At 31.5% G+C, this 72,089-nt stretch overlaps 3 protein-coding genes and 1 pseudogene across 3 annotated transcripts; 3 read left to right on the forward strand and 1 right to left on the reverse strand.

The window, feature by feature from the left end:
• Positions 1-6,692: 6,692 nt before the first annotated feature.
• Positions 6,693-9,590, reverse strand: LOC117926216 (annotated as a pseudogene).
• A 12,088-nt stretch (positions 9,591-21,678) lies between these two features.
• LOC117926387 (protein JASON-like) lies at positions 21,679-27,602 on the forward strand. Its single transcript, XM_034845476.1, is given in 9 exon segments — positions 21,679-21,861; positions 22,472-22,520; positions 22,713-22,801; positions 25,521-25,768; positions 26,168-26,683; positions 26,686-26,909; positions 26,912-26,961; positions 27,052-27,134; positions 27,268-27,602. Coding segments are annotated over 9 exon segments (1,455 nt in total). The 5' UTR covers positions 21,679-21,774; the 3' UTR covers positions 27,377-27,602.
• A 7,228-nt stretch (positions 27,603-34,830) lies between these two features.
• LOC117925809 (glutathione S-transferase F9-like) lies at positions 34,831-36,413 on the forward strand. Its single transcript, XM_034844898.1, has 3 exons — positions 34,831-35,014; positions 35,325-35,373; positions 35,542-36,413. The coding sequence occupies exons 1-3, from the start codon at positions 34,871-34,873 to the stop codon at positions 35,997-35,999; spliced, it is 651 nt and encodes a 216-aa protein (XP_034700789.1). The 5' UTR covers positions 34,831-34,870; the 3' UTR covers positions 36,000-36,413.
• Positions 36,414-44,109: 7,696 nt separating this feature from the next.
• LOC117926246 (glutathione S-transferase F9-like) lies at positions 44,110-45,839 on the forward strand. The gene is made up of 4 exons (XM_034845328.1): positions 44,110-44,125; positions 44,218-44,507; positions 44,824-44,872; positions 45,145-45,839. Exons 2-4 carry the CDS (start codon positions 44,364-44,366, stop codon positions 45,597-45,599), a joined length of 648 nt encoding a protein of 215 aa, XP_034701219.1. The 5' UTR covers positions 44,110-44,125; positions 44,218-44,363; the 3' UTR covers positions 45,600-45,839.
• Positions 45,840-72,089: the final 26,250 nt, after the last annotated feature.

A 72,089-nucleotide genomic window follows, 5' to 3' on the forward strand; every position in this document is an offset into this window, starting at 1 on the left:
CTCCATGCATGGAGAGAATGAGTAGTACCCTTTACAAAGAGTATCCTCTTATTTGAAAGAGGATACCCTTTCAAATATATAGACGCACTTCCTCAGTATCCATCATAAACAAGTATTCACAATATAGACATCTATTAAGAGAGTACTAGACACTCATGCCAAGCTTGACTTCCAACCTAATACGGTGCACATCAATATTATAGAGCGTGCATGTGGAAAAGCAAGATTAGTCAATGTTATAGGTGGTCTAACATAACCTTGAAGTCTATATGATCAAGCACACAAAATAGGACATCAAATAGTGAAATAATGTAAAATTATACTAAAATAATGAACAAGTAGAAACAAATTACCTATTAGAATTAAATTTGAGTTGATGTGATTAACTTCATAATATTATGCTCAAATTTCTTTTACCTTTTTGAAAAATATATGAAATATTGTCATTCGCATACAATATTATTGATCTATCATGCATAGTTGGTAATTTTGGCCCAAAAGTCACTTGTTAGTGATCTTTTCTACAACGGAAACTTCATCAACATGGAAATTGGAAAACTGCATATAATAACTATGTCTCTAAATAACATAGAAGGATTTTATTGCAAACTTATTAACCAGACTTTAACATCATCAAACAAATGAGAATTGGCTAATTGTATTTAAGTATCCTAAAGGATGATTAATTGATCTACAAGTTCGGTGATTTGTTGCCTTTGAGGACTAAGAAGACCTAATTAATAAGTCAATCAATCATCCCAAACTGATTTTTAGTTGATATATTGTAGTTTATAGTGCATCCAAGGAATCTATAAAATTGTCAAGTTCTTGATTATTCAATTGATCAATAACCATAGGCTTCATAAATTCATTTGTTATGCCCCAAGACCCACTCCAAAGGCATGATAGTTGTTTCATACCTTAAATCTAAAAGTTTAAAGTGTTAATAAACCCAAACATTTAGTTACAAGATAAATATTTAGGTCAATTTACACTTTTAGCTTTCAGGCTTAAGGTTGAAAATGACGGTCATGCCTTTAGAGTGGGTTTTGGGGGATGATACCCTTTCTAGTTACAAGATGAATGTTTGAGTTAATTTACACTTTTAGCTTTTAAATTTGAGGTATGAAATGATTATCATACCCTTGAAATTGGTCTTGGACGTGACACCCTTTCTATTCTTTTTAAAAATCTTTAAAGTCCCCATTTGTTTAGGTAAACAACAAATCAAATTGGGGAAGGTTTTGAGATTGATTTATTTCATTTTTTTGAAAAAATGAGTTTTATATATTTAAGTTAAGAATATTTTGTTTTGCACGTCTTTTTCACCTATTTTTTTAATGATAAAACATTCACGCTTTCTAATTTGATCATTTTTTCAATCGAAATCCAAGAATTCGTTGAAAAGACTTCAAGAAAAGTTTGAGACTTGACTTTGGAGCAGCTCCTAAGAAATTTCTTCGGCAAGAGAGACCACAAAACCCAAATTGATTAAGATTTAGAAGAGTATATGGCAAGGAGTTGTGATGGAGGATTATAGGCCCATAGTTTTTTATCTTCTATGATATTTTCTATATTACATTTGTGTCTGTTCCATTTTTATTTTCCATTTCTTTAATTTTTCAGTATTTATATTTCTGCAAATTGTGAGAATAGATATTGACTATTAGTGGTATAATAAATAAGCATCATATACATTGGATCCTTCAAAAAGAAGGGTGGAACATGTACCTATATCTATATATATATATATATTGGATCCTTGTAGATGAAGGGGAAGCCAAAATTGATGGAGAACACTGTTGAAATTTTGCTAGTTGAGTGATGAGGAATTTTGTTGCTTGTGAATAGAACATGGCATTAAACTCAATTTGGATCAAAGTATTAGGCAGTAGTTCTCTCCAAATATAAGTAGAAGCTGAAGAATATATTGGAAAACTCATGGGAATTGAATCAAATGATTGGTAGAGGGAATAGAAATTATTTTTCACAATCTCATTTTTTAAAATACAAAGAATAAATATGTCATACATAAATATTTCCCTATAAATTTTATTTCATTTTGTTCTATATTCTAAAAGATTTTGTCTAGCTACCAACCTTGTCATCATTTTCCTAATGGAATAAATGCCGCAGAGGCCAAAAACAGCTCACCCTCATTTCCAATACTGCCTAACTTTGTAAAGGTGAGTGTTCCTATTGTCGTGTAAGACACAACACCACACCATCACTCCTAATACAATTCTATATACTGAAAAAGCTTCCCCTTTTTTAATGCCTCGTGAGAATGTTTTCTTAGAAAGAATTAAAGCAAAGATTGTGGCTCACAACGTGACAAAAGTATTTTGTAATCACTAATCTTTTTCCTCTGATATTACAGATTTCTACCATTCAATGGCTTTGAGCACATTTGTCAAATCCTCGTGAGCTTTTGCCCGAGTCTAAAGCCTCATCCCCACTACCTTATTTGTAGGCGGAAAAGCATGGGCAAAGAAAAAGGGGGCCGCACATTATTGTTTTGGACTTCTACTAAGTACATGTTTTGCATGAATGTATATGAGATGAACCTTTTTTCAAACGAGTATTTATGGGTTTGGATGAGAAAAACTTCATGTTGAATTTTCTATCCCTTTAAAGTCTTGAATTCTAAGGGCTTGTATTTCAAAACTTTGGATCATGTTTTAATTGTCTTATATGAAAAGTAATTGATATTCATTAAAAGAAAATATCAAACTTCAATTTTATCACATCCGTTGTCAATATATATATTTTCAAGATCATCATTCTTTATGGGCCGACATTATCGCGTACGTCTTGCCTCTTTCATAATTTAATAATGTAAATAATGAACTAACTTCTCAAAGTTCTTGTAAGAGGAGCCTTTTTTTACTTCTTTTCTAGCTTTACGTGTATGATTATGGAAATTAAAGTAGATAAGTACACGTGAAGAATCAAACCCATATTTCTAAATACTTTTGTAATCCTAATCAATCAAGAATTTCTAATTCTTTGGTCATTGGTCATATGTATCACGGAACTCAAATTGATATGAAAAGGTGTTTATAAAACTCAATTAGCCTTTAGGGTCAAGTCATCAATGAGCCAACCCCATTAATCAATCAGCATGTCATGCTTGCGCACCTCAATAGAAAAAACTTCTCACACCATAACCCAAAAGACAAATTAAAAAATTGAAAAATCTGGCCACTTATAGTAACATATACCAATAGCTAGATGGTTGGAAGTTGTAACACATTTCTAAATACCCTTTATAATATTGAATAATTATCATTCATTGTAATGCTTATCAAAGAGTCACTTTGACTAATTCATAACATCTCTTAGCTATCGAAAATGGAAGGCTATACTTTGAATTGTTTTTAAAAAAGGAAACTAGTAGATAGATTGTCTATATTAAAAGATAATTAACAATTATCTTCAAGTCCATATTTTGTAACATTTTGAGAAAATTTTGATTTTCAAATCATAGACTTAGGAGATGTTTGCTTTTTGACTGAATAAAAAAAGCTTAAATATTTTATTTTTCTATTCAGCTAAAAATAGCATAGTTATGATATCAACTAATATAACTAAATTGTAAGCCTATTAATAACAAATTTACTTTAATTATATTGGTTAATATTAAGATGGTCCTTTTAGGTGAAAAGAAAAAGTCTAATATTTTGACTTTTTTTATTCAATCAAATAACAAATATCACCTTAATTTATATTCTAAATATTTTTCTCAATAATTTATTGTTTTATTTCCTTTTTTTATAAATATGATAACATTTATAAATATTTAACTTATGAGTACAGATGATTAATCACTAATCTTGAAGTTTTGTTATTACCTATTTTGATATACCAAAATTTAGTTTAAATTTTTCATTCATTTGAGAAATCCATCAAATTAATTTTTCAGTAACTTGTTGGGCATTATGCTCTCCATTTTAAACAAAAGAATCAGTCAAACATTTTAAATATTTTGAAATTGGAAAATCGTAGTGTAACTTTTCAACAAATGAGAAAGAAATTTGGATAGTTTTTCCAAAACACTACCTCATTTCTATGAATTTATACATTTCACATGATAATGATAATATTTTTCATAAAAAAAATTAAAAATTTTCTAATTTTTATACAACATTTCAACCCAAGATAAAAATCCACCTTCAATAAGGGGATCAATCAAGTTTGATTTTCTATATATATCATTTCAAGCCAAGAAAATGTTACCCTCTTATGAGAGGAATTTGGGATGAGATTAAGTCAAATTGGGCACTTGGTCTAGGGAGTGATGAAACAAGGGTTTGATTATTGAATTGTGGAGGGCGGGCTGGCTGATGTTGATGGCAAAATGGAAAAAGAGGGAGTGGGTTTATTTTCCATGAAAAAGTAGGGAGTCGTTGTCATGGAGAGTCCTTGGATGTATAAAAAGGTATGGGTCATCCACCAAATCCTGATATATGAGAATTTTTTAGGCTTGTCGTTTGCATGTGATAATGCATGGAGTCTTGAATTTCTTTTTCTCCATTCTACTTGCTACCACTTTGGATTCATCCATGAAGTGATGGGGTTTGGTAAGTTTTTTTCAAGGGATTTGAAATCCTAAGTGCAAGAAAATTCTTCAGCCTCTATTTGCGAGGGAAGTAGTGCACAACTTGGTGTTCTTTCCACAGTCGCCTTGACACCACATCGGATAAATCAAATTTTAAAAACATATACAAGTATCCATTACGATAAGACAGGTTTTATCTTGAATTGCTTTTGTCAATAGCTTTTACATTATAGAGAGAATTAGTTGGTATTTAGATACAATCTTTCTTCCTTTTTTTTTTGACAATATTTTTAATAATATGTTACATGAAAAAAAAATTATTAATTTTTTTTTGTATAAGCATCTATCGTTACGATTCTTTAAATTTGTTAAAACAACTTTTAAAATTGGATCCCGGTATCAAACTAATACCCATTGAAAATTGAACCAATTACAATGCGCAAGCATGATATACAATTTGGTCAAATTGTCTTGTATTCAGCTTGCTTTCTCTTATTTTCTACAATTTGGTCCCTGTATCTATCATTCTTTTTAATTTTGATCTCATTTATTTACGTTGTAATATCATATATTTTCACCCTCATCTAATGGCTTAAATACTTCGTTACATTTTGAATAACTAGCTAGGATTGCAAATTGGCTAGACACGATGCCTAAGAATATTTTTTACCTGTATTTATCGAAGTAAGTCCAAAATACCTCTAAATATTTCATGATAATGAAAGTCTTGGGTCTTTGATGAGGTTGTTGGTGGTGAAAAACAATTGGGTCAGAATCATGCTTTAAGGAAAGGAAAGTGATATTTGGCTCAAATGGGCCGCATGAACCATCTTTATGACAGATAAAATGTCTTGTCTCATGAGATTGAATGGGAGAAGGCAACTTCCATTTATATGATTGATGCTAATAGCTAGGCATGTAATACATTCTTAGCCAGCTAGACTCAAAACACCTCCTCACTCATGCTAAGACAATTGAGAATGACATATTATGCCATGAAGCACCCAAAAAAATTCATTATTTAGAACGCTATCCATTTTATATTCCTATTTTTTCATATCGTGAGCAGGGTGTTAGTGAAGCAAGACCTTAAAAGGTGTTTTATTAGTTTTAATTTTTATTATTAATTCATTATCTAATAACTTAAGCTTTAATTATAATGGCGGGTATTAAGCCACGAAGCACTCATCCAAAAGTACATATACAACCCAATACCTCCATTTTAACTTGGGCAAGCAACACAGCCAATAAGACAAAGTGAAGAGGAAGATGACAATGAGACAAAGTAGGATTCCAAATCCCACTAGTGCATGGATCTTCACTTAGTTTCGTGTTTAATCCAACAACACAACTTCAGAAAAAGAAGCTAATACTTGCAGCATTTGCCATGGAAGCAAAATGTCAAACAAAGTTATCCAGCTACTACCGTCAAAGGCTCATTTATTGAGGACCTTTCATGGCTGAGCCCTTCCAACGCTCCATGGGCCAACCAGCGCCAGGTAATCCCATGACATTCAACCAATGGCAGGAATGATCAAAACCGTGCGTCTCTATCACACACCCTGGCATTTGTACTAAACAACTAGACACCAGACGTGCTACATGCTTCTTCGGCTAATACCACCAAGGAAATTTCTCCACCCACTAGGATAGCCCATGGGCCAGTATTTAAACCAGATCTGCGCCCAGCTCCTCATATGGCAAGCCGGGGGTCAGTCTTGCCCGTTTGTTAAGGCTTAGCCTTGGGCCTAAACCCCAGCAATCATATCTTTTGTGATTGGCTTCAGCAAATTTATACCCTCAAAAAAATTCTCTACACTCTCATACTCGTATCTTTTGTGAATGCCTCTAAAACCTCCCCCAGTACCCCTAGCCTACCACTTCCTCAGGATTGGACTCCATTTGTTTCAAGGGAAGTCATTTCCTAACAGAAGTTCATGTTTCAGTTGGGACTTCCTCAAACAAGTTAATCTCAAGTATCAAAGCACAGAATCTGAATTGAAGAAATTTTCATTTTTCAATAAAATTGACTGAACGAATACAGATTCCAACCTGATAATTTAACCCTATCAATTCCTATTTTCTTTGATGTAAAATGTCTGGGAAATTTACAGATTTTGGACTTGTCAAGGCAGTTCAAAGGCCAGAAACATAAGAACATATGAAAATCATCTTCTCACCAACTGGGTCAGCTTGGAAGGGCCCATAAGTGCGCTGCCGTAGGCTATAGGCAGTGATACCAATTTCTTCAATTTTCCCACATATGCTCTCCTTGGTGAAATTGTTGTAGTCATTGGCTTCAATAGCATCTAAAATTTGTCGATATAGCATCAAGGATGCCCATACTGGCCATCTACTTAGCTGAATTTAGCTCCCGAACACCCTTCTCAGCCTCATCGAAGAACATCCTAGCTCGCTTTATTGTCCTTTCATGAAGCTCCTCCACTTGTCAGTCACTTTCCCACGGAGTATGTCATCATCTGACAGGCCTGCTCGTTCAAGGCTCATCCTGTGGGAGATATATTCTTCCCCTCCTAGCACTGATATAATTAAACAAAAGACATGAGTCCAAACCGAAGAATTCAGGCTTTTAGAACACAAAGGACAGAAAATCATCATCCATGTTGGTTTTCTTATCAGGTTTTGCAGTCAAATCTACCATTGTAATGGTTCCCAATTATTACTCATCCTCAAAAACTCATGAGACAAAGAAAATGCTTGTAGTAGAGATTCCAAACTAAAGAGTGTGATTCAATCTACGTTCAATTCATTTCTAGAGGTCTTACTACTTTTCCCCAATTATGAATGATTATCTTGGAGCGAGAAAACATGACAAAGAATGAATTTTTCTTCCTAGTTCAGTGGAGATTTCTGCATCATAAGAAACTTACTCCTCCCCAACATCTCTGAGTATGTTAGTGAGCTGATTGGCTATCCCAAGGGCTAATGCAGCATTGTAAACACTCTCTGTGAGGCTTTGAATCTGGTGAAATCCCCATTACTGGAACACTCATTAGCCAACTGTTCCAGCAACATAATAGCAGTACAGATAGAGCTCATCAAAGCTGTGTATCTTGATTTTCTCAGGTCCAACCTCATTCCTTCTATCATGTCTTTGAAGGGCTGCATAAAAAGAAATTATTAACATGTGGAAGTGTTTATATGGTCATGATACAGAAAGGCCCATAATAGTGCTCTTTCACAATGTACTACCTACTCATCAAATGTTCATATGTGTGTGTGTTCATAGGTTGATTAGCAGCTAAATGCAAGATGGGTGAATCAGTTTTGGAACCATATAAATGTACCTGTACATCAACAGGGTACTTTGCAAACAGTATCCGATAGAGCAGCATCATACATATCATAAGGGTGTCCTTCGAATAGGTCAATTAACCTTTGTTCCCATCTGTCAAGGGCCTTGGGTGACATGTGTGAAGCATTAGGTCCATCCACAAGCTCGTCGGTCCTTCTGCACCACACTGCAGAAGAAAATGCATGATTCAACTGCCAAGAAAATTTGTCTGGCAATCTCAAGGCTCTGTAATATGTGGAAGACAGAAGATGAGAAACATAGCTAAACCTCAACTACCTGGAATATTCTATATCAATAGCCAAATCACAAGGGGCTTTTGATTTGGAGACTACCCAGTAAAGGCTGCAACTTTATTTCCTAGAGTATCTTGCTATATAATTAAAGGAGAATTGAAATCAAATCAAATTTATAGTGATGATGGAAACATCTTCATATACTAGAAACCTCTCTTTCCCTCTTCATATGCTATATGAAAATTGAATCAGTTCATTGTGTTTTCAAATGACTTTGTGACACACTCAAATTGGTTCAATATCAGGACATAAACTTAATCAAACAGAAGTAGAAATTATCGATCTTCCGAAATGGAAATAATTGAATCCCCTCATCTTAACACAAAATTGTTTGGAAAAAAAGAAAGAAAAAGGGAAACAGTAAACTCGCCCAAATGCAAATGAAATTATGAAACACACAATGTATACATATCTCCAAGGGATGTCCAAATGAATACAATAGTTCCTATTTCAAATTATGTGAAAGCCACAAACATGGCTAACTCTAATTGAGTCTAGAACATTGGACTCATAACTTTGCTTACCATAAATTGCCCATACAGCTCTCCGCCGCTCTGGAGTCATAAGTAGGGTTCCTGAGGAGAGCAACCAATAAAAAGTTCCATTAAAAAAAAAGACACAGAATCTTCAATGAACATGGCCAATATTCAATATAAAAAGAATATGCAGATCTGGAGACCAAAAATATCAATCCTAAATGCAGACTCTCAATCTGAAAAAAGAAATTATTCAGTGTGAAAACATGTACACAAGAACAGTGACTGATATGGGTATTTGGCTGGAAAGAGCAGAGGCAAAAATGAGAAAGTACCCAAGTAGAAGGTCTTGGCGTACTCAGCACAGACCTCACCGCATCTATCATAAGCCCCATTCAACAGATCCCAGTTCACCATACCATCAGTTTCAACAGGCTTTTTCAAATCCAGAGCTCTATCTCTCTTCTGCTCCCTCACCAGAGCGGCTTGCCTAAGCACCACTTCATAGACCCTCTCCTCTGAAGATATTGATGGGTTTGCAACTGCATTTCTAACAGCCGAAAACCCAGTTGAGAATTTGAGTCTAGAACCTGGTTTGAATCTCCTCTGCATGCCATTTCTGGGTATGAAGCTGAACAGAGAGGAGAATGAGGCATTCTCCTTGGGACAAACCACCCAAAGCAGAACGCCAGACATGTCCACAACTCACCGGGCTTATCCTTCTACTCCAATCTTCTTATGCTCTACACCACTCGGGAGACTTCTCAAAAGGCCAAGTCCCTTTTTGGGGTTGGCCAATGGCTAGTGGCTAGCAATGGTTCTGAGTTTGTTCGATAATTTCACCTTCTTATCAGAGGTTTCCTAAGATTCAGGACAGAAATCACCCACCTCTTGATTCCTCCAGTGGCAGCTAGGAATATGCCTCTCTCTCTCTCTCTCTCTCTCTCTCTCTACCCACATCCGACACTTCGCAAGAACATGTGGTAGCCGTTTGTCACCCCCTGCCATTCAACCCAATTTTTTTTATTTTTCAACCATTTTTTTTTTTTTTGCTTTGTCTCGACTCGAAATCCACGGTCCAAAACAAGCTATGGGTACTTCCATAAATATTTTAAAGAGATCAGTTCAGTTTTTTCGTTATTATTCGCCTAACTGTGTCCTCTACAAATTAATTAGGAAGTTAGATAAATTTTTTTAAGCTCCCATTTGAAACTTGTACCTTAGGGAAAGCAGGTAAAAAGGAAAATGAAAAAGAAAAAATAAAAGAAAATTTGAAAAGAAATTATAAATTAAAAATTAAAAAAAAGGAAAATATAAAAAAAATTAATTAAATATTTTATTTTCTCATATTTTATTCTATAAGAAAATATAAAAAAATTAAATATAATTAAATTTAGATAAAAACTTATAATAATGTTAAAATAGTATATAAATGTGATTTAATGACTTTAAATTGGTTTTATTTTTTCCTTTTTCTTTTCTCTTTTCGTTTATTTTTCCTCTTTATTTTTTTTTTCACATTTTCATTCAATTTTTTTGAGAAAAAATTAAATTTAAATTTAATAATTTTTTATTATATGTGTTCTAAGATTTATTATCTTTTCTCTTTTGTATAAACATAAAGAATTTGAAATATTTTCTGTTTTAAAATTAGAAAATAGTAATATGATTTGTATAAAATATAAGAATTTTTATTAACTTACATTGAAAAAATAATGATTTTAAAAACTATTTAAAAAATCGAAGTATAAATAAATTACTATTTTAAATTTTAAAATTTTGAAAATGATTTTTAAATATATTAGAAGAATCTACATTTTTTTTGGAGAAGAATTTTATTTTATTTTTATATAGAATTTATTACTATTTTTATTTTTTAAAATAAAAATAAAAAGTATATCTAAACAAAACTATGTTAGTATTATTTCATTTTTTATTTAAGTTTTATTTTAAACATTTTATTTGAAATATGATTTTTATTAATTTTTAAAATTTTAGTTTAGAAAATAGTATCAAATAATAACTTGTTATTTTTAAAATTAATTACATTTATTGATTGTAGTGGATATTTAGATGATTACGAATTATATTTTGGAATTTTAATTAAAAAATTTATTAGAATTGATGATTGTTGGTTTAGTTGCCTAATAAAAATTGAATTTTGAACATTTATAGTAAATTTATTTATAATCTATATATTTTTTTTTAATGAAGAATCTATAAAAAAAATTATGAAATTTAATTTCTCTGAGGATTGGATAAATTAAATTGTGGTTACATAAAGTATAATTTTGGTTTTAGTTTTGAAATTTTGTTGATTTATTTTAAATTATTTTTTATTCAAATTAAGTTATTTTTATGTTGTTTTTTTTTTTTTGGTAACAACTCATAAAATTTTATATATAATTTTATTGAGAAAGAAGAGAAAAATGGATAAAGACATATTTGAGTAAGATGCAAAAAATAATTATATACAAATATACGATAAACACAATGAAAAGCAATTGCATATAAATTAAAGAGACTAAGGAAGACAAAAAACAAACACAAGATTTATAGTGGTTCGGTCTAATCCCTGTCTATGTTCAATCTTCTCTAACTTTAATCTCAAGCTTAAAGTTCTACTAATTTAAGGTTTCCAACGTAAATCTTCAAACTTTACAATTGGATTAACTAACTCTAGTGGACACTTACAGATACTTCAAGAAATATCTCATTCTTGAAAACACAAGTGATACCCCCATGCTTAGTAAACACTGAGTTCTCACACTTAGATTTTACCTCAAGCAATACCTTATACTTGATTTCCCCTTATAAAAAAGATATAGAAATTTGATCTCACAAAATCATAGTATAAATTTAAGCTTAAATGATACGAAATAGATTATGATTGAATGATATACTAATGATATATAAGTTTTAAAACAAAATGTATTAAGAAATATTCTCTTAAAACTTAAATAATATTCCTAAAAGATTTCGGATATTAGATTTAGAAACAACAAAGATTGAAACATTTTTATAGGAGAGGGAAACCTAAACTAACTGTTAGGCCTGTTGGGGGGTCAACAATTCACTAGCCATTAGCAATTAATACTTCTAGCAGGCGGGCGTTGGGGTCTAGGTCCTCGACTAGACCTTAATTGAGAAAGACAAAGCCTCAACTGACAACACTAAACTATTAGAAGAGAGAGTGTAAAATCACCCCTCGATTGATCAAGCTCAACTGGTTCCTTCTTGATTTAATCAATTGTACTACAATGCATAAAAGACTTTGATTTAAGGTTTTGAACTTTTTGTAACGTGTATTCAACTTCTTAAAATCTTTTAAATAAGTTTAGAAAGCATTTAACACAATGTATTAATTGAAAACATAAAACCATAAAATTATAAAACAATTTAAAACAATTTAACTATTTAATGATTTTAGATGCACGAATAAAAATAAAATATATGATCCTAATGCACCGACAACTTTACAAAAAAGTACTATAGAGAGGTCTTGAAATAAATTATCTTTGAGGTTTTCATCTTCTTCTTAAATTTCCTTGTGACTTATTTTATAATTACGATTATCATTTTAGAAATTTTCTTACCTAAATACACTTAAGATAAAATATTAATTCTAAATTTAATTTTTGTTATCATCAAAATCGAGATTAACTAAATCTTATATTAATACCTATTATTTAGGAAACATCGATTTCTCATATCAAAACTGGTCAAGATTTTGATTTATTTATTTAAGCCTACCAAAAATTGTCCATCATTCAATTTGAGATTGAATATGAAACTTATTTGAATTTAGTAGCATTTTTGTCAACTTAACTCATTACCCACTATAAGCAGCTGAATCTAACCACATTGTGATAAGGAGAAAATTCAAATTAGGCAGCAAATTTCTTGGTAGCCAAACCATCACAATTATTGGTCTCCAATTCCATTATCACATGAAACACAACCCCCACCATAAGAATTTTATCACATGAAGCAATCACCACATGTTCTTCACATGGTCACCATCTGCCCATGTGAGCGGCTCTCTACCGTATATTTATTCATATTCGAATCTTCTCTCAAATGGTCAAACAGATGCTTTTACAGCACATCTGAATTAGGAATTCTAAATTTATACGCTTCTAAGTTCTTACTAATTAAAAAGCAAAAATTAGATACAAATTTTTTAAAATTTGAAAAATAAGGCTTAGTTTGTTTTCTGAAATTTATTTTTTATTCTTTAACTTAAAAATATTTTTTAAAAAACAAGTTATCAAATGAGTCCATATTTTAAATAATTTTTACGTATTATCTAAAAACTGTTATCTATTTTATTTTATTTTTAAAACTTTTTTTCACAGAGTAACAATCAAACCGTGTTATAAATTTTAAAAAAAATCGTTTTTAAATCACAGTGTTAAAAATTTTTAAAACCAATTTTTTATATAATGTATCACCAAATTATAAAAATATATATTTTAATTTATTTTTGAACATTAAGTAATTCTATTAATTTTTTTATTGAAATACTATTAATAAAAAAATAAAAAATTACATATTAAAAATACTTTAAATACAAGAAATAAAAAAAGGGACCTAAATTTGAATATTATGTAAAAATGGGTGTTTGAGTGGGATGTCCATGGGATCAACGGTCTTGGGCATGAGTCACGTGTTTGATGGTCTCCACCTTCTACCACCTTCCAGTTCACATCTCTTTATGTACATTTTTGTTTCTTAGGGCTTAGGACAATGAATATGGCATCTTTCAAGTCGCCTTCTTTCTATTTAGGAATACAACTTGGCCAACCGAGAAACGGAAGTATTTGAAAGAAAAATGGACTAGGGTCTGTTTGGAATTGTTGTTTTTTGGTTCTTTAAAATGGACAATAATTTTCTAACTTACAAATTAGATTGATAAATTTTAACAATATATATATATATATATATATATATATATATATAAGGATTTATTCTGAAAACAAATTTGACGTGTTTTAAGTTATTTTTGTAAAATGTTTTGTCATTGTTTACTAAAATTGTGTTTTTTTATAATAATCTTAAAAAATATTTATTTTCTAAAACTTAAACCCAATTTAATATTTTTATAATATTTATAATCTATATTATCTTATATAATAATATTTATTTTTAAAAAATATCAAATTATATTATATTATATATTTTTTTTATCATTTTAAAAGGATATATAAATTTATTTTTATTTTTTGTTGTTATCTTAAAATTTTATTCTATTTATTATTTAGTTTTTTATATAAAGATGTAGAAAAATGTTTTTTTTTAATTATGAATAAATTTTAAATTATGTAACCCGATCAATCCAACCAACTTGAGTTTAAATTGATCAATTTGAATTTAACCCGAGCTTAAAAAAATGAAATTGAGTTGAGTGCTTTGAATTAGAATCGGATTTGATTGATTGTTTTTTTACTTCAAATTGAGTTTGGGTTAACTATCAATCGAATCAATTCGGATCTAATTATTGGAGATGACATGACATCAAGCTTTTTTCCGAAATTATGTGTATGAAAAGTGAAAATGATTTTTATTATATGTTTACGTTTTTCTTTTTCTTTTTTACGTGCACGATATATGAGTTGACTCATTCATTTGTTGGGCTGTATGTAAAATATTTGAGTCAAAACCTAAAAAATAAAACAATGAAAATATTCAAGGCTTATTGTTGTTTTTTCTCTTTGATTTTCAAAAAAATATATAATGGCAGAAAAAGTAAGGAGGGCCCGGGATGTGATTTTAATGTGGGCTCAATGGATTGAGATGGACTGGGCCTTGCCTCCATGGAATGGGCTTGGAAACAAATGGTACCATGATTTTTCCTAACAAATGGTATTGGAGCTTTTGTTTCTCAACATTACTTGTGATTTTATTTTAAGTTTTTTCTTCATTGGATGTTGTTTCTCTCATTCGTCTTTTAGGTACCTCTTGTGATTAAGAGCCCGTTTGACAGTGATTTAGAAAACGTTCCTAACATTTTTAATACTTAAAATTTTAATAATTCAAGAGTCTTGTTAATAGTAATTTTAAGAAGTATTTATAACATTTATAATACTTAAAAAAAAAAATTGTTATAGAAATACTAAAAATACTTTCTAAAATCACAGTCAAATGCACTCCAAATTTTAAAAAGACTAAAAATATTTCTTAAAATTATTATCAAACACAATCTAAATATAAAATTATGATTAATTAAAAACAATATTTCAATAATTTAAGATTGTGAAACAAGTGAGAATTTGGTTCATAACTTCGATTCACGGGTGTCGCAAAACAACAACAAAATACTCTCGTCATCATCATCATATCCTTATTATTATTATTATTATTTAATGCATAAATTTATATATAAAGAAAAAAGCACTAATGAATGAAAGTAGACTGAAAGTTTATATGTAGCACCATTTGATTGGTACCTTTTCGAGAGTTACCAAAAGATATACATAGGTATAGTTTAGTTGGATGAATATATGGAAGTAAAAATTGTGGGAGAAAAATTAGTACTATTTTGAGGGGCCATTTGGATGCATTTCTTCAAGTATATTCCTATAGAGAGAAAACCAAAGAAACAAGGGAGAAATCAAGCTAGGAAGTATTTTGATGGAGAAGAAACTGATTAAAAGGTAAATGGAGTAGCAACTAGGATATACAAGGTGTGATAGTGAAAGGTGGTGACTATACGTACCCATGCTCCTATTGTGCTACTTGCTTACAGGCAAATAACTCCCATTAGCATTGCTTTCCATCTACTACGCCCCTTGGATAGAATGTGTTTGTGTGTGTAGAAGAAAAAGGAAAAAGTACAGATGAATTACCCAATACATTATGGAATAAGATGGAAGGCACATGCTGAACTTTGTAGAAATCCTCCCCTTCTTTTCCATTTAGCACTTGAAGCCTCTCTACCAATTCTTCAGACATGTAGCGAATCTCCAATACTTGAAGCGTGGTGACGTACATCAGTCCTTCAGGAACCACTTTCAATGAATTGCAGCCTTCAGTCCTTAAACTCTTGAGACTAGGCATTGCACCTTTATCCAACCTTGTTGTAATATGTGACTCATGTTTGAGCTAAATACATGAAGAAAAAGGGGTAAATGCCGGAGTGAAACCGAGCGGAGCAACAATAAGTTGGGGGTACAGGGGGCAACGCCTCCCGTGGTATGGTTCAAGGGTATTTTTGAAATTTTATTACTCAAAAAGTTAATATAAATACCTTTTTATGTAATCCTAATTTTAACATAATGAAAACCTTCTTTCTTAGTCCCGTGTAGGAAATTAGTCGAACCACTTTAAATTTGTGTGTTTTTTTTTCTCATTTTCTCATTTTTCGCTATTAATCATTGCACGGATAACAACAACAAACCTTAACCTTTTTAAGTTGGAGATACGAGAAAGAACCAAATGTTTGAGTCGAGGGAACCCATTTGTAGAGAAAATCATTTCCTTCCCAAGGTATACATCATAAAATAAGTGTAGGATTGTCAAGTTAAGAAGCTTCTCTAGAATTGGCATGGGATCTTGTTCTAGTCCAGAAGAAATCAAGGTTAATTTGCAGAGATTTGGGGGGAAGTGGTGTTGCTCAGGCAAGTTGCTTATTTCTCCTGATAGGCATAGTTTAAAAAGATGCTGACATGTCGACAATTGCAGTACATCTATTTCTCCCATTTTGGTGCTTACTTTGCCCAAAGCCAAGGATTGAAGGTTGTTGGAAATAAGGCATTGGGGTTTGAGGATTACTTTGGAATTTATTTGACTTCATATATAATTCTTATATTATTTGGTAAATTTCATAAATTAACTCATAATAAGAAACACTAAACCTTAATGATTTTATGAACTTAAACTTTCAACCATTAACTTAATTAGAGTGTGTAATTCAACGACTTATCATATGATGTTTGAATAGGTCTGAATTTATTAATTTTTGAATTGAAATCCAAGCAAATTAAGAAGAAAGGTAACCTAAACTTCTAGATAGAAAATGCTGGGAGGTGATGAAAATTACCTCTACCATTATTGTCATTATGCCTGGGGAAAGCTTTACTCTGAAGAAGTTCCCAGCTGTCCTCCTCAGTTAGATACTTTGGCTGGTAAATAAAGCCATGTGGATCAACATGTAAGGCCACTGCTTGGTTCCGGGTGGTGAGAACTAGTTTGCTGCCTCTGCCCCTCTCATGGAGCGGAAAGGCAGGTCTGAGACTCTCCCAATCGTCAATTTCCCACAAATCATCAAGAGTCACCAAACATCTATTTTCCTCTTGCAGTTCATAAACTTTCTTCAGTCACTCATCTTCTCAAAAGTCTCTCTCTTCTTCTCAGAACCAGTTGCCAACTTCATCAAAATTCCTTGCACAACACTTCTGGTGTTGAATTGCTGAGATATGCAGATCCAAGCAAAACAGTCAATATGACGCCTGACGTCTCCATGATGATAAACCAACTTTGCCAGAGTGGTTTTCCCCAGGCCACCCATACCCCATATGGAAACAACCGAGCATTTCTTGTCTGGTTTCACCAGCTGCTGCACCAGAATCTTCACTCTCCCCTTCACCCCAACTGTGTCTTCATCAACAACGTGGGAGTAACTCCGCCTATGCAGTCGCCGCCTCTCATTTCTGGAACCGGAGCGTTCTCCTCCTCCACTGGCCCTTATGTTATAGGTTTGTAAACTTGCAGTGAGGCTCGAGATTCCGCCTTTGATGGCGTCAATCTGGGTGCCAACCCTGTGGACCTCTCGGCCTTCGGAGAAGATACAGGCGAGCCTCTTGAAACCTATCCGGAGACAGCTTCTCCGCCTGAGTGCAGCTCTGAAGGCGAAAGTCCCTATGACATCCTCACCATCAAAAGCAGCCTCTAATTTCAGCAACCCAGTTGCGAATCATCTCATCTTCATCTTGTCTTGCATCCGCATCTCTCAGAAAGCACTGCATCTGCTTCAGCTCAGTTTGAATTTCCGCAACCTTGTTGCTCACACCATGTAAGAACGTTGCTCCTTCAATTAGCAGGTCACCAAGTCTTTTCACAGCAAAAACCACACTAGACTCCGCCATTTCCTTTCTGTTTCTTGTTCCTCCAGAAAATGGTCCAAATTTGATGGGTCGTCGGAAAATGTAAAATCATGCATATGCTATGGTTGCCCCTTGGCCAGCCCAGACAACACGTGGTCCGGTCCATTATCATTTTGCCAAGTGCCCCTCCACACCTATGCTTAAGTCCTACATGCATGACTTCAACCATTTCACAAATTCTTCAAATTCATTACTGTAAATCACATTTTTCATTTATGAATGTCAAAGAATATATAATTCCATCTGTCTAATTTTATAGGCAAAGCATGATTCAATACTTGTAATGAACTATAAATAGAAGTTTGAGTTGATATTATATTGGAGCAGCTACGATTGATGATGTTTTAAATGTAGAGGATAAAGGGGAATGAGAAGCCATTTTTGTGTTTGGATGCAAAGAAAAAATACTTAGAAACTCCTAGTGCTTTGATAGCATGCATGAAATTAAGTTCTAGTAAATACAATAGAAAATGGATTGAAAAATTGGTCAAGCTCGTGATGCTCAAGGACTAAAGTGCCAATTTTTACAAATATATATATATATATATATATATATATATATATAATATATGACTTGATTTTACGAATACATCGAGATATATTGAAAAATATTGATAGATATTTTTATACAAAATACAAAATTAATCAAAACTAAAAATAAATATAAAAAATGATAAAAATTAAAAATTAAAAAAGAAGAAAAAGAAAGAATACATAACATTGTTTTATTGAACAAATTAATATATGTGTATCAAAATTCATGATATTAATAAGACTAAAAGAATATTAATATGAAACTAAAAATTTTATTTCATTCAATATATATTGTATTTTAATATTTAAAAATTAAAATACATTATATTTATATTTTTAAATAATTTTGTTGGAAGATATTGACAATATTGTGCTAAAATAAGATTTTCTTATGGTCTATTCCTTTTTTTTCTTTTGACGTAATAATAAATCTATATTTATAATAAGTTAATGTTGCATTGGATTCTATTTTATAATTAGAGTAGGAGTCATGATTAACCTAAAAAGGCTAAATAAATAACCATCTCTAATGGTCATCAAAATTTTAAAATTCTTCTAATTTGAATTTAAGTTGAATCGCTAATTTCAAAAAAATTAAATTTTATCCAAAAAAAAAAAAATTTCTATATTAAATCAAGGGCTGGAGATTCCCAAATAGGTAAACCTTTCAAAGAATCCACGAGATAGACAACTTGGGGAACTGAAATATCCTCAGCGTAAAGTCCATCTTGTTGTGATGGACATGAACAGCTAATATAATAAAGATACCAATTGTCATTCCAAAACTCTTTATTTATTTTAAAAAAACTCAAGAACAAATATTCTAATAACATTTATCAAATTTTTAGAGAAAAAAAAATCTTAAATTCCTTTAATATATTTATATTAATTTATTTTTAAAATTTTAAAACTATTTTTATTAAAACATGTTTTATTATATTTAAATAAAAAATTTAATCATTTCTAAGATGTATATAAAATATTTTATTTAAGATTTAATTTCTAAAATTTTATTAAAAATTTGTGGTGACAATTTTTTTGCTATTCATATGAATTTATTTGAATAATTAAAATTACAAATAATTTATCTTATCAAATTAAATTTAATTTAAAATTATATTTTATAAAATATTAGAACTTCATTAATTGTTTTAATATTTTAGTAATTTTTTAGTAAATTTATATTTTTTAAATATTTTTAAATCAAAACAATAAAAAAATTAAAAAAAATATAAGGATAAATATAAAACAAAATTAAAAGTGATATGATAGTAAATTTTTAAAAATAGAATTAATGTGATAAATATGACAAAAAAAAATTAAAAATAAAAGAATAATATAAAACAAAAGGGTAATATAAATTTGAAATACCCAGGTCAGATTATTGGATTCCTTTTTTAAAATATGAGTGAAATCCTAGCCCTTGGATAAGCTTACTTTAATTTCTGGCTCTTGGAGGAAGGGAACTGAGGAACACAAGGAAATATCCATGATTTTGAGCCTATGATGGTATATATTTATATAAGATTATAGTGTAATTCGTCCTATCTAAACAGAGCAAAATACAAGAAAATATTTTTTTTTTTTTTTAATTTATACCCCATGTCTTCATTTAGACACATTTTATGTTTTTTGTTTTTAAAATAAAAAACTTTTATATAAAAATAGATTGTTTATACAAAATATAAATTTACCTTATTTCTTTTAAAAAATTTGAAATTTGAGGTCATAAAATTTGTTTGTTATTTCAATTTTGTTTAAAGAGTTTTAGTATCTTATATAAAAATTACTATTATTTATCATCCATGTCCCATTAAAAAAATAAAAGGGTGCAGGTATACCAATTTCTCATATGTGTTTTGCTTAACTTAGTTTAACATTTTTTTGAAAAATTAATTTTTTTTAATTATATTAAAATAAATATATATTTATAAATAATTTAAATATTATAAATTTTTTTTACTTATTTTATTGAAAAGAATTTTATTATTTTGATTAAATATATTAAAAATATGGAAATAAAAATTAAATTCAATTAATTTTATATATAATGGGGATTTGGTGGAACAAACAATATCTAAATTTGCCTCAAATCCGTCCTTTGTTTCAAAAAAAAAATTTCAAATACGCTTTTAACCGGTTTATCTAAATTTTAAACTTGTCTTCCTAAAGATGGGGCCGAATGGGACAAATATTCAAAAAAACATATCCTCTTGTCATATGTAATGAAAGTCGCATTTTCAATTAAAATAATAAAAATGTATAAAAACTGATGTTAAGAAAATGAAAGCCATCCTAAATTTAGGTTCTAAAGCATTGTCATTATTTTGAGTTGAAGGTTTTTATCTCATATAATATTTAATTTAAGGTAAATTGATAGTGATAATGACAAGTAAAACCTTAAAAAAAAAAAAATGGAAGATAAACGGAAAGAGGTGTGGGATGTTGCCATCTAATAAGTGTCAATGATTTTCAGTAAGACTGCAGGTCACGTTATCAGTGCCCCATGAAACCGATGTCTTAGCTAAATTCTTTTGAGCAGAAATAATACACTACGCTCGCGTATATGATATCAAGTGAACTCGCTCCCCCAGTCGTACTTAATAATTCAAAATACGCGTGTCAGCAAAATAAAGCGAGTGATAAGAGATTCACGCAATAACGTACAGATGGTTTAATATAATAAAATTTCATTATATTAATTCGTCCACTTGGCATCCACACCTTTCAAATATCTCCCCAGCTTGGGTTTGAATCTCATCATTAGGAAAAAAATCGGTGTCCCTCCGTGATAAAAGGGTAATCATTTATTTTATTTACTTTTTTAAAAATAAAAATATATTAAAATATTGAAATCTAATATCTGAAAATATTTTTATGATTTTTATTTGGATTTCATATATAAAGGTAAACAAATTTTATTTTTTAAATTAGAAAAAAATTTTGTTTTTTTTTTTTCTAAAATTGAAAATATTTCTGAGCGTGAATATGCAACTTTTTTTTAATTTCCAATTTTTAGTAATTCAATAAAAAAATTCAAATATAAAAAACATTTTTTAAAAATATTACTCTAAATTATCAAAAGCATATTTGTCAAAAGTTTATCAAATATGTTTTTAAAATTAGAAAAGTGTTTGAAATTAAAGAAAACAAAATAACATTTTTGTATTAAAAAAATATATTTTTTCATAATATTTTAATACTAAAAAGTAAATGTGAAAAAAGAAAGAAAGATAAAAATCAGAAGTCTTGACTCTTGAGAAGGGAGTAGGTGGCATTAGGTTTCCCTCCTTGAAGTCATTTTCAAATTTCAAAAAACAGTCACAACATCTCTCTCTATGTCCTCTCTTAAATCACCATAAAACCTTATTTTAAATAAATAAATTAAAAATAAAAATCCTCATCTTCCTTCGCTCTTTGTCTGAGATTTTTGATGATATGGTCATTACCGGAGTGTGAATTAGGGTTTGTGTGCAGATTTGTGAGGGCCATGGGGTGCTTCTTCGGCTGTTTTCGAATCAAAGACGATCACCAACATCGTCCCAATGCCTCTTTCGTTTCTCAATCCAAATCCACTGTACGCTTCTTCTTCTGGTTTTTATGGTGTTTTTTTTTTTTACTTCTGTATTTTGTAAATTCTGTTTTCTTTTGTTTTCCCTGCATTTTCTTGCGAAGCAAACGAGTGTATTGGCGAATTGCGAGTTATCAGCTTTTTAATGCAAACTATTTTGGCTTTTACCTCAATGCTAAATTTCTTCTGAAACAAACGGAGTTTATTTTAAATTTTTTAATAGAATCTTTTTCAGTGTTAGAATTTGGAAGCTCTGATGTCAGATTTTCTAATGCAAATGTTTGTTTTCGCTTTCCTTTTTCCTGCATTTTCTTAGCAAACGACGCATCTTACTAAAATGCTTGATTTTTTCTTTTTAATCTTTTTGCTTTTCTTTTTTATCTTTATGATCAAGAAGCTCTGATCTGTCAACTTTTTATCGCAACTTTTTCCATTTCTCTCTTTTTTTGTTTTTTTTTCCATTGCATTTTCTTTGCACAAAAGAATAATATAATTGGGAAGCTCTGATCTTGACGAAAGATTTTTCTTTCTTTGTTTTGTGTTGCATTTCTATTTTCTTACGTTTCTGGTCTGAAATGTGTTTTTCATTGGCGATTTGTCTTTGTGTTGCAATCAGGAAACTATGATCTCTCAAAATCGATTATCCGCCCTGTTTCTGGCTGAAGGTAACTGAATTTATATTTGTTCGAGTTTTTTTGGATCTTTAAATTCCGTATAGGACTTAATTTGGTAAAATTTTGTGATATGTATGATTTCGAGAAAGAAATCAAATTGGTTTATGATTTTCTTTTGATCATTGTACTTTCTTTGATTTCCCTTTTCTAATCTCTGATATTGATTCTGTCATTTTCCTGTAGAGAAAGAAGATTCTCTGTCCAAGGATAGAAAAAGCCATGTTTTTGGATCTTCAGAACCTGAAAACATTGACAAGGAGCTTAAGGATGAGGTATATTTTTAGTTACATCTGTGAAAACAGTAAAGAAAGATTCCATTCAAGGGAGTAATTCATGTGTCATTCTTGATTTTCTTTAATTGGAGAGACCCCTGTTTAATTTGATTAGCTCCACCGCACATATATGATTATTATGTTGTTAAACTCATTTCTTTATTTATTTATTGAAGAAAACTGATGGAGCAATGCTAGCAAAATTTTCTGGTATATATTATTCCCTATGTGCGGATGCATGCCTTTTTGAGGCTATAGAACTTATTACATATAGGCTGTAAAAGTAATTTTACAGCTTCTGAATGGATATGTCTTCTTGTGAGGAAGAGAAGATGACACTTGTTATTGTTCCTTGATTATTCTTTTTTTCAACCTTTGAGGTTTGATAAAAATTGGATTGTGCTGGTCATAAATGAGACGCGATCATGAAATATTATTTTTCTAGTTTAATAAGACTGGTCAAGATTATGGGATTAAAAACGATTGAAATTTATTTAGAGATTTGTCTTAGGATTATTAATTATTTGCTTCTCTACTTTTTCATGAAGGATTGTGTAAAACTTTGCTTTCCAAGTTATAGAAGTTTTTTTGATAGGTACACCTTTTTTTGGTCCCCAAGACTTGAACCTGGACTCCCCACAACCCCATCCCAATCCCTTACCACTTGAGCCAAACCAAGGCTATCAAGTTATGGAATATTGATTTGCATTGCTTTTTAACATTTGGTTTCCACTAATTAATAGGCATTTTGGTATTTAGGAGCTTCTATTATTTCTACATGTTAGTCAACAATCATGGGTTTTATGGGAATGAAATGCATATAGTTGCAAAGTTATTCTGTTATTGATCTTATATAATTCTTGAACAAATAACAGTATAATTTGGCATATCAAAGAAATATTGCAATTTAGGATAAGGCAATTTGAAGTTCCACCAAGTACGTAATACTTGCAAAATTCCTAACAAAATGCAGATATTGTGCTACAGATGTTTGCGCATTTTCCTATATTTTTCATGTACCACTAATGTCATTGGTCAGAAAGAACACATCTGCAAACGTCTAAAAGGCACATAGTACTTAAAAAATTGCCTTCTCAATTGATTTCAATTTACAACCTGTAGCTTCTTGTGAAGCTTGTTTGTGCATCCCATTTGATATTATGCATTGCTTCTCCTATCAATTTTTTTGACTTAGTTCTTTTACTAAATTAATTAGCTGCTATTTGGAAAGAAATCGTCTTAGTGTGGGAAAAATAGTATGGTCTTGAAGAGAGTTTTGATTTTCTTACCATTCATACAGGCCTTAGGAATAGATAGCCCTTTTTCAAGAAGGTGAGATGAAATCACATTTTCTTGTGCCATGGACTGAAGAATTGAAAGATACTTTTGTATTTAAAAATTATATGACAATTCTGGTCATTATAGAAATAATTGTTTGAAGTTGTGATTACATATCACAAAATACTCTTTTTGGGCTGAAGACAATGGTGAGAATGTTGGAAAATGTTATAGAGAATCGAAAGTTTAATAGTCACTATAATCAAAGAAAATTAAAATATAATAACAATCATGTTGGAGCTGTAACCATTTTAGAAAACTTTGTAGTTTACAAGTTTCTTGTAACTTCTGTACCTCTTGAGAAAAATTTAGAACAATTGGTAAAAGAGAATGGACTGTGATACATCACCAAATGTATTTAGTATTTGGAAAAATAGCAATTTTTATGTAGGAGGTGGTTTTTTTTTTTTGAAATACTATGTTCTTGTGAAATTTTTTTCTTGGTATCTTGAAATTGAAGAGCTTAAGTAAGTATATCAGTGACTGTTAAACAGTTCAGAAACATGTATTTGGCACAGACTATTTTTTAAATGGGCATTTTTACATCATTTTTACTAGTTAAGCATTAGAGACAGTCGTGTTGGACTAGCACGGTATGCAGATACTGCAGTTCCAATTGGGGTTAAAACCATTGGAATTCTTGCCCACAATACCAAACTACTATGAGTTGGTTTGGCATTGTACTGACCAGATGAGAATAATAAAAGTTGGCATGCTCTTTTTTTTTTTTTTTTTTCTTTCTTTTTTAGAGTTCTCCAAACTGCCCTCAGATGAAGTGGCCTTGATTTGAGATTTTATTATTTCTCTGAGCCTCCTGTTGTTTGTCTTTCCACTATTTGAAACCCTGAACTAGCAGTTCCTTTTGAGGAATTTTGCTGTTGTTCTTTATCTTCTTCTATTTTCCTCCCCAAAACTAATGTTACAGATATTGTTATTCCCTCTTAAGTGTGGCAAATTGTGTAAATGATTGGTAATTTTTTGAAAATTAATATTTAAGTCTATATCTTTTGTATTAAAATTTAACAATTGCATATCAGACTACATCGTCATTCTTTTATATGTTTTGTTTGATAGGCAGTCATTTTTTTATATGTTAGGAGGTAGATACTTTAGTTTAGTGAAAACTTTCTGATGGATTTCAAATTGAAGATTCCTATTGGCTCTGTTTGAATGTTGGAAAAAAATGATTGAAAAATTAAGGAAGGAAAAGAAAATTTGATAGAAATAGGAAGATATTTAAAGATTTGAAAGTTCACATTCTCTGTTTAAAAAGTAGAGATAGTTGGCTCACATTACTAGAATTAGGATCAAGCATTTCTATTTCAAATTTCTGAATCTATCAAAACATTGTGTTTTGATTGACGAAATTCTGCTTTCACAGGCCAGATTCCTTAAAGCATGTGGCACTTTAGTGGAGACTCCAGCTGAAATTCGGAAAGCATCAAGGAGATTGAAAAGTTCACCATCCCAGGATGGAGATTTAGAACATTCAAAATTCCATTCATGGCTTCCCAACACATCCATCAAGAAGCTCCAATTGGACAAGCAACCAGTTGAGCCACCTACTCCCATTAAACAATGTGAAGAATGGAGAAAGGAGTCAAGTCTTTTAGAGCAAACACCTAGCAGGTTACACTTCAAAACTGAATCATGAATAGTTTAAAATAAGTTATTAGTTCAGTGTATATAACTTCTGTTTCATACACCTAAACATGGTAAATTTAGTCCCATATGATAGATCCTGAACATAAGGAGTCCCTTGCCTTTCAAGTCCAAGGAACTAATTTTGATTGCTTAACTTACTGTATGTTCTTCTGTAAGGGTTCAAAGACCAATAATGCCCTGCCATTTTGAAGGTTTGCGAAGCAAATTATTGTTCTTTTTTCATCATTTCTGTTTTTGGCACAGAAGGTCTCACAAGTATTCATTGTATGTCTAATGTGCATAATAATGTTTGGCAAACTCTAGATTTTATTTTTTGAAAACTATAGCTGCCTGACATTTATCTGATTTTATCTCTCTTCATAGCTGCATATCGAATGGACAGAGTTCTACAGAAGGCAGTACGGTAGGGAACAGTGATGCGGTCATCAATGTTCATCCTAATCCAGTTGATGACTCTGTACCTTCAGTTTCACCCTGGCTTTCAGCTCCAAATGTTCAGCGCAGGAACAGGTCTGTTCGTTTTGAATGTGAGGCTGATGCAGCTCTATTTTCCTCAGGAAGTGCTTCATCTGAAATTGCTAGCCAAACTTCAAAGAGATATGAATCACCAAGTAATCATAGTGAATCTAAGCTTTCCCCTTACCCCACCCCGCTAAAACTAAATGATGAATTGCAAACGCCTGGAACTGTTTTCCCTGCGACCCTGGGGAATTTAGAGAATGGGAAAATTGCTCGGATCAGGTCCCAGTATGTCTACTCAGTCCTGAACCCTGTTGAGAATTTTTCTCAGTGGAGTGTATTGAAGGAAGAGGGTTCTCACTCAAATCAATTTTCAAGTAACATGGGAGAATCGCTGGAGTCGCTAGACGATGCTACCCCAAGGCACATGTGGGGGCAAGAGAAACTTCAGTTGCTGAAGATTTGAGAGTGGAAGCAAGCTTGTCTTCTTGGCTGAAGCCATCTTCTTCTATTCAGGATGCAAATGATCAAAATTTCGAGGCTGTTCCCGCTGCAAATCGTCATTTTGGGAGAACTCCAGGTGACAGGCCTATCATTGGAACTGTTGCTGCTCATTGGAATGAAGATGAGCCTACTCGTATCTCTCCAAGTGGTGGGATGGTAATGGAATACCAAATTCCACTAATAAATATAAGGAGGTATTTTTCTACTACCTCTCTTCCTCTCCCTTTCCTGGTTGACACATTTTGATAGCAACATTCAACAGATGCTCATTTTTTCTTTTGCAGGATCAGAAAGTGAGTTGGCATGCAACCCCGTTCGAGGAGAGGTTAGAAAAGGCATTATCAGAAGAGAGTATGATCTCTCAAAGGTATGTTTTGTTGGTGGTTGATTAGAGTGAAGTGAACAATTTCCTCAACTGGTGGCTGGCTCTCTTGCTTTCTCACTTTTGGTAATTTTGATTGAATATTTGAATTCTAATGACTTGAAGATTTGATTTGTAGGAAGCAAATTAATGGGGAACCGATAAATTTTGAAGAGAATGAGGAAAGTGACACAGCTTTATCTCAGTTGCAGTCTAGGAGTCATCCCAAGTCAGTGGTTTCTTTCTGATAAATGGTGATGGTGGATTGTCATTTGCTCTGTTCTGTTGTGACTTAAATGCAGGTCTGAAGTATATCACATGAACTGTAATGGTGTCCCCCTGAACTATTGGGCTTAATTCTTGGAATGAAGTCGTTGTTAATGGTTTAATGTCAGCAGCATGAGGAAGCTGCTTCCAGTGTACATAAGCTGAGCATACCTTTTGCTTTAATGGCTTCCACATTTTTTTTTTTAATTTTCTGTGTCTCTTTCTTATTTTTGCTTTTATTTGTTTCCATTTTTCACAAATTATATGATTTAGAATAGTTGCAGAAATTTCTAAAGAATATTGGAATGAAATGGTGAAAAATGAGTAACAAAATAAGTTGCTGGGACACCAGGGTGTCCATTTGATTAGGACGATTGTTTCGATGTGTGCACATTTTGGCCGCTGGTTGAATATGTTGAATTTCTCAGTGTTGGTGTGGTGGCTGGGGTTTTGAGCCTATGGAGTGTGAAGGGATAGGTCATGTGAGGTTATTTTTAATTAAAAAAAAAAAATTGTTTGCTACGAAGGACCAAAGAAAAGTCATACAAGTAACATCTATTAGCAGTTTTAAGTTGTTTTTTTTATTTAAAAAATAATTATGTAAATATAAAATATAATTAAAAATTAAAGATTATATATAAAAGTTATTTATAAATATATATATATTACATAAATTTGAGAACAGGTAATAAAAAAATAATTAAAATAAGAATACATAAATTTACATAAAAACCCTAAAAGGGAAAAATCATTAAACACAAAGAAGAAAAAATCTATTATATAAAAAATTGATATAAGATGAGAGAGTTATGAGCCGTTACAATATAAGGATAATTATCCTAACTCTAAAGGGGCTTATTGGTATCGCATCGTAGGTTTTTTAAGTCGGATAAAATAAAATTTGGGTCATCAAACTCTAACAAAAAACATGAAAAATAGGTTAAAATATTTTAGGTTTTCAAATAAACCTTTATTTTAAAAAATAGTTTTCAAAAACTATTTTTAAAAATTCTTTTCAAAAACACTTTTCAAGCATAGTTTCATTTTTCAATTTTTGGTTATTGCTTTTTACTTGGTAGCAAAAGTTATTAATTTCAAAAACAATTATGCAAGAGGAACCACTCAGCCAAAACTCAACCTGATGAGTCTGTGGTTACTGTTAGCTTCAGACTGAAAGAATTGTTAGCGTTTAGACCCACCTACCTAGAGATTTTGAATTATGAATAGGACATTTAACCTAGCAGACCTAGCACCAAAGAAAAAAACCCTAACTTCCCACATGACTGATATATAAGGACTCACCGCACCAGGATCCGATAGAAGGGGGCGGTGAAGAGGGGCTTTGAGAAAGGCAGGAGAAGAGAGGCAAAACTTGAAGCGGCAGATACATGTGGACATGAAAACCTGAAAAAATATTCGTCAATTTAATGATGCTGATTTAGTTTTCAATCTGAATTCTAACATTTGCTGCTCGTTTCTTCTTCTCCCACTTTCTCTACTCTCCCTGTACGCACCCCTCCTCTGGGCCTTGTGATGATGCGCACACACCTCTGAAGGCTCGTTTCTTCCTTTCCGTCTCTTTTTGGTTGCCGAGAAAATTTTACACAAGGAAAATGAATCTTGTGGCTTTCGTCACTTTGGGTTGCTAGGGAAACCGCTGCTTGAGGTGGGTTTGTCATTTTTTTTTTTCCTTTTTTAATCTTACGTTCTGGGAACCAAATCAATACGGATTTGAGATTGGAAAGTTTCCCCCTTTTTCTTTTCATCCCTAGTTTTCTCTCAACCCAAACAGAAGGAGACTGACATTTTGAAATCTAGTTTTCTGGAATTTAGGAGATTGTGTTTTGGAACATAAAAATTAACATTTGGTCTATTATATATATTTAAGCCTAAAATTCAAATAAATTATGAAAATTAAAATAAAAGATATTGTCTTTCGTTAATCCTTAAAATACTCTTAATCCTTACATTGGTACAAGGGAGTGTGAATTTTAATTTTTTTATATATATTTTTTTATTTTCTATTCCCTATTAAATATTGCTTATTTCTAATTTTTCTTTTTCTTTTTCTTCCGATCTATATTTTTATTTTATATCAAATAAAGAGCAATAATGTTTTTTTGTTTTTCATTTTTAAAAATATTGAATCTTTTTGTTTTTATTATAAACAATGATAAAAATTTTGGGATTTTTCATCCAAATATTTTTTATCTTTTTGTATTTATCTTTTAGTTTAATTTTCATTTTTATTTTAAATTTATATTACCCTTTTATTTATATTTTTCTCTTATTTTTAATTATTTTTTATATTTTTTTACATTAAACATATTTTAAAAAATTTAAAAATTGACTATCACTTCACTTTATTTTATATATATATATATCTTTTTAACTTTTTAATTTTTAATGTTTTATTTTAAAAGATAAATTTATTGAAAAAAATAACTAAGATACGAAATTCTAATATTATATTAATAATTTTTCTTATCTGGATAAACTAATGCAAAGTATTTTGACTCACAATAAAAAATTGTCAATATAATTTTTTAGTTAAACTTTAGAAATTAAATTTCAAATAAAATATATTATATAAAATTTTATCTAAAAATTATTGAAAGTAGTATTTAAATTTTTTTTTATTGACTTTCAAACTTTGAAACAATTCTTGAGTGAGAGAATTTGAGTGGGGAAAAAAAATCTTTGAGTGGAAAAAAATGGGAAAGCTTTTCAAAATCACTTGAAATCTTTAACAAAAAATAGTCTTGTACACTCTTGTACAATTAGTAAATTTGTCTTGTACAGTTGGTGTAATACTTTTGTACAATAACTCAAATTTTATACATCATCATGCATATTTGACAATAGGTTGGTTAACCATGTTTGCATTGGTTTGGTTTAAAAAAAAAAGAAAAATTGTTGTATAATTTTGTTTTACAATCATCATAAAGTGAGGTGCCTATTCAAATAACCATATACAAGTTAGATAAAGTGCATGAGATGAATGTATGCTTAACCAATGTGTGTAATGAATGTCATTTATCCTCTATTAGGAGAAATAAACAAACAAGTTTTTCAAAATCACTTAAAATTCTTTACAAATAATAATCTTGTACACCCTTGTACAGTTAGTATATTTGTCATGTACACTTAGTGTAAATACCTTGTACAGTGACTCAAATTTCATATACCCCCTACTCAATGTGTAACCATAGGTAGGTTAACAGTGTTTTCATTGGTTTGTTTCAAAAAATAGTAGAAGATGGAAAAACAAAATTTTCTCTCAAACATCATTAGTGGGATAAGTATTTGAATTATCATGTGCGAGTTAAATAAACTGCATAAAATGAGTGCGTAATAGAGGAATGTGTACCTTAAGAGTGTGCAATCCTTATATGACAAGACAAAAAAAAAACTGTTGTCCAAAATTAATTAAAATCTTTCACAAATGATAGCCTTGTATATCCCTTGTATAGTTAGAACATTTGTCTTATACAGTTAGAACATTTGCTTTGTCCAATTGAACATTTACCTTGTACAGTTAGTATAATACTCTTGTACAATTGTGCAAATTTCATCTATATGCATATATTATGTGCCACATATGATGTGTGAACCATGTTTCCAATGGTTTGATTTAAAAAATAATATAAAACGTAAAAACAAAATTTTTCCCTAAATATCATTATTAAGGTAAGTATTTAAATTGTTATATGCGAGTTAAATAAAGTACATGAAATAAAAGAATTTGTGGTAGGAGAGCATATAATCCTTAGATGACAAGAAAAAAAAAATTGTTCAAAATGTACAGTTTTGTACATTCTTTGTACAATTAATGTAATAACCTTATATAATGGTATAAATTTCATATATATATATATATATATGTGTGTGTGTGTGTAAATTATATCCACATGAGTGTGTAAACTATGTTTCCAATAGTTTGACATTTAAAATAATTAAAACAAATAAAATGTTATTTTATTTTATTTTCAATGCAAAATGTAATTAAAAATAAGACAAATAAATTACTTAAAAACTATTATTTAAGCCAAGTTTATTTATTTATTTCCTTTTATTTTTGGAAATAAAGAAAAAAGAATAAAAAATTTATTTAACCATAAGAAATATGAATATAAGATCAGTTAGAAAATACCAAATTTATTTCATTTTATTTTTGGAATTAAAGAAAAAAATAAAAAATTTATTTAACCATAAAAAATATTGATATAAGATATGTTAAAAAATAGAAATAACCCTACATTTATTTACTTATTTCATTTTATTTATTTAAATTAGAAAGTAATTTTTTTTAATAGATTAAAATGTGCACAATTGATTTATTACTTTGTTAATTATGGATATATTAAAATTTTTTATTAGACAAAAAATAAATAAAGAAAATAAAATTAAAAAGAGTAATAAATATATATAATTTAGTTATTTAATTATTTTTCATGTAAAAGATAGTTCCACAAAAAACACATAATTGATCAATTTCTTTGTTTAATTGTAAACATACTATTTTTTTTTTATTAAAATAAATAATGGAAAAAAATAAAAATGGATAATCAATTAATGAAATTTAATTCTTTTTATTATTTTCATATAAAAAATAGTACTAAACAAGGTTTTCAATTTTTATTTTTAAAAATAGTTTTCATTTTTTAATTAAGTGTCTTTTCAAAAAGAAAATATAAATCATATTACCATTTTTTTAGAAAGTATTTTTTAAAATATTTTTTAAACATAATTTTTCTTTATTTATAATTTAAAATAAAAAATAATTTTGATTTTCAATTATTTATTAAAAAAAAATTAAAAACAATGAAAAATCCAAATTGTTAGAATAAAATTATTATGGTTGCATGAATAGTGGTGCAATAAAGACAAAAAAACAAATGTCATTGGGTATTTTAGTCCATCACTATTTTATATTCTTAAAAATATATAGAAATTTGAAGGATATATTGGTCTTTTAACCTCTTATATCATTTCCATCAATTATGGAAGTTATATGAACCAAATGTTAATTTTTGAGCCCAACTAGGCCCAAAACACAATTCTCCCAATCAATTAAATCTTTCCTCTGTGCTAATTTTATTTTTTATATATTATTCAAAATAGTTTTAAAAAACTAAAAAATTTGTTCTTTAAAAGAATAATTATATACATATATATATATATATATATATATATATATATCCAATTAACCGTAACAATATTAGGAAGAGCAAATTCCATTCATTTATAACACTGTAGGTGAATTTCAAGAGTTGTTAGTGGAATTTTTTTTTTCTTTTATAACTTTGGGCTTAACGAGAGTAAGCCTCAGCGACCTTGAAGGAACTCGAACTAGTGATCATTGGGGAGCAAACTCAAGGCAGGACCAACTGAGCTACCCTTAGGGTTCTTGGTGGATAATTTCTTAGATTCTTTTAAAAAATCATATTTCTCTTTTTCAAACTCTTCTCTTGTATTCAAAACATTTCATTGTAATCAAAGTTTTGTATCAATTCAAGATTCAAACTCTCTATAATCAAAGTATTATTTTAATATAAAGTTTATTACATTACAAAGTTCAATTTCTATCTTGAATTTTGTTGAAATCCATCAACTTGAAAATCCTTGAAATCCATTATCTATGAATAATATAATGTTTGGAATATGCTTTTGCTACTAGCTTTTTGACTTTTAAGAGTGAGATTGTTAAACCTCATCGATTCCAATGAATCGATTCACAACATGTCTTTTTTTTTTCATGAGAGAGATAGTGAGGTGGTGGGAATGAGACGCCAGTGACAAACAATAGGAGTTGTTGTTGGCAAGAGGTGGTTGGTGGTCACAATAGGCGTGGGTATGGTGAGAGAGAGAGAAAGAAAGAAAAGAAGAGAAAGGGAAAGAAAGATGAGAGAAAAAAGGGAGATGTGGTTGGTGATAGGAAGATATGAGTTTTAGGGTTTGTTTTTAAATGAATGGTAAAGATTAAGTGTGAAAATGGAGATTTCAGATGAGTTCTCTAAAAAATGGGTATAAATGAGCTTAAAAATTGGATTTTTTTTTTCAAAATACATTTATATTTATCTTTATTATTTAATTTGATATATCAAATATAAAAATAAAATATTATTAAATTTTGTAATTATATATATATATATATATATATATATATATATATATATATATATATATATATATATATATATATATATATATATATTTATTTATTGTAGTTATTGAAAGATGATATATTCATTTTTAAATAAATCATAACCAAATATACGTAGGAACTCACGCACACACAAATATTGGTTGGTTGATAGTTCTAAAAAGAAAAGTGAGCTAATTTTTTTAATAACAATTGTTACTATGTATTTTATATACTTTGGGGTGAGTGAAAAAAGAAAATTAAGGTTATGTTTGGAAAATGTTTTTGAAAATAATTATAAGTTTTTAATTATTTTTTTGAATATCATGCAGAATAAAATTTTGTTTGAAAACTTTAAATATTCTTAACTTGTTTTATTTCTTTTTAAATATTAAATTTTTTTTTTATGAATAGTATTTTAAAAAAAATTATTCTTTGTATTTATATTATTATTTTTAAAAATAATTCTTAGAAAACAAGTAAGAACAATTAAAATATATTATGAGAAAACACTTTATTTAATTTTTATTTTTAAGATTTTTTTTTAACTCATCACTAAACATGCTTTCATTTTTTATTTTATTTTATTTTTTTGTTCTCAATTTTTGTTTTGGAGTAGCAAGCAAACAAACTCTAATGGTGGGTTTTGTTTATGAAAATAAGATTTGAAATAGAATGAAAATGGAAATGAATCATGATATGAAAATGGAATCAAAAGTTATTTTGATAACTTAGTGATTAGTTGGTTAGACCATCTAGATTGAAAGATGTTTCAAAAATCAAAATTCTCTATTGATCCATAAAATGGCCTAAGTAAATCCATAAACTTAATTAGAGAAAATAATATTTGAAAGCACCTTTTTCAAAGGTTAGGCATAATTTTGGAAATGGACTCATTGAAAGTGTTGGATAAGTTGGAATTGTCATAGAGATGACATCTCAAAACCACCTCTGTCATTATAGAGGAAGATAGGAGTTGCTACCACTCATTCATTCAACATAGTTGAATCATATGACTATGAAAAAAGAAACTCATAATTTATGAAATATTATTGAAAATGATGATTTATAAACTATTAGAACCAAAGATAAAGGGAGGGTGGGCAACATTTACATGACTTGTCAAGGGTTGGGTCAAGCTGGGCTTTAGGGCCAGCTCCAAGGGCTGGGTTGTCAGGCTGGCCTACAAAAGAATAATAGTCTCCAATTGGACCAACGAAGTTGGTTAAATTCAATGTCGTGTAAGTTTGGATAAAGGGAAATGGACTATTAGTATTCAGGTATTAAAGCCGTTTGGTTGCCCTGAAAAAAAAACGAAGAAGAAAAAAAAATGGTGGTGAAGGTGTATGGCCCAGCCTTTGCTTCTCCAAAGCGTGTCCTTATTTGCCTTGTTGAGAAGGAGATTGAGTTTGAGACTGTCCCAGTTGATATCATCAAAGGAGAGCACAAGGATCCTGAATACCTCAAGTTACAGGTATTTTTTTTTTTTTTTTCGGAATTTTTGATTTTGGATCAGGGTCTGTTTGATTCTCAGTAAAGTCTTTGGAAAAAGAACAAGAAAAAGGAGGAATTTTGATTTTAAAGTTACCCAGAAAGCTGAATTTCTTGATACTGCCCATTTTCTGGTTTTAAAAGGTAGATTATAAATTGAGAGAAGATGAAGAGGAGTTTTTCAAAATTAAACTTACAACCCTTTTTTGGATCACCCTTGATGTTTCAAATTCAACTATATCTATCAGAGGATCTGCTTATAGTTTCCATTGCTTTTCTCTGATGAATTGCAGCCTTTTGGAGTGGTTCCTGTCATTCAAGATGGAGATTATACTTTATATGGTAAATCCCTTTGTAAAATTTTTGTGATCCTTTCGTATTTAGGTTTGTTTTCTTTGGTTGGAAATTTTCTAGGAAAAATTATGTCAAGGATTGCAAAATTTCTTCATATTATGTAACTAAAATTAGAAAAATAAACCATTGATGGATGGCTCTTAATTTGATTTGCAGAATCAAGAGCTATCATAAGGTACTATGCAGAGAAGTACAAGTCTCAAGGAACTGATTTGCTTGGGAAGACAATAGAGGAAAGGGGTACTGTGGAGCAGTGGCTAGAGGTTGAAGCACAAAACTACCACCCACCACTATACAATTTAGTTCTTCACGTTCTGTTCAGTGCCAAGATGGGGTTTCCTGCAGATGCAAAAGTGATTGAAGAGAGTGAGAAAAATCTTGGGAAAGTGTTGGACATTTACGAGGAGAGGCTGTCTAAGAGCAAGTACTTGGCTGGGGACTTCTTTAGCCTTGCTGATCTCAGCCACATTCCTTTCACTAACTACTTGGGTGCTATGGGCAAGATGTATTTGATTAAGGAGAGAGAGCATGTGAGTGCATGGTGGGATGATATTAGTAGCAGGCCATCTTGGAAAAAGGTCCTTGAGCTCTACCCTGCCCCCATCTTGGAATAATGCCCTACAAGTCTAGGGCTGGCTGCTCTCTTTCTCCTATCTTGTTTGATGTCCTCTTGAGGATTTATGTCCATGGTTTTGTAAGAATAACAATTTGAATGCTTATGGGTGTTCTTTCTCCATTTACATTTTCAAATAATGTCCTCCATGTCTAGGGCTGGCTGCTCTCTTTCTCCTATCTTGTTTGATGTCCTCTTGAGGATTTATGTCCATGGTTTTGTAAGAATAACAATTTGAATGCTTATGGGTGTTCTTTCTCCATTTACATTTTCAAATAATGTCCTCCATGTCTAGGGCTGGCTGCTCTCTTTCTCCTATCTTGTTTGATGTCCTCTTGAGGATTTATGTCCATGGTTTTGTAAGAATAACAATTTGAATGCTTATGGGTGTTCTTTCTCCATTTACATTTTCAAATAATGTCCTCCATGTCTAGGGCTGGCTGCTCTCTTTCTCCTATCTTGTTTGATGTCCTCTCGAGGATTTATGTCCATGGTTTTGTAAGAATAACGATTTGAATGCTTATGGGTGTTCTTTCTCCATTTGGAGCTTGGTATTTTTCAAGTGTAGGACATTGTACCAAAAATCTTAAGGTGTGGGTCATCTTTAAAGAAAGGGATGAATGTAGAATGGATCAAAATCAACCCAGTCTGCTCTTTAGATGGAAGAGTTATGAACAATATGACCTTTATCTTTTGAAGGTTTAGTACTCAAAATGAAGATAGATTGACACATCATACTCTTAAATGTCAAACAGAAAGGGAGAGAACAGTATGGAATTTGAAGAAATTCCCAAAACAAGTCTCTCTTCCCTTATTGCTAGCTTAACCACTTCATTTGTTACCTTTCAAGAAACCAAATTTCTCAAGTGGGTTCCTTAAGGCATATGTCACTGTTGAATTCCTACTAATCTAGAGCCAAACTCATGACCTAGATCGAAAGTTTGACCTTAGAGGTTACTCTTATCCAAGTTGACAATCAATCTCATAATATGATTTTTCTAAAATAAATTGATATCTAGTTTCATTTTATTTTATTGAATCAGGATTTAGTACATGATTTTCTTTTCGAATAAAATATTTAAAATATATATGTTAGGTTACTATAATTCATATAACTCAAAGTAGTACATACAAAATATATATATATAAATTTAAAACAATTATTACGGTTGTTCCTTGACTTCATGGGACTTATTTAAATTCCCCATTGTTTTCTTGTGATTCTCATGATCTACATTTACATCTTTAAAATTTTAAAAAGAAAGAGGTACACGAACAGGTTAACAATTCTAGGTGAATATAATATCATAAAATACCAAAATATAATAATATTTTATTTATTATATACATTAAATGAAATTCAATCATACAAAATTACATCAATCTACATTATCGCATTTTTTTCTTTAATCATGCATATCATAACAAATATTTCTAATTTTTCTATACAAAATAAATAAATCGTTTTTAAATAATATATTTAAACATACATATGATGTCATTTAATCACTTTATATAAATCTTTTACTTAGATGTAAACATGATTCAAATGCTTACACATTAAAGATCTCATTCTGTACTTAATTTGTCTTCCTTAGAAATCTTACATTTTAATTCTCATTTTTTATCTTTTCATTTTTACCTTGTTTAAGGTCTTTTAATTTTCATTTTCACTTCAAACTATCTTTCCTTACTTTTCTTTTCCAACCAACCATGGATGCAAAATGAACCCAACTCAAATAATAATACTATAAAACAAGTAGTTTAAACATATAACAATACTCAAAATCGAAAATCTCCATTATTTTTAACACTAATATATCACCAATAAAATTCAATTTCATCTTTTAAATACAATCAAAATAATTCTAATTCTTCACAATTTTTTTTTTTAATTCACATGAAGTGTGCCACCAATAAATATTTACTAAATTTTACTCTAACATAATTTTCATTCAAATTCAATTCAAAATTCATATAAAAAAATTAAATAATTCTTTCCACCAGTTTAATATTAAGTGGTGGCTTTTTTTTTTTTTTTTATATACAGTGGAATATTTTTTCTAAAATTTTTTTATAACCCTATTTTTTTTCCTTTCTCTTTATTCCCTATTATTATTAGTATTATTATTATTTCACAACTCCTCCATATTTTTTTTATACATATCCCTAAACATATTTCAATTCCCAAAAATTAAAATTTTATTATATTATATTTTTTCACATTAAATAATTCTAATTCTTCACACAAATATTTTTTTTTTAATTCACATGAAGTGTGCCACCAATAAATAATTACTAAATTTTACGCTAACATAATCTTCATTAAAAATCAATTAAAAATTCATATAAAAATAAATAAATAATTCTTTCCGTTGTGGCTTATTTTTTTATGGGCAGTGAAAGTCTCTCTCTCTCTTAACCTTTTAAGCGTTCACATTTCCTTTCCTCTTTTTTTTTCACCTTTTCTTTTTATTTTTTTTTTTGACGTCGCTTTCCGCCAATTTTAATATTTTTTTTCTAAGTAGTGGCCTATTTTTTATAGGCAGTCTTTGACGCCACTTTCTATTTTCTTTTTTCTTTTTTCCTTCACCTTATTCCCCATGTTCCCATTTTGACCAAGGCTTTCCACCACTTTTTTTTTTTTTATAGACAGTGGCATATTTTTTTCTAAAATTTTTTTATAACCCTATTTTTTTCCATTCTCTTTATTCCCTATTATTATTATTATTATTATTATTATTATTATTTCACAACTCCTCCATATTATTTTTTTTATACATATCCCTAAACATATTTCAATTGCCAAAAATTAAAATTTTATTATATTATTTTTTTTCTAAATTAAATATCCTATTTCTCATTAAAATTTAATTTCTAATAATATTAAATCACATACTTGTATTTTTACCAATTTAATTAATCCTCAAAATCAAAATTATTAATTCCAATTAAAACTAAATTTATTTGTTATAATTTTAAATTCAATTTTTTACAATTCATTATAGCAATTCCATATTATATAGATTTCAACTAATTTTTCTCACTAAGGTTTTACAATAATTACCTAATAATAATTTTATTAATTTTTACTTATACCGTTCAAATTTTCAAAATCAAATCTCAATCATTTAATTATTGAGGGTCACAAGTGACTTATTCCCAAATGACATTGTTGAATGACAAAGAACAAGTGTATTAGTTATTTTGCCGCTTACCGAACTTATAGGGAGATCGTACGAAGTTTCTGGAGTTTTTCTCTGATTTCTGAATTTTCTTCCCATCTCCCTCTCCTTGATGGAAGACATCTCTATTTATAGATGAAGATAGAGAATTTGAATTTTGAATTCCCCAATTTTAGTTGCTTAATTCAAGGGATTTAGTTCCTTAATTTTAGCAAAAAAAAAAAATATCGGAGGTTTTACCAACAAGATAATAATAATAATAATAATTTTCTTATTATTATTATTATCCTTTTTATAGTTAGAGATGAGAGAGACTTATTCATAAGATGATTTTTTTTTTAGAAGACTAAATTAGTGGTAATTTAATCCACTAATTTTTTTATGTCTACAAATGCCCTCACTTCAAGACTCATCACGTACATGCATTGTCATGTAGATGGGGTGAGTCTTGAAGTAATAATAATTTTTTTTTTTTTTTTTTTTTTTTTTTTTTTTTTGCTCTTAACTTTTGCCAAGACTAAAAGAAATATTTAATCTTGCGAGCATATGTCCTAACTTTTGCCTAAGTCGTCTTTTCAGGTTTTCGACTTAGCAGACTTTTTTTTTTGTGTGTGTCGTACGCAGTTTATACTCGTGCAGGCCAGGAGCATCACTTGTCTTGAGTTTGATCGAAGGATGATAAATTCACGTCCTTGGAATAAAGTTTAATTGAGGGTCAAAGATGACTTATTCTCAATCAAACTTATGAAGACTTTTCTTAAACATTTTGAAGAACAAAAGAAGTCCTTTGTCTTGATTTTCTTCAGTCTTAAAAGTGGATGAATGACACTTTTGTATTGTGTTTGATATTCTTCCACGAGCTTGTCGAAGAATGTGTCAAGCTTGGACTTGATTTTAATCCAAGGGTGGTAACCACGTGTTCTTGAAGCAAAATTTAATTGAGGGTCAATGATAACTTGATATCAAGTAAACTTATAAACAATTTCCTCAAGTGTTTTGAAAAACTCAACCTTGTCTTCTTTAGCTTTGAAGGTGGATGAATGACACTTTTGTTTGTGTTTGATATTCTTCCACGAGCTTGTTGAAGAATGTTTGGAGTTTGATTTTGACTTTTGAAGCTTCATTTTTAGATTTAACTTCTGGATTGCGTCATCCTTTTGAGAACGTGTCATGCTGAAAGAAAAGAACACTTGTATGTAGAGAAGTTAGAGATTTTAGTTTGGAATCTCCGAATTTGACTTCTTTAATACAAAGAGTTTGTTCATCTGTTTAAGAAGTTTGCCAAGAATGATTTTTTTTTTTTTTTTTTTTTTTTACTACAGTTTAAGCTCTTTTAGGATAGGAGTAATATGCAGTTTAGGCTCATGCTTTAAGGAGCATCACTAGAATGTCGAGGTTTGAAAACAATTGTGGTAAAATTTGATGTTGCGCCATTTTCATCGCTGCCGGTGTAAGTGATGTTTGCACAATATGTCGCACAATCGTGACCTTTGTCTTCAAATCGTTTTGCCCCCTTTATTTTTGTGGCATAAAGTGATGGATTCCTATGTATCTCATCATCTTCCTTGGTTTTTCTTGGCTCTACACCGAAAGCATTTTCTTCATCTTTACTTGACTCATTTTCTTTCGAAATTTCATGACAAGAGATCATATGAGTTGATGTCACCATCCCTCTATTGAAGAACTCCAGAGGGAAGTATTTTTCTAAGGTGATAGGGGTGATGAACTTTAGTACCAAGAGGTCATCAACTTGTACAATCGCTTGTTTTCTTTTAGGTTTCTTTTCTTCTTTCTTCTTCGCATATCGATGAATATTTTTCTTACGTTGTTCCTTCCTAGGAAGATTTGGGTAAGGATGAGATTCTTGCTTCTTGTGAGGTCTTCTTCGCGTCACAATGTCCAACCTTCTTCATTATACGACATTGATTCATTATCAAAATAGAAGTGATGAATAGTGTCTTGACATGACACTTGCGTTTGCTTTGGTTTCGGTGACTCGCATTGGATAGTATCGGCGCATGCCTCCAGTGTCTTAGGTGGAACATGTAACAAAACAGGATCGAGGGACCCAAATGTGACTGTAGCATGATTTGACTTTACTACTTCATCTAGATCTAGATGAATTCTTCCTTGTTTTGCAAGTTTCATTATAAGATCTTTTAAGATGAAACATTTATCCATCGGGTGACTGACGATTCGATGGTAATGATAATAGTTCGGATCATTAAGACGACCCATTTCTTCTGGACGTTTGCACTCAGGTAGCTTAATAACTTTTTTCTGGAGCAAGTCTTCCAACATGCTAGGCACATCAGAGTCAAGAAAATGATACTTCTTCTCCTCTAATTCCTTCAAGGTGAATCGATACCTCTCATTTTCTTGGGTTGGTCTAACCTCTTTTACTTCTTTCTTTTTATCTCTCATAAAAGTCACATTTACCATCATTGACTCCTGATGGGTTTTATTGAAATCTTATCACTTGCTTTCTCATTGTGTCTTTCTCTTTGCTGGTCAATGATAAGGTCATTTTTAGCATCATGGTTGGCTATGTTAAGCTCCATGTCATGTGCTCGGGTAGCTAATTCTTCAAAGGTACGAGGTCGTATCCCTTGGAGAATGTATAGGAGACCCCAATGCATTCCTTGTATGCACATCTCCACGGCTGATACCTCTGATAATCTATCTTTGCAGTCGAGGCTTAAGGAACGCCAACGGTTGATATAGTCTACAACTGGTTCATCTTTCCATTGCTTAGTGTTAGTAAGTTCCATCATACTTACAGTTCGTCGGGTGCTATAGAAACGGTTGAGGAATTCACGTTCCATTTGGTCCCAACTATCAATACACGCTGGTGCAAGGTTTATGTACCAATCGAAAGCATTCCCTTCAAGAGAACGGACGAATTGTTTAACTAATAAGTCACCATTTGTACCTACATTGTTACAAGTTTCAACGAAATGGGCAACATGTTGTTTTGGATTGCCTTTTCCGTCAAATGATTGAAATTTTGGAGGTTGATAACCCATAGGCATACGTAGGTTATCAATCCTCTTAGTGTAAGGTTTAGAGTACATGAGTGTACTCTGTGAGGGTCCACCATACTGCACCCTAATGGTGTTAGTTATCATGTCCTGAAGTTGTTGGACAGATAATGACGCCACTGAGGCAGATTCCGTCGTTTATTTTTCACTTTGCATTGTCCTATATGTATGTGGTGCATCATCAAGAGGAGATGCAACATTCGAAGGGTGGTTGAGTCCGTGACTTGACTCACCCGTATTTTGTACTTGTGCCTCAACCTTGTTTATGAGGGAGGCTATCTGCATATCCTTCTCCTCGACCATCTTGGTGAGTTTGGAAATGGCACAGGCCATCTCTGCCAATTGCTCTTCTACAGATGTAGTGCTCGTTGTCATTACCGACATGGTCATCGAGAAGGAAGAAGTAAAAGAGTCGGCATGATTGGAGTAGTTTTCCTCCTTTGACATTCCAGTTGGTGACCCAGAGTGTGAGCTGGTGCTAGAGTTGGCATCGATAATAGAGCAAGGAGATTTATCCCCAAAGTCTTGTAGTGTTGAAGGGAGTTTTCCCCTACTACAAGGACTATGACCCTTTGCCCCCAGAGAAACCAAGGTGATGAGTGGTTGGTGCTCATCGCGTGTTCTTACCTGTTTTAGCAAACAAGCAGACTCACTTGTTTGTTTTGTTGAGATTGAAGATGTTGATTTTGCTTTGCTACGAGTCATGGGGCCCATAGCGGTGTCATGTGTCGATTGTGTAATGACGATTTTGTCATTGCCCTTGTTGACATGCACAACTTAAGTTCTTTTGGGTGTCATCGACGTAGTAGAGATCAATTTTCTAACAAAAGAGATGAGAGGCAGAGATGTCCCACCAGGTGTGCCAGAAATTTGTACACACAAATTTCGTAAAATTTTATCCTGCGAAATTAGCAAAATAAAATAGGAAAAATAGTATGAACAAATGATTTATTAAATTTAAGAATATCGTGGGTACAATCTCAAAAATAATATTCTTTCCAAAAGAATATTTTCCCTCTGATTCTTTTGCCATGATCTCACTTTGGAAGACGACGATGACGTTTTTTTAATTTCAAAGGTTAATCAAGGGCCACAAGTGGCTTATTCCCGAATGACCTTGTTGAATGACAAAGAACGAGTGTATTAGTTCTTTTGCCGTTTATCGAACTTGTAGGGAGATTTGATGAAGCTCTTTCTTTTGTTGTGAAGCCCTTTTTCCCGTACGAAGTTTCTGGAGTTTTTCTCTGATTTCTAAATTTTCTTCCATCTCCCTCTCCTTGATGGAAGACATCTCTATTTATAGATAAAGACAAGAAATTTGAATTTCGAATTCCCCAATTTTAGTTGTTTAATTTAAGGGATTTAGTTCCTTAATTTTAGCAAAAAAAAATTTATCGGGAGGTTTACCAACAAAATAATAATAATAATTTTCTTATTATTATTATTATTATCTTTTTTATAGTTAGAGATGAGAGAGACTTATCCATAAGATGATTTTATTTTTTTAGAAGAACAAATTAGTGGTAATTTAATCCACTAATTTTTTTATGTCTACACCAACATCATAAAAATGTCAAATTATTGATTTTTGAACAACTTTTCAAAAATCTTTCCCAAGATATTTCAAAAGTTTAAAGAAGGTAATCAAACTACGATTTCCTGCCTTCTCTTCTTATCCATAAAGTCGCATTGGAGCATATCTGCTATTTTTATAATCTCCAAGATGCATGAATATTTGTCTCTTTCTGCTCTCTCACGTGTAAACTCATCATTCAAGGAAAAATCCAATATATAAGAATCCAAAATGAACCAAACTTCCCAAAATTCATTCCACTGTTTGGCTCCCAGCTTTGCCCAAAAGAAAAACCCAACAACAAAAAAAAACCGCCTTGGCATAGTAGGTATAATCACAGTCAAACTTTGATTCTCCATCTTCCATTTTTAATGATAAGCTGCTCGAATATCTGATTGTATGTGCCCATTTTTTAAGCAGAAGGTGCATGATCTCGAATCTCTTGGACTTTGAAAAGCATCGTTAAAGGAAAATCACTCTATATAAGGCCTCAAGATCAACCCCTCTACCCAAACGCAGGTCGTTGTTTTTACTAGATCTTTGAGAGATAAATCAAGATAACAACAATGGTGGTGAAGGTGTATGGCCCAGATTTTGCTTCTGCAAAGCGCGTGCTTGTTTGCCTCATTGAGAAGGAGGTCGAATTCGAGACTGTCCCCATTGATATCATCAAAGGACAGAATAAGGATCCTGAATTCCTGAAGTTGCAGGTTCTAATTTCTTCTTGTCGTTTAAAGCTTTGTTTTGCGCTCAGGAACAACATAAGAAACGAGACGATTTCGATTTGTGGTGTTAGTGAAAAAGCTGATGATTTCTGATGATTTCGAAAAGCTTTTAAGTAGAAATAAGATCAACAGAGTAGGAATTGATGGAGTTCAAACTCGAACTTCATTAAATTTCCTTTCATTTCTTTTATGCAGCAGTTGCTGAGAGCCAAACAAAGGCTTAATGATTGAAGTATCACAATTTCTTGATTTGTTGTACATATTGTTGATAATTTATGCTTCTTTCTCTCATCAAATGCAGCCTTTTGGAGTTGTTCCTGTCATTCAAGATGGAGACTATACCTTATTTGGTAATTTTCAGTGATCTCACTTCTAATAAATTTCTATCACAGAATTTCTATAGTAGTATTCCATATACAGAAATGCCTTTTCTTATAAAGACAACATTTCCACTTAAGATTAAAAAGCTCTTTTTCACTCTTTAAGTGATTTATGATGTGTTAGTCTCAAAGTTGATCTTTTCAGTAAAGCTTAGAACCCCATGAATTGCTGAAAACAATTTATTTGTTTTACCAAACAGGCCCTTTGGGTTCTTGATGAATGAGTATGATTTGAATTTCAGAATCTCGTGCAATCATGAGGTACTATGCTGAGAAGTACAAGTCTCAAGGAACTGATTTACTGGGGAAGACAATAGAGGAGAGGGGAGTGGTGGAACAATGGCTGGAGGTTGAAGCACAAAGTTACCACCCAGCAATTGACAATTTAGTCATTGAAATTCTGTTTGGCCGCAAACGGGGTATTCCCCCGGATGCGAAAGTAATCGAAGAGAATGAAAAGAAGCTTGCAAAGGTGTTGGACATCTATGAAGAGAGGCTGTCCAAGAGCAAGTACCTGGCTGGGGATTTCTTTAGCCTTGCTGATCTTAGCCACCTTCCATTCACAAAGTACTTGGCTGATATGGGGAAGATGTATTTGATTGAGGAGAGGAAACACGTGAAGGCATGGTGGGATGATATCAGTAATAGACCATCCTGGAAGAAGGTCTTCAGCTCTAGATGGCCCCTCTTGGAGTGATTCAATTCCCTTGTAGACTAGGAAAATCATGGATTAATAATATCCTTCACTGGATTAGGTATATCTCTTAGAACAATGTCCTCTATGTTTTGGCTGATGTAATTTCCTGTCTTGGTTATGTATCTTAGAATAATGTCCTGTGTGTTCTGTCCGATGTATTTTCCTGTCTGTCTTAGTATATGATTATCTTTATGAGCAGTTGAGTTCTACAATAAAATAAACACACTCTTAGTAAATAAATGTAATGTTTTTTTGGGTACCCAATCATTATTTATAGCTTCCTTTGAAGTTGTTAGTATTTGGGCTCAAATTGGACGTAAGCCTGAAAAAGATAGGTTCCACCGCCATGTAGGCTGTCCAAAGCCAAGTGGATCCATTCCTTGCTGGTTTAGCCACTAATTGATGATGGCTTTGTTAGAAACCAAGAGAAACGTTACATGAAGAAAACGACAAGTATCACAAAAACAAATCTTTCTGAGTTGGATGTCATAGTCATTTGAAATTTGGACAATCAAATTGAGCCATGGAGACCAATATGCAACTTGGGAATCCATGTCCTACATTAACAAACTCAAAGATTTTTTCCTTTTTCCCTTTTTCTGGGTAAGACACATCCTACATATGATGTGTTGAATTATGCTATTTTCCTATTCATCAATTTAATTTCAAGACAACTAAACAAGGATCGAGTTGTATCTCACTTGGAAGTAAAATTAAAGTTCAATTATTCTAGTCTGCAAGTCCCATATGGTGTTCTTTCGCTTATGCTTCTTTGTTAAAATTTACTCCAATTTGCATTCCGTAACAGGTTTGTGGATGTTATTTAGAACCTAGCTGGTTAAGTGATTATTCAATGTTTTTGGTCAAATTCATTGTAATGTCCTAGTAAAGAGGTTTAACATGCATCTTTTCAGTGTGTCTCAGTCAGTTCTTTGGATTGAAGGTGCATGACCAAGGCAGGAAAGTCAAGGGCTTAAAAGAAATTAAAAGAGAAAAAAAAAATCAGTAGTGTAAATGATAGCCTTAGTGGTGGATTTAGAATAGAAAAAGTATTAGAGGACCTGTCAAATTGCTCGAGAAGTGTCCTTTTGGGACACAAATTGCCCCTGGGTTTCTACTTTAAAACGCTTATAAGATAAAAATATTGGTTTTCATGAATATATCGATAACTCAATTTGATGTAAATATTGAAATATATTGGAAAATATCAATGGATATCCTAACATAAAATATCGATCATACGAAAGATTAATCAAAATTTATGAAAATGTTGAGAAAAATTATAAAAAATGACATAAAAACCAAGCCAATGAAGATACCAACCAACCTCTCCTTACACGAATCTAAGCATGAAAGAGAACTTGAGGGTGGCCAAGACTTCTCTTCGGAAAACTCTTATGGAGAAAAAGTGGCAAAAATCTAAACCTTAAACCCTTATAGAGGTTTATATAGGGCTTTTTGTGGGTTGGAGGTTTATATAGGCCCTTGTTAACTTAAGTGACTTGAATCCAAATTGGGCTTAGGTCACTTAATCTAACCCACCTAGGTCTCAATTAATTAATTAGCTCTATTGGACTTTAATATTAATTAGCCTACTTTAAAAATATAATCCATGAGATCTAATGCAATCTTGTGCTTTTACCAAAACGCCCTTATGCACACTTGCGAACCAAAAACCAAATCCCTTAAATAAAACATGCTGCCATAAATTAGGAGCTTGATTGGGAACCACTCAAACTCATAGAAAAATACCAACTCCCTTATGATTCAATTTTGAAGTTAATTCAACACTTTACTATAGAGAATCAACTGTACTCCAATATCTTGTAAAATTACAATGGGGCGAAGCTTAAGTTCATGACCTACTATCCACTACATGTGAACCCTCCATGACCTAGTGTTTATAATCCAATAAGGTAATGTTATCAACCTATCAAGATTATTTCTTCAATCCTTTAGTTACTAATGTATCTATTATGTGATCAATTGACATACTATAGCTCTAAGGAGTATATGTCAAATTCCATTAAAGGAATTATTATGGTCATAGTCTTCCTAATCACATGTCTTTTGGATCACCCAAGGTCTAAGGAGGAACCCTATTTCCTCAAGCTCTAAGAAATGAAGATGACCAATATACTAAAGTGCATGTTTGATGTACTCTACCAAGTTAAACTTAGCGTACCTCTTCTAGATATGGTATGTCAAGTACTAATCTATGTAAAATTCCTAAAAAGGCCCTATGCATAGTGAAAAGAGAAATGGTTACTGACAAGAAAGTATTCTTAACAGGGTAGGTCAGTGCAATTATTCACTGCAAAACCCCAATCAAATTTAAGGATTCTGGCTATCTTACTATAACAATATCCATAGTAGAAGTAATAATTAAAAGATCATTGCCTGACTAGGGAGCAAATGTCAATTTGATTCCATTTTCACCATATCAAAAGCTTGGTAACCACATTATATTTGGTTGACACAATAGTAAAAATACTGAAGGGAGTGGTAGAAGACACCCTAATTTAGGTGGATAGGTTATAACACCATGCTAATTTTATAGTACTTGATATTGAGTAGCCAAAGAGGAATTCAAATTCAATACCAGTAATTCTGGGTAAACTGTTTTTGGCTATTGATAATGCCTTGATTAATTACAGATATGGGATAATGAAGCTAACCTTTGGAGTCATGACCTTGGAAACCAATGTGTTCCTGCTAACAAAAAGCCCTGTGTTGTAGATAGAAGTAGAAGAGCCAACAAAAATATGCTTGATGGAAACGTTAATTCAAGAACCTGTGGACAACTTATAGAATATCAGTTGATCACAAACTACAAAGGGTTGGATGATATATCCATTGCATACCAAACAAAAGATAAAGTAATAAAACGGTGGAAATAGGAAGAAGAAATATTCACGTACAATAGAAAAAGTTGAAAATGAAAAAGAAAGAAAAAGAAAAGACCAATACTTGAAGGACTCAAGTTTATCTACCTTGGAGAAGGAGAGGATTATTAAGTTATCATAGTCACATCTCATGATCTAACTCAAAAGCAAAAGCTTATTCAAGTACTAAAACAATTCAAAAATGTGATAAGAGGATTTCTTGAGGACTTAAAAAAGAATCAACCCCAATCTCTGCACCCATCACTATTCTTGGAGGAGGATAAAAAACCCATTCTCCAACTATAGTAATGGCTTAACCCCCCAATGCAAGATCTAATAAGAGCAAAAGTAATTAAACTGTTGGATGTTGGAATCATTTACTCCATCTTTGACAATACTTGGGAAGTGGTTCCTAGAAAGAGCGGCATAATGGTATCAAGAATGGTAGAGGAGATGAGGTACCTACTAGACTTACTACAAGTTGGTGGGTGTGTATTGATTACCGCAAGCTAAATGCAGTAACAAGGATCATTTTCTGTTGCTGTTTCTGGACCAAACCTTGGAGAAAGTTGTAGGCTACTCCTATTATTATTTCTTGGATGAGTATTCAGGGTATTTTCAATACCAATTGCATCAGAAGACTAAGAGATGACAACATTTACTAATCCATTTGGCAGGTATGCTTTATAGATGAATGTCATTTGGATTATGCATACACTTGAGACATTTCAAGAATGCATGGTGACCATTTTTTCAATATTCTTATAAAAGGAGATGGAAGTATTTATGGATGATATCATAGTTTATGGACCCTTATTTATAGCTTGATTGGAAAACATGTAAAAAGTACTGAAGAAATCTATTGAGAAAGGTTTTGTGCTGAACTAGGAAAAGTGTCACTTCATGGTCAAGCAAGGTATAGTCCTAGGCCATGTAATACTAGAGAGAGGTATAAAGGCTGACGAAGCTAAAGTTAAATTGATCTCTAAACTGCTAAGTCCTACTATAGTTAGAAAAGTACACTAATTCTTAAGCCACGCATGCAAGGTTCTACAGGCGATTTATCTAATATTTCTCAAAAATAGTTCAACCATTGTGCAATTTACTATTGAAAGACACTGAACTTCTATAGACAAAGAGATGCTAGCTTGTATTTGAAAAGTTAAAGAAGAAACTTATATCTGCACTAGTGGTAAGAACTCCCCAATTGGAATTTGCCATTTGAACTTATATGCAACACCAGTGACTATGTACTCAGAGTTGTCGAGAGAATAAACAATGTCATCCACTATGCCAGTAAGATGCTAAACAATGCACAAAAAAAACTATATGATCATAGAAAATGAGTTGTTAGTAGTAGTGTATGCGCTAGACAAATTCAGAACTTACCTTGTTGGAACCAAAATTACGGTATTTACAGACCACTCTGCTTTGAAGTATCTTTTAATAAAAAAAAGAAGCGAAAGACAGATTGATTCGTTGGATACTAATCTTACAAGAATTTTAATTGGAAATCAAAGAAAAGAAAGGAGTAGAAAATATGGTAGCTCACCACTTATCTAGAATTGTGACTAAGTTTAAAGGAGAAGAATGTAATGAAAACTTTCCTGATGAAGCTTTCTCCATCAAAGGGAAAATATCTTAGTATGCTGACATAGTCAATTACCTAGTAATTGGTCACTTCCTACTAATTAGACCGCTTAAGATAGAAGATTCTTTTTGTCCAAGAATTACAAGTGGGAAGAACATTTGTTATTCAAGTATTGCCACGATCAGATTATAAGAAGATGCATTCCAGAAGAAGAAAGAGAAAGTATGTTGAAAATGTGTCATGATGATGTGTGTACATAACATTTGGCCTCCAAGAAAACTAACAATGTGTGTAGATAATCAATGCCACTACACAACATTTGTGTGGTGGAAGTTTTTTACTGTTGGAGTGTGGATTTTATGGGATTTTTCCACCTTCCTCTAGTTTTCACTATATTCTTATGGTAGTGGATTATGTGTTGAAATGGGTTGAAGCTATTCCTTGCAAAGCAAATAATCATAATAAGGCCATGAAAGAAAACATTTATTGAGGAAGTATGCGAAGATTTACTTACTAGATTTTCTTATATTGTGTACGTGACAAGCTATAATTGAGCTAGAAACTGAGAAAGTGCCTATAAATAGCTCGCTATCTAGTTATTTAAGAGATATAGAGAGATAGATATTAGATGGAGAATTAGAGAAATTAGACTGAGATAATTTTAAAGTCTAGAGAATGTCAGTTTGTAATTTTCTTACGAGATTTTCTTTGCTTCTCTTGGTAATAAAATCCAATTCGTGAATCTTGCTTTGGAAGTTAAAACTCTATTTATCTCTGCAGAAACTTTCATGATACAACATTGAATGCATTTTTAATTGTATATCTTATACTATACATATGTTCCTTCTTCCATAATGTAGTTGAAACTATAATTTTGACATCCTCTATATACAAACAAATTGTCTTCCATTAGAGCTTTGATATGCTAAAAACAAGTGAATCGCCTTCTATATGAGGCTATGAGCTTTTACCTTTGGAAGGAGAGTGTTCAAGTTTTCCTTTTGTAGCTGGTATTTTCTTTATTATCACATTCTGCTCTCTTTTTATTGTTGCATCCTTATTTTTAGTCAACTTTCGTTCTTGCTCTCTTTTTATTGTTGCATCCTTGTTTTCGGTCAACTTTCATTCTCAGGTGTTCAGTTACAACAATTTATTCAGTTGTCTTATTACCTCTACCAACATCCATATCTGTGACTTGCTAATTCTTCCCTTTTGGATTGTATCCACGGAAGTCAATTCCATGGCAGTTCTTTCGCTAGTGCCCCTCTCTTATCTTAATTCTTCAGATATCCTGGTCCTGGGCACTCTACCCTCGACTCTGACTTTCACTCCTCCATGAGTTGGCTGATAGAAATCGATTTCTCAAGAAACCAACATTCCCATCAATTAGAGCTTGATTCACAAAAGTCCTACCACCTCTAGAGGACATCACTGTAAGAATAACATCAAGTTAGATTCAACTGTTACATGAAAAAGAAATAAAGCAATGTAAATTGACATATCCATAGATATCATTATCTACAAGAATAGGAACAAACCCACTTCACCATTATTAGAGATAATTAGTTTCATTTAATCTGGTTGAAGTCTAATTAGTGATTACTTAATAGAAAAAACTTAAGTCATAATAGAAGATGAGGTTGTCTGTAATGAAGTCATAATCAAAGATAAAAGCTTAAGGAAAAAAATTGTCTTGGAAACAATTTTCCTATATTGATGTTTGCATTGCGCATATATTTATAAGAGCAAGAACTATGGAAGGAAAGAAGGAAAATTACCTATTATCATGTCACAAGGAAAATCTCCTACAATTACATCAACAAAATCTCTAAAAGGAGGTGAATCAGAAAGAACTAAAATGATGAAATCAAGGTAAATCATGAGTAATTATAAGGTTGAACTTTAGTATAAACCTATGGCCAAAAATCAACAAACTCTAAGGAATCTAGGAAAAGGTTCAGAAGCACTCCTCTAGTCCTTTCTCATATGAATTATAAAATATGGTTTTAAATTTTTAGCTATAGAAAATATGCACAATTTGGATTTAATGAAAATATTAATAGCCAAAAATAGTAAATTTATGTTTATTCAATACTTGTTATATATTCAAATATTCAAAATAGTGTTTTTACAGAGAGGATAACTTTATGATATCATATATACAAATCTTCATATGAATTGCTTGTTTTTCTTTTCTTTTCTTTACATAGAATATTCTTTTTGCTATGAAATAGAAAATTAGAGAAAAAGAATAACATAAACTTTTAATATTTGATTTAATTCACTTCTTCACAAATGGCGATGTAGAACTATACATCTTCCTTTCTCAATACATGAGACATAATCCCATAGTATGCTCAATGACCACTAATGGCTTGTTCTTCTCCAATTGCACTAAATCAACTTACCCTCCCTCTAAAGCTTGCAAGACTTTCTTAAAGTCAACTAGCTTGACAATCAACGTGGCTTTTGTCATGACCTAGGTTTCAAATAATAAAAAGCCCAATCGATCTACTATCTTGAAGTTAAAAGATTTGATCTTAAGAGTTTAAATCTTGAGACTAGCACCCAATATTTCAATCAAAATTTAATCAATTTTAGAATTCACCAAATTTGTCACTTTTTAGGAATGTACATGAATAAAAGCAATGAAAAACCTAAGAAAAGGTAAACAATAGCCACAAAGGATGTCCATGGGTGGCCTATGGTGTGATTCAAGGCAAAGGACATGAGAGTTTCACACATGTTGATTGTCATCTCAATACTTGTAACTTCATGTTTATTCAATTCTTGTTATGTATCCAAATATTCAAAATAGTGTTGTTAATGAGAGGATAACTTTGTTTTTCTCATGCAAATCTTCATATCAATTGCATATTTTTCTTTTCTTTACTTAGAATCTCTTAGCTAAGAAATAGAAAATTAGAGAAAAGGAATAAAACAAAATTCTAATGTTTGATTCAATTCACCTCTTCACAATGACAATATAGAACTACACATCTTCTTTTCTCAATCCAAGACACATAATCCCACAATATGCGCAATGACCATTAACGACTTGTTCTTCTCCAACGGCACTAAAATCAGTTTATTCCCCCTCCAAAGCTTGCAAGACTTTCTTAAAGTCAACTAGTTTGACAATCAATGTGGTTTTTGCCATGACCTAGGTTCCAAGTAATAAAAAAAACTAACCTATTATCTTGAAGTTAAAGATTTGACCTTAAGAGTTTAAATATGGAGAGCAGCACTAAATATTTCAATCAAAATTTAATCAATTTAGGAATTCACCAAATTTATCAATTTTTAGGAATGTACATGGACGAAAGTAATGAAAGACCCAAGAAAAGGTAAACAATAGCCACAAAGGGTGTCCATGGGTGCCCTATGGTGTGATTCAAGGCAAAGGACACGAGTATCACACTTGTCGATTGTCATCTCATAAATTCAAAATTAAGTCTTCCATAGGCAAAATTAAGTCCCACAGTTGTGGATTACCAGCCTCCATATGGGTGAACTTAGAATAGGAAGCAAATTTACTAATAGTCCATACTCAAGCTATTCTAAATTTGGCACATATGGCATATAGCATGTAAAGTTCATTTCACCAATTCACCATTGTCTTATCATCTTTAATTATTTCTCATGTCAAATTCATTTCACCAAATGAAAAGGTTAAGAATAATAAATTAAAAAAAAATTATCTCATTGTCTATTGAGATATGCTTTTACATATTGAAACTCTTTGTCACCACTCTACCCAATTCCCATCATTGATCTTTGTCTCTCCATTCATCATGCGTAAATAAGATGCCCAATCTTTCTAAATTTATGTTTTTAATGTTTTTGATTTGAATTTGTTTGCAATTTATTGAACCATGAACCATGAAATGGAAAAGATAGGATTCCTATTTATTTTTGTATCAAGTATGAGATTTAATATCTACCCATACCAAATCTTTGCTAGGAAGGGGTAAAATCCAGAATTTCCTTTTGGGATGATGTCAAATAAGTGATGACCATCTTAAACACTTGTCTTTCTACATCTCAAACCGTAAAAGCAAAACATTGTGACTGAAAATTTTTATGCGCATACCTGGCTAGGAGTATTTTCGGTGCTAAATCATTGACTCAACCACATAAGAAAAATGATAGCCACCTTCATGACCATCTCCTTCTTCTTTTTCTTCATTTTTACTTTGGTAGCCGCTTCATTCCCTCAACGAAACACTTTGAGGAATTTTTTTTATTATTATTTTAGGTTTTAGGTTTTATGGGTAAACCCTAATAAAGCATTCACCAGTGAAAGTTATATTGCTGCATTGAAAACTCCGCGCATGTGGTCTAAATTTTTATATAAACGCTCATGGAAAAAAATCCATATGGATTTTATTATTTATGATTAAGGTTAAATTGAGATTGCATTATAAAAATGAAAATCTAGCAGTATAATGACGTTTTTCCAAGTATCGTTACTATTAATATATGGCAATATTCAATTGATGTAGGCTAACAACTTAAATAAGTTGGTCTATGTTGATGATCAAGCAACATCAAATTGAAGCTTACCTCCCACATAAGTTTTCAAATTAAGATTAAAGATAATAATAGAGCGGTTCAAGACAAATCACCTTCATCCTAATCTTACCCCATTTATTCAAAATAATTATCATTTTTGTCCCATTTAAAAAATTAAATGGGCAGAGCGGGTATGCAAATTTCTCATACTCGTCTTGTTTCAACCCATTCAACTTTTGTTTTAAAAGTTTAAAATTTAAAAAAAAAAATTATTTAAAATATTTTTAACTACATTAAAATAAATATATTTTATAAATAATTAAAAATATTATAATTTTTTTATAACTTATTTTATTAAAAAATATTTTCTATTATTATTATATTAAATTAATTTATATATAATTGAGGTGGGGTGGCAATAAGTCAATACTTGAATCTACCTCGAACCCATCCCGGGTTTTTAAAAAAATCTCAAACCTACCCTTAATCCGTTTATTTAAATTTTAAACCTAGCTCATTAGGGGCAGGGTGAGGTGGATACTTTAAAAAACCCACCCTATTGTCATCTATACTTAATATTATGTTACACATAATTTACAAACAGCTCAATACCTATTTCTCTATAAAAATTGTCTACTTTTATTGTAATTGCTTAATAATATTAACCATTAATCAAGTGTACCAAAAAAGAAGTTTATTTTACACAACAAAATATAGAAGTATAATTAACTTATATAAAAAAAAATTGATACTCGTATAAGCAATTACATTGGGTTCTTATCAATTTTATAATTATTGAAATAGTGTCTATTTTCAACCACAAACTGGGTGTTAGAATTTATTTAAATTTATTTTCAATATAATTTTAATTTTTAATTGTTTAAAATTTTCTAAAATATATAGAAAATTTCACTTAGATCAATCTCTTTGTCATTTAAATTAAACCTCACAACCTACTTTATACATATATATATATATATATATTGAAGGAAAGCAATTATTGAAAAAGAACAAAAAATAAATTAACAAGTTGCAACACATTGAATATATGAACTCTAACAACTCCATTGATCAGTTTTGAGTGTTCATGGCAGGAAGGTAAAAATCCTAACAACCAGAAATCCAACCTGAAGCTCCAGCTCCTGTTCAGCCCTGCTGAGGAGATTCCAGATTAGATGGCTACCCAACAACCAGCTCTGGCTTAAGAAACTATTCCAGCCAGAGAAGTACCCTACAAAGATTATCAAGTGAGAGATATCTAATCCCAAAAAACTTATCAAGATCTGCAACTAGCAGAAATGGAAGAGGCGATGTCGTCTGCAGAGATCCCGTTTAAATACAATATGGGCATGATGACAAGTGGACTGCCCAAGTAACACTACCCATGGCTAGTGAGGTTAATCTATCAGAGCTTAAAGGTAGAGAATTTTGACCATGCTGACAGACTCGTTATCTTCCGAGTTAATGGCATCAGGTACAAGATGCCCAGAGCAGAGATTGCAGCTCTGAGTGAGCTGCAAGGCCAACACCTTGTTGACTTAGGTATTAAAGCCACTGAGTGCTTTGTTGACTTAGGTCTTAAAGCCCCTGAGAAGCACTCAGTGGAAGAGATCTTAAATGAATATTCCTGCTGGAAGACCCAGAAAAGTTACACCAAATGAAACTGGGCCCCCTATCAGAAGAAGCTAGTTGACCATGTCACCTGCCACAATATTAACCCCACTGGCCATGAACAAGAGAGGAAGCATTTTAAGTTGGAGGGCCTGTATGCAACTTTTACAGATGAATATGCCCACCTGTTAACACTGATAAAAACTTCATCCATTCATACGAGTTGAATCAGTTGAAGAGGCTAGAGAGTGCTAAGAAAGCAAAACTTAAGATACCCAGATTTCTCACAACCTATCAGATGGCCAGGAGGCACCCATTTGCTGAGGATGAAGAGGAAGTAACAATAAAAGAGCAACACATGGACCGAAAGACATGAAAGAATTTGATTAAAATGAAATTGAGATGAAGAAAATTGAAATTGAATTGAGAAGGGGTGGATTACTCCTAGCTGTAGAAGAAAGGGCTGAAGAAGAGGATATGCCTCAAGTGCCCCAAATGCCTTCAACACCAGGTGAAGAGGAAGATATGCTAAAAGAACCATTGGCTCAACTGCCACCTACCCTAGGTGAGCAGGGAACAACAGAGCCTGAAATAAATCTGTAAGAGAGACCAAAGTTTGTAACGATTATAGATGTAATATTAAAAGGTTAATATCATTCACTTCGCTAGATTATAGATATCAATTCATGAGAAGCCTGTATACAGTGAATAATAGGTCACAAACTCGAGGTTAGTATCTCATTATAATATCATAAGATATTGGAGTATAATTAACTCTCTACAGTAATGAGATGTTGCATCAACTTTAGAATTGTAGTACGAAGGAGCCTATATTTTCCAATTGGTCCTAATGGTTTGTACTTGAGCTCATATCCATAATAGCATGGTTATTGAGGGATTTTTGGGTTCTAATTCATGAGTGCATAAAAGTATTTTAGTAAATAGATAAGGCTACATAAGAGCTTATGCATGGTCTTTGTGAACCAGACTAATTAATTCATTGGATCCCAATAGGGATAATTAATTAACTAAGACTCAAGTGGGCTGGATTAAGTTACCTTAAGCCCAAGATGGGCTTCAACCACTTAAGCTAGCAAAAAACCTATATAAACCTCCTAAGGAGTTAAGGCTTCAACATTCTTGTCATTTACATTTCTAGAGAGAAAAACCCTAGCCTCTACCTCTTTAAAGAGGATTTCACTTCTATTATAATAGAGCCCTTAAAAGTATGATATGATGTAACAAATTTGGAATTCATTATTTATTTAATGATATTCTAGTTTCACTTTTATCTATCATTATTCTATGCATTACACTTTATAAGTCTTCTTGTCTGTATCTTTTCATTGTATATGACTTGGCTGCATTACAAGTTGCACAGAAGATTTAAGTCATGGGTTCCTTACAAATAGATGACTTATTCACAGTCGATTCGTGGGTCTAGACAACCCATTAGAGGTTATAGTGCATCACCGCCTAATTAAAGGAATGACTGGTCTTAGCTATTGGGATGGATTTTCCATAATGAGTGCACTAGTGTGTATGGTTACATATTGGACAAGACTACAGTGAGTCATGACTTAAGACTATCAAGTAGTCATGACCTCACCAAAATGCTTCATTATGTTGTCTATCAACCTTAAGAGAATATTGAACTTGTGTTAAAGTTATTAGTAGTTTTGACTTATGAGTGAAATCGTAAACTAATCATATATTCCCTATGGATTAGCTAGGTCACTGTTGATAGAAGTCTATAGTAATAAGTGTTCTCAATAGAAACACCATGATATCTCATGAGATTAAGACAAAGTGTCCCCTTGGGTGATCCTAATGAGTTGTGCTCATGAAAATTATGGTTATAGTAGTTCCTTAAGTAGAACTTGACATTGACTCTTTGAGAGTTAAGACATGTCAGTTGAACACATAATAGGGGGATCTGTAACTCAAGAATAGTAGAGGTAGTCTTGAAAGGCTAATAGCTAGTTTTCACCTTGTTAGACTATGGTCACTAGTTCATAGGGAGATTGAACACAATGGATAGCAAGTCATGGACCTAAGCACATAGTGTCTCATTGTTATTTACATAAGTTACAAGAGCTTGGTTGATTCTATATAGTGAGATGTTAAATCAACTTCATAATTGGATTATAAGAGAGTCATCACTCTTATAAGTCCTAGTGGTCATTGCTCTGGGTTCATATATCTTATTAGCATGGGTTAGAATGGTCAAATTAGTTCTAGGTTTACTTTTATGCATAAAGGTGTTCTAGTGATTACATAAGATTACACAAGGGTAAGTGAACCAAGTATCTAAATTAGGTTAATTGATTAATTAGTAGACCTTATAGGTTAATTAATCAATTATGACCAATCTGGGCTAAATTAAGTAACCAAGTCCATGTGGGTTTAAGTCACTTAAACCTAATTATATATGAACCTTATAATACCCCTTAAGGGCAAGGGTTTCCATCTCTTTTTGTTTTCCATCATCCAGAGAGAAAGAGAGTCATAACCTCCACCATTTTTTCCTCCCCATAGGAAGTGTGCCAAAAACAAGGTTGAGTCATCGGACGAAAAATCATGGGTTTATAAGACTTCCAACAACTTCAAAGTTATCTCAATACTTGGAATTTAAAATTTGGGAACATTCAAACCTAAAGGTTAGTATTTTAACCCTAAAGATCAATTTAAAAAAAAAAAATTGGTATTGATGTTGTTGCTTATATCTAAGATGCTAACAACCTTATCTTGTGCCAGGATCCAAAAGGAGCTATTGGGTGCAAGATTTACTAGTTTGCAAGATCCATATTGACTCTTCATTGACAAGATTTGAATTGGAAACATCCAAATCATAGTAAAACACACTTTTCTCAAGATCTAAGTTTTACTGTATATTGTGTTTCTACTTGTTAGATCTATAGAGCTCCTAGGATAGTTTACATGTACCCTAATGGTCCAAGGATAGGAATGGAGATATCTAGGTTTTGTAGCCATTGCCTTGTTTTCCATTGTTAGAGTTACTTAGGGTTTTAATTTTATTACTTTGTTTTCTCCTATATATTTTTTTTTAATGGTGATTCTAAGTATTCTCAAAAACAAACATAAAAGGCATTTTTTCTTAGTGAGCTAGAGAATATCATTTGATTACATAATAGGAGGATCTAAAACTCAAGTATTGTGGTAATCTTAAGAGGTTGGTAGCAATTATCTTGTTAGATTAGGAGCATCAATTTATGAGGAGTTTGTATGTTAGGAAGTCACAAATTGGAGAAAATTATTAAATCGGATTTAATTATTCTTATCTTAATGTAATGAAATTGGATATTAAAGTGGAGTTGACTCTCTTTAGTGGAGTGTTGAATCAATGTCAAAATTAGATTATAAGAAAGTTACTATTTTCCTATGGGTCCTAATAGTCCTCACTCAAGCTGAAAGTCTTTGTTGGCACAAAGGTTGGAGGGAAATTAGAGATTTAATCATTTTTGCATAAGTGTGGTTTGTTAAAAGCTTAAGGTTGTGTAAAAAGTTATGATTATTTATTTTAAGGTTTTATGGAGAATTAATCATTTATGTGCATAAATCCATTTTGGTAATAGTATAACGTTGCACAAGATTTTATGATGAATTTTTTTTTGTTTAGGCTAATTAATTAATTGGAGCTCATTTGAGTTAATTAATTAATTAAGACCTCATGGGCAAAATCAATTGACCTACATTGGGCTAAATTAAGTGATCCAATTCCATGTAGGGCCAAAGTCACTTAAGCCCATAGGAGAATCTATATAAACCTCATGGGTTTTAGGGTTAGACTTTAATCTTTCAAACAAATGATCTTTTGGAAAACTAGCCTCCATCTCTCTCCTAAGAAGTAAGTAGTCATTCTACACAAGTATCATGGATCAAAGAAGGAGCTATAATGGTGGAAGATTGTGAGGTTTCAAGACATCTTCTATGAAAAAGAATTTGGGCTTGAGAACATTTAAACCACCCTATGAGGCAAAAGTTTTTATTTTTAATCACTTCAGTTATTCCAAGAATCTTAATTAGATGCATGCACCCCAAAGTTTTAACGGATATCAGATCACCTAACACATGTGTGTCTAATTTTAGGAGCAAGATAGGAATGAATCAATGCCTAATTTAAAGAAAATCAGATTTTTAAGAAGAGATCTAAAGCATTAATATAGGAAATCCCATTATAATTTATCCAAATCCATGCATGGTTTGATTTTTCCAAATATTGAGCTTCATCTTTTAGAAGAAAAATCATTGATTGCTTAGTGGATACTTCACTTTGTGTTGAGGCAATTAAAAATCCATTCAAGATGACCTTTTAAAACTTCAAGAGCTGGAGAACTAGGGCAAAGAGAAAGACTACATTCTTGTGCTTCTTTATGAATTACAAAAAACTTGGCATTTATATCAAAACCCTAGGACAATATTTTGGAGCTCTTTAGGACAAAAATTTACACCCATCTCCTTTCTGCGTTCCTGACCCTATTTTTTTTTTTATCTTTTCTCCAAAATTTCTCGGACTACTCATGAGGCAACCATTTCTTATCTCCTAATTACATCAAAGGTGCGTCTATCTTGAATGCGAATGAGTCGGAAGCAGCTCATGCTAAGAATGGATGGTTCGGCTTTGAGCTATTCAATGAATTGCTTCAGCTGAGGTTTTTAAGATTTGGGGTTGGGTGCAGCCACTGTTGTCTAGAACGATTAATACTTTCCCATTCAATGATCAACGCCGACATAGAGATCCAGAAACCTTACCACTTTAGTAATGCATGCAATGTGTATAGTCAATCGAGCTGACCCACTCTGTTCCCTACTTCCCTCAACCCTAGGTTATTCCATCTTTGACTCAGTCCTTGGGACACTGAGTCATACACCTATTTTCCATGTCTTCAGCTGCTGTCATGGTGGGGAAATCTCATAAAGGACTTGGTTGACTAAAGCTCAACATTTACGCAGTACTTGTCTTCCAATAATTGACCTATATTTTTATTTATAATTACGTAATAAATTCACTATATACGTGTGTATTACTCGGTGGTATCTTGGTGGGACGGAAAAACTCCCATGACTTTGATGGTGCATTCCCATTAATTATGTATAAAGCATTTTATTAAATCCATTAGTGTACTTGGGCATTATCAAAATTTTTGAAATTAATTAATTGTTTGTTTGGACATATTTTTTATTTTATTTTAAAAACTAGAAAATAATAATAATTTCTATATTAAATATAACAACTCTTTTAAAGAAGTATGAACTTATCTTATATCTTTAAAAATTATTTTTAAAATTTTATAAATTTGAGAAAATAATATCTCAATTTTTTAAACAATTTTTTTAAAAAAAAAATATTATTTTTTAAGAAGAATTATGTTATATATATAGTTCTTTAATCAAATTTTTGTTACCTAAATTTTCAACACTCAAATTGATTTAAAATAAATTAAAATTAGGGCAAAAATATAAAATCATCTCTTGCCTTTAATTTTGAAGAAAAAAAAAATTTATGTACTAATTGATTTTTTTAATTGAAGTAATTGAAAATTTGTTGACGTTTTCATGTTATTTCTTTTTATGAGGAATATTAAAAAGACCAAGACAAAAAATTCAATAAATTGAAGTCAAGCTTGGCTCTTGTAGAAACATTGATTTAGTCCTATTTTTTTGCATATGAAGATGCAATTTAGAATTGTTGCATCCCTCTTCCACTTGAGGTTATCTTTGGAATTCCTTTACACATTAATTTCCATAAAGAGTGTTAGATAGGGGATGGATTGATTAGGCCAACCCCTTTGTGACGATCAAGTTAGGCATGGATGGGAAAGAGGGTTAACATAAAAGGATGAATTTGTTTCACCTGCCTTGCTTTGGAAAGCAATCTTCCTTTTAATGATGGGGTCGCTTGTTAGGGTTTGAGTGCATTGATTGCCTATGGTCATTACAACCTTTGATGGTGGGCAATGATTAAAATATAGAATATCGATGGACCTCGATATTTTGACAATTTATCGTGAATTTTGCCGATTTTTCAATATTTTATTGATTTTTTGCAATATTTTGGGGTGGTCAACGCGGCATGTGTGGGTTTACTATGCGTTGAGCCAACGATTGGGGAAGTTTGTCCTTTGTTATATAAGTTGCACCAAATATATATCAACTCAAATTCATCATATAAACATAAATTCAAAAAATATTTTAAAGAACAAATTAATTATAATTATTTTATAATTAAATAAAAAAATTTCATCTATTTGAACACCAAAAATATAAAAATTATCATGATAATTTCTTAATAATGTTTTTAATATCATTAATATATTAATAAAGTATTAAAATTATACATATATCATCGTTTATTTTATATCATTTAATACAATTGAATTAAATGAATTATAATTTTAATATTAAATATATTTTTAAATTGGACATATTATAATCAAATATCACAATCTAATTATCGAATAATATTTGATATAATTTAATAATAAATATATACTTATGAAATTCATATTTTTTTTCTTAGCACATACAATATTATTATCAAATATAATAGGTTATATTATACATATATCAATTCTTAAACAAAAACAACTTTAAAATATCTATTATACTTCTAATTTTATTTTTAAAAGTTTTTATTACATTTTTATAATTTTTTATCAATTTTAATTTCATCGATATTTTGTATCAAAATATCCATTGATATATCTCCGATATATCTGTAAAATGAAAGTATCCATCGATACATCTCCGATATATCCGTAAAATGGAAGTACCGATGTATCAATAATTGCCGATATTTTCATCCTTGAAGGCGGAAAAGGGTGCCCTTTCGAAGAGTGGTTGTAAGTTACTCCATTTTCATGTAGGAAATCATATCGCCATACTGATAATAGAAGTCTACTTTATTGTACTATGATGGTGGTTGGAGTACCCATTTGGGGTTATGTGGCTCTTATGCAACCTTATGGTGGTGCACCACTTGTGTTACCTTAGTATCGATCCACATGTCAATGGATTATTGTGCCCCATAATAATTTTCCCTTGTTGTCGCTTTTAAATGAAATCAAATCCCATGTAATAAACTTCAATTCTTATCACGCAATTAAGCACGAAATATAGTTGGGAGGTTTATTTTTTGAAACACTTGAATATTACCTATTTATTCTTGATAAGAGATAATAAACAATAGCAAAATTTCTTTTAGGAAAAATAAACTTTATCTATGAACTTTATTTTGAATTTGTAATGAATTTTTGTTATATATATTTTAGGGGAGGGACTAAAGGTACATATTCCTTTTTTATTGTTATTATTTTTAAAAGTCTCATGTAATACACAATCTTTTCGTTTTGAGAGGTAGCTATAGTTTAGGACAATTGAGATCAACATTACTATAAGCATTCTCAATCATTGTATATATGTTTTCGTATATCTAAATCAAAATAAAGCAAGTAAAGATTACCTTTATGCATAATTCTTTGTGATATGTATTGTAACACTCAATTGGTTAACAATTTTGTCTATCTCTTATCGAAGCTTTAGCTTTTATAGATCAATCCCATGATTCTTAATTAATAATTATGGGATTGTGAATACAAGATCTTGTTTTGATAGAAATATCTTAGCTAGTTGACAAGCCTTGGTGCCATATCCCTTCATTTTGAGAAATTGCATTCCTATTAGTGTGGAAGTATCTTCAAAGTTGTTGAAATAAGGTTCTTAGAACTTTGATACTTTGCCAAATACTCGGTGTTGTGGTATTTACAATCATTGTTGCCCTTAAAAGTCCATGCACTAAGCCTCTTACATGTATTGTAGCACCAGGCAAGTTAAGTCTGGTGCTCCTATTCTTGATGTTAGTCTACAATAAATAATGTCACAATTTTTTCAAGGGATGAAGGTAAGGTATTTTTAGAAGGCTAAACCTTTGCCTTTTTGAAATTCCTTTATTTTTTGCATTTTCCTCCTATTAAGTCTTGGCATAAAAGTTAGCGTTCACCATCATCCTTCTCTGATGTTGTTCTCGAGATATTCTAACACTACCTTAGCCTTAACCTTCTAGGGTTTGTCTATGACTTGTCTTTCTAGAACTACATATCATTTTCTTGTTGTTTTTCCTTAAGTTTTTTTTTTTTTTTTTTTTTTTGTCCTCTCATCTATGTCTATCATGAGTTCTCTTAACATATCCAAAGCCATGTTCAAACACCTCCACCAAATAGAACATTATTCATATTTAGTTAATCCCTCACACCAAGGATCTCAATTTCTTATCCAATAACAATTCAAAAATCCCCTTACATTATTCCCATACCAAGTCTTCAAACTCTTATTCTATTTCTTAGTTAAAAATTTCAAAACCCCTGAAAATTTTATAAAACAATCAATTCACATAGGATCTTAGGATGAAAACAAGAAAACAAAATTCAAGGTAAGAGTAGGTGTGTGTGTGGTGTGTGTGTGTGTGTGGTGTGTGGTGTGGTGTGTGTGTGTTGGTGTGTGTGTGTGTGTGTTTGTGTTGTGTGTGTGTTGTGTGGTGAGAGGCAATTCTAAACCTAAACTCTAACATCTGAAAGAAACAATCAAATAAATTGAACCAAAAGTAAAGAAATCATGTGATGCAAGACCTCATCTCATGTGATATCAAATAGGCTTAAACTAAGTAAAAAAAAAAAAAAACATGAGGAAAACAATGAGTGAAATAGATCCTAAGCATAAACAATCAATCATCTTAAACAATCATCCAATTGTTAAATACCAACAATTCGCGTGGCCTATGCATCCACACCAACCAAAGATAATTCTCATATCTAAGTAAGATGGAAGAAAAATAAAAAATAGAGAGATGATCATAATTAAGATATGCAAAAAAAAAAAATTAAAGACAATCATACCTCTTCTCCAAAAAGATTAAACTTGTTCTTTTCTCCACTAAAAAAATATGAAACTTTGCTTCATTTCTCAATCCAAATTGATCTTCCATCTTCTCCTTATGTCGTGATACCCTTAGCTTCTCCAAGACTTTAAATTTTCTTTTCAATCTTTATGGCAACTAACAGTCCCAAAAAAACAAAGTCCTCTCTTCCTCAAAAATTCCAAAAACTTGAACCAAAGAGAGTCCTATTTCTTCTCTCTCTCTCTAGCAACCACAAATCCCCCTTAAAAAAAAGTCATCTCCTCTTTAAAAATCTCTTTTTGTGAACCCCATCTCAATGACAATCATGTCTACCTCAAAAAATCCCATTCAATGTTGTTCCAAAATATTCCTCCTCTTTTCCAAAAACTCCTCAATGTCGTGTCTTGTGTTCAAGACAATTCTTTTCTTCTTTCCAAAAAAGCCTTCATGTTGTGAACATTTTCTTTTTTCCGTGAATCTTTGTCCTATCTCAATATGATAGTCGTGTATCTCTAAGAATCCTCTTCAATCTCAAAAAATCTCCCATGTCGTATATCACCAAATTCTCAATGCTCTCTATGCATGTATATCAATCTCAATGGCAACAGTTGTACCCTTAAGAGAGTTCTCAATCTCAAAAATCTTTTTCCTTTTTAAAATTTCAAAGTTGTCTTCCCGTGAGAGTACTCCAAATATCCAAAACCTAATGTCGTCATTACATTCCAAAATAATCTTTTTTTCCTCTCAATCTTCTCATTTGTCATGCATATTGTAGACCCTCCATTTTGCCCTCCTAGCACATGTCCTATTAGGTATTTGTTTGGTATTTTACAGCGATACCCTGGTAGCCCATCACTACTCGTGTAGTCTATCTTTTCTAAGCCACCTTGGGAACTTTGGTTGAAGGATTTATCTAACTCTATTGTGACACTTGGCAACCCTAATTTAGACTTAGGTCCACTTAAACACCCTAGGTCCATTTAGGTACACTTGGCCCATTAGGCACCACCTTAGGCCCATTTAGGCACCCTATACCCATTTAGGTACACTTGGCCCATTAGACACCTTCTTAGGCCCACTTAGGCACTTGGCCCATTAGGCACCACCTTAGGCCCATTTAGGTACCCTAAGCCCATTTAGGCACCCTAGGCTCATTTAGGTACACTTGGTCCATTAAGCACCTCCTTAGGCCCATTTATGTACACTTAGCCCATTAGGCACCACTTTAGGCTCATTTATGCACTCTAGGCCTATTTAGGTACACTTGGCCAATTAGGCACCACCTTAGGCTCACCTAGGCACTTTTCTAGGTTTAGTTTAACTTAAATTTATTTTCTTGTTTTTCTTTATTTTATTTTATTTTTATTGATTTTAGGATTAAATGAGTTTTGGCTTATTTTATATTATTTCATTATTATTATTATTATTATTATTATTATTATTTTGTTTATTTATTTTATTTTGATTTTAGGATTAAGTGAGTTTTGACTTATTTTATATTATTTCATTATTACTATTATTTGTATTTTTGTTTATTTATTTTATTTTATGATTGGATGAAAGGAATTTTTTGATTTGTTGGTGGTTCGAGTTTGACACTTTAATTATTATTATATGTTGCATTAGTTTAATTTCTTTTTTTATTAAATGTGTCTAATATGTATTTTTTATGTGTTATACTTTTTATCTAGATATTCATATTTTCTTATTTGGGATTGTTTCCAATGTTGCATTTCGATTCTTTAGCAGTGTAGTGTTTTCAAGGAATATAGAGAAAATGGTTAAGGATAGCAATAATTGTATCACTCGTCTTCTCTTTAGTGGGCCAAATTTTCCTGCTTCAAATAATACTCTAGAGAATACTTACAAAACTAGCGGCGCATTCCAAGACTATTACATGTATCATGGTGATACCAATTTGGTAGAATAGTTGGTGGTCTATACATTATGACATCATATATTATGACGCAGATCTTGATGAATTTGGTAATCTGAACCAACCAAAATGGGGACATTTGAAGGACCTCCACATTGTTTTGAAGTCAATGGGAAGGAGTGCAGATGTATAGGGACGGAATGTGGGCTATGTTTTAAGAAGATAGAGAGTTCTGATCATGCTAGAAAGACGCGGGTGATTGAGGCTCTCTCCAGGTGGGTGAGTGGTCTTCCCATGTTGGTGGAGTCAATGAGTGGGAAAGAGAGAGTGAAGAAGGTGGATGAGATAGAGATAAAAAAAAAATAGGAAGAAGAAAGAAAATGGCAGGAGGACGAGAAAAAAATAATAATAAAGGTTTGGCTTTCGATGAGAGTGAGGACAATTTGCAGTAGAAAACAGGAAGTGGAGGTGAAGCAGCACCTTAAAAAAACAAAAAAAAAAAAAAGATGCAGTTGCACCATTGGAAAGCAAAAGGGACGGAGCCTTTGAAAATAGGAAAGGGGCACAATTTGCAAGATCATTGAGATGATTGTTGGGACGTCACCCCCAAGGGCCAAATAAACAAATGACGTTAGTAGTCTAGATGGTACCAGGATGGCAATTGCCTGGGTTAAGGTCCCGAGTTCAAATCCTGGGGAGGCCACTCTGGGCGCGCCGCACAGGCTCTTCAGCCTATGCACCAGGGCCAAATAAATAAATGACGTCCCAACAATGATGGAAAAAAATTTTCAGCACATGGAGAAGGCTTTGAAAGTTTGATTTTCTGGTAGAGGGGGCATGATTTGTAGCTGAAAGACGGGAAATAGAGGTGCAACCTCACCTTAGAGAAGAAAATGCGCATCTGCACCTTAGAGAAAAAAAGGTGCAGCTGCACCATTCTAGAACTTGGAGGAGGAAGATCCAACATTCTGGAGAAGGAAGCAGCCGCACGAAGGAAAGAAAATTTTGAGCATGTGAAGTGGGGTTCGAGTTCGGCCGTATCGGAGAAAAAGCTTTGGTGAAACACGACTGCATCTAGGGAGCAGCCAGACCATTGAGCGTGATAGAAGATAGGACGATTGAGAGATTTTGAGATATGGATGAGAGGAAGGTCAGTCCGTTTTCTTTGAAAGTCAATCTGGGTTTTGAAACAAGACCAGTTCGTGTTTCTTTGAAAGTCAATTTAGGTTATTGAAAGAAGGTCAGTCTGTGTTTCTTTGAGATCAATCCGGGTTTTTGGAGAAGAAAAAGCCCTTGTTTTGAGAGAAAGTCAGTCCCTACTTTGAAAAAAGATTGAAAAGAAGACAGTGGTGTTGTGATGAGGTTTCCAGCCTGTGAAGAGGAGATCTTGAAGCACATTTTCTTAAGGGTGGTTCGGTCCATGATAGCGTGCATCTTGAAGCCATGATCTAAGAAAATCCTAGAGGTCTTTGGAAGGTAAGTTTTGGGATTTTTCTTTTTTTCTTATTAGATCTTTATTTGTTTTGATTATCGAGTTTTTGGAATCAAGGCTAGAGATAGAAATCATGACTGTTTCATTTTTAATTCATGTACATATTGTCTTCCATGCATTTTAAAAGTGTCACTTTGAACAGTTTGCAATCCTAGAATTTAATCTTCTTGTTTTAGCCATGCTATTTAAATCTTACATTGCAAAGTTTGATTAGTTTTAATATTATTTTATTTACTTATCTATCTATTCATTGTTCATGGTTTCTTGTTATTAGAATAGTCTTCACTTCCATGTTATGTAATTTTTCATCTTACAAAGTCTAATAGATTTAGTATTTACTAGCTTTTGTCATGCTTAGCTTCATGTTATTAGCATGCTCTCCATGCTATTAAAAAGATTTCATCTTGCAAAGGTCAATAATGGTTTTTAATCTTGTTTTAGGTTTGTTTTATTAGTTTATTTCCCATGCCATAAAAAAAACAAAAAATAAATAAATAAAAAATCTGAATTTTATTTAGTTGTCTTTGATTCATTGTATAAATTCTAAAAGTTTAAAATTTTGCTTTATATTAATTTAATTCGTGTCAATTTGAAGTCAATAATTAGTTAGTTAGATTACTTCTTGCTAGGTGTTAGTTATAATTTTAGTCTTTAGTTTAGTTCATGTTTATTTTAAATTGATAATTGGCTAGTTATATTAATTCTAGTTAGTTATTAAGTTGGGTATAATTGTAGTTTAGTTTAATTTATGCTTATTTTTATTTGATAACTTGCTAGTTTGATTAATTCTTAATAGTTGTTAAGTTAGTCATAATTTTAATCATATCTTAATTCATGCTTACTTTTTTTAATTGATGATTCGTGAGTTTGATTGATCATTGCGATTATGAAGTTTTTTAGAATTTCAATTAATTAATTTAGTTAATCTTATGTTATTGTTTGTATGATTTCAAAGTTTGTTGGTTTAGGTTTGATTGTCATATTGATTTTGTTGCCGTATAGAATTTTAGTTAATTTTGTGTTTCTATTTGCATGTTTCGAAGTTCGTTAATTTAGGTTTTGATTTATCAATATTTTATTTTGTTGTTGCTTAGGGTTTGACTTAATTAATTTAGTTAATCCCGTAATTTTGTTTGCATATTTTTTTAGCTCGTTGATCTTAGTCTTTAGTTTATAAATATTTATTCTATGAGTTTGTTGGAATTTCAACTAATTGATTTCTCATATTTATTGTTTTCAAGTTTGTTAATTTTAGTTTTTGATCCATCGTGTTTTATTTTATGTGCTTTCAAGATTCTAGTGGATAGTTCTTGATCAATACCTTATTGTTTAGTTTGATCCAAAATTCTTAGTTTATTGTTTTATTTGTTAAAATTCAATCTTTAAAGGTCATCGGAAAATGGTGAAGATTGGCCTCCATTCTCACCACTTTAGTTTGCTTGGTTGTCAAAAATTCTACTATGTGATTTTTTTTATTATTATTATTTTGTTGGTTTCTTATGTTTTGTTGTTTTCAAATTAATTTATTTTATTTTAAAATAAAATACTTTTCTCAAAAGATCCCTTTGAAAATCTATTTTAAAAAAAAATTATTTAGAGTCCTTAGAATCAAAATCTCATTTTTTTTTAAATAATATGCAACCATGTCTTGATCAGTTTGCATTTTTCTCAGTTTTCAATAAAAAAATAAAAAATAAAAAAAAAAACTACGGTTTTGAGTAAGACATGAATTCAAGCTTATAGTCCCAAATAAATGAGATAATTCTAGTCTAAATTCATGTATATCAATTGGGGAATTTGTGAAACCCCTAAATAAAATCATTTTTTTGATTTCGTATACTATGATAATTTTTGGTATGCTAATTAGATTCTTTATTTTATTATTTATGATACTAACCCCTCATGTCTTGTGGAAACACGTTACAAGTTATCTATGCTCTCTAGGTACACCCCCCTAACACCCATTTTCTAAATTCTGTGAATATGTTTGTCACTGTGAACTGCGCCTATGTTCGATAATGCTTAGGTGTCTTGATATATATGTTCATTGTTCGATTATTCCTGATAAAGCGCATGCTGGATAAGATACTATTTAACTAACTTTGATGTCTTGTGATAGCGCTTAAGAAGAAGTCCAGGTACGCACCCCTAAATCTTCTTTATGATTGTGCTTAGTTTTCTTGTTTGTTATGCTATTTTTTGAAGTCACCTTGCCTACCTATGTATCTATAACCAACCAAATTAATTGTCACATTTCCCTCAACTTAGTTAGTAGAGACTTATATAGGGCTTAGAAAGCTTCATACATGTTTTTTGGATGTTCCCATATCAATTTTGATCTAATAAAGACTTTGAAACTGTAGTAGTCATCATAAAACTTGTCTACCCCATGATTTTCCACCTGATCTCTCCTTTCATAGGTCTTAGCACAAAAACTGGTGGGTTTCTTCCCCTCTCTAGAGGATGGTTAGGGTTCCTCTCTTTAGAAAACAATGGTGAGGATAGCAAAAGTCTATACATAAGGGCCTTGGTGGAGAATGATATGTGTTAAAATCTTTACCGTTCTTTGCCCTATAAATAAGGGCATTGAGGCTCATTTTTAAGGATTTCTCTCTAACCTTTTTGAAGGGAAACTCTATCAAATTTCAAAGAAAGAATGAGAAGAAGAGAAAGCTTTAAAGAAGGCTTAGCTTGGAGAGAATTGGAAGCTTACTAGAAGCCAAGTGTTTCACTTGTGAAAAAATCACATGGTAAGCTCTTTTTTATTTATTCCATTTTTACTAGTTTATTTTTAGTTTGTTTTCATATTCTTCTAGTTCTTGAGATGAAAATATATTGGTTGTAGATATTGAAAGGCTACACGTGTTATTTGGCTATTTGTTTTTCATCTTTGGATTCTCTTTTCTTTTTTTTTTCATTTTGTTTATTTTGGATGCTTGATGAGATGTTTGTTCTCTTAATTAATTTGTTGTTCGGTTGATTTTCAAGCCTTGCTTGATTTGATTTTGTTCATTTGTTGGGTTGTTTTCTCTTTTGAAGCTCATTGAGTTAATCATGATATGGGCTCATTTGGATTTGAGGTCTTTAATCATCTTTTGTTAATTTTTGGGATTTTTTCCCTTTGTTTGATGTTTTTGAGATGCTTTGAGCCATTTTTTAAATGGAACTTTGAGGACTACAAGTGTTTGATATTTAACCAAAGTGATTTCCCTAAAAAGACTCTTTGAGCCTTATTTTGCTTTTTTAGTTTCTTTGCAAATCTGATTGAAAAATCTTGGTTTCATTTCCTTTTTTACTGAATTTTAAGCATCTTTCAATGGCTAATCTCATAGCTAAAGGTCAAGTCTCTTACCATGGACTTTGGTCTTACCATCAACTTTAATCTTAGTATCATGCTTAAGAATATGGATAGTTGCTCTCACTTTTTTTGTGATTTTCAAAAGCTTTTCCAAACTAATTTTTGGAGGACCATTTTTAGCCCAAGAAGGCAATGGAGATGAGATGAATGACATAAAATAAAAATAAGTCTCACAACTATAAGCTAGTAAGTTAGTTGGTATGCTAGTTGAGCACTTAGGATTTGAAAGAAGCTCATTCTTTGACTCT

The sequence above is a fragment of the Vitis riparia genome, chromosome 12 (assembly GCF_004353265.1).
Source record: "Vitis riparia cultivar Riparia Gloire de Montpellier isolate 1030 chromosome 12, EGFV_Vit.rip_1.0, whole genome shotgun sequence".
Classification (NCBI taxonomy): domain Eukaryota; kingdom Viridiplantae; phylum Streptophyta; class Magnoliopsida; order Vitales; family Vitaceae; genus Vitis; species Vitis riparia.

Coding starts and splice junctions, on each gene's coding strand:
- LOC117926246 (XM_034845328.1), top strand. CDS start 44,364: ATGGTGGTGAAGGTGTATGGCCCAGATTTTGCTTCTGCAAAGCGCGTG. Junction 44,508..44,823: donor CTGAATTCCTGAAGTTGCAG/GTTCTAATTTCT, acceptor CATCAAATGCAG/CCTTTTGGAGTTGTTCCTGT. Junction 44,873..45,144: donor TGGAGACTATACCTTATTTG/GTAATTTTCAGT, acceptor TTTGAATTTCAG/AATCTCGTGCAATCATGAGG.
- LOC117925809 (XM_034844898.1), top strand. CDS start 34,871: ATGGTGGTGAAGGTGTATGGCCCAGCCTTTGCTTCTCCAAAGCGTGTC. Junction 35,015..35,324: donor CTGAATACCTCAAGTTACAG/GTATTTTTTTTT, acceptor GATGAATTGCAG/CCTTTTGGAGTGGTTCCTGT. Junction 35,374..35,541: donor TGGAGATTATACTTTATATG/GTAAATCCCTTT, acceptor TTTGATTTGCAG/AATCAAGAGCTATCATAAGG.